The sequence below is a fragment of the Eschscholzia californica genome, unplaced genomic scaffold (assembly GCF_041429995.1).
Source record: "Eschscholzia californica isolate CP2 unplaced genomic scaffold, dmEscCali1.0.p SCAF_2, whole genome shotgun sequence".
NCBI lineage: Eukaryota > Viridiplantae > Streptophyta > Magnoliopsida > Ranunculales > Papaveraceae > Eschscholzia > Eschscholzia californica.
The window spans coordinates 6,734,839-6,795,786 of record NW_028238309.1 but is presented as its reverse complement, the minus strand read 5'-3'; the positions used below and the strand labels follow the sequence as shown (position 1 = coordinate 6,795,786).

The 60,948-nt window shown below is 38.1% G+C and overlaps 3 protein-coding genes across 3 annotated transcripts; 1 reads left to right on the top strand and 2 right to left on the bottom strand.

Annotated features, from left to right (window-relative positions):
- The first annotated feature begins 7,194 nt into the window (after positions 1-7,194).
- On the top strand, positions 7,195-9,732 carry LOC147555738 (uncharacterized). Its single transcript, XM_086658522.1, has one exon. It carries the CDS (start codon positions 7,195-7,197, stop codon positions 9,730-9,732), a length of 2,538 nt encoding a protein of 845 aa, XP_086514648.1.
- Positions 9,733-13,777: 4,045 nt separating this feature from the next.
- Positions 13,778-15,281, bottom strand: LOC147555737 (putative F-box protein At1g49610). Its single transcript, XM_086663405.1, has one exon. It carries the CDS (start codon positions 15,261-15,263, stop codon positions 13,881-13,883), a length of 1,383 nt encoding a protein of 460 aa, XP_086519531.1. The 5' UTR covers positions 15,264-15,281; the 3' UTR covers positions 13,778-13,880.
- Positions 15,282-27,953: 12,672 nt separating this feature from the next.
- LOC147555736 (uncharacterized) lies at positions 27,954-28,978 on the bottom strand. The gene has a single exon (XM_086658521.1). The coding sequence runs from the start codon at positions 28,881-28,883 to the stop codon at positions 27,954-27,956; it is 930 nt and encodes a 309-aa protein (XP_086514647.1). The 5' UTR covers positions 28,884-28,978.
- Positions 28,979-60,948: the final 31,970 nt, after the last annotated feature.

Genomic DNA, 60,948 nt, shown 5'->3' with positions numbered 1-60,948 from the left:
ATGTTTATGACGTGGATGATGCCTATTTCAGTAGTTGTTTTACGATGAAGTTTGTATTGTTTATTGTGATTATCGACGAGTTGTTTTGATGATTTTTACTCACAAATCAGGCTTACAATCCAACCCCTGAGCCCCGAGGGTAAAAACAAACAGGCTTACAGTCCAATCGAGCAGTCAAGGGTAGCAAATCCCTGATCCCCGAGAGTCCAACCTAAACGAGAATCCTGGCCAGAGAGTGGAGCACTACAACTGCCAAGACCCTCATGACTTGTCTCAGTCCACTTCACCAATCACATACAGCATACGAAATCTTTATGTTTTCGAAACAACGATTATCACTAACCATTTCATACTATCAGAATGGAAGTCATTTGTGAGTAAAAATCATCAAAACAACTCGTCGATAATCACAATAAACAATACAAACTTCATCGTAAAACAATTACTGAAATAGGCATCATCCACGTCATAAACATATGACTCTTGGTTGTGCCACTTCTGTGTGTGATAAGATATATAATGTTTTAAAAAGCCTATCTCAGTCGAGGGTGTAACGGGCGAGTTCCGAATCTGCTGAGATTGTGGGTGAAGGATATTTTCACAAGAAAATAGTATTATTTTGGTTGTTGACACAATAACTGCTTTTTCAAAACCAGACGGAATAGTTGCATGCTAGGGTACCGATGAGAATATGTTTTTCGTCCCAACACGAATACTGGAGGGACGACCTGACTATTCGACTTCGGTGAAGCTAAAACGTACCTAGTTAAGCTAGGTGTATATATTTATCACAAGGTTAGCTTTTCAATGACTGTGGAGTCGCCTAGCGGGAGAAGGGCTTACCTACCTGGGGGTAAGCCACTTTCTCGAGAGAACTTGAGTACCTTGGTTAGTGCCAGTATGGAAAGAGTTCTCTGGGTAACTCTCTGTTGATTGAGGAGCATACCATGGGTGTTGTTGTATAGAGTAGGATTGATATATATATATATATATATATATATATATATATATATATTTATACGTGTGCATGTTTTCCTTGCAAAAAAGGTTATATCGTAGTTTTGTTTTGGGACTCCTCTACCAGTTTAACTCGTGTCGGTGAGTTACTTACCCCCTACCAGTTCTTAGTGTGGAGGTACTTCTTTAGTAGTCTGGTTAGAATCATCTACAGTGACAGGGTTAGCAGATGGATTGCAAAGGTTGTGGCGGGTTGCCACTTTGGTGTTATTTTCTTTTCTCGTTTGTTTCGATTTCGATTCAAAGTTATACTTTTATACACTAAACACCATATAATGTAATATATGTATCAAATAGGTTGTACAAGGATGTAAGATTGTGTGCGGGTTGAGTTAACCTAGTTTTCGTGGTGCAGCTTGGAACCAGAGTTGTTAGTTGAGTTATGTTTCATTTTAGCTTCCGTTGTGTTTGTGTATGCGAATGTACGGTTTGCATGACAGGTTTTGCAGGTGCGACTGGTTCGATTTACAGAAGAGATGCTGCAGAATTTTCGGCTCGTCTGTGAATTGTCGGGGCGTGCTCGTGCCTATTTATGGGGTACGGGGCGTCACACAAATAAGGAATCCTAAAAGTTCCTTCAGAAAAGATAAGCACAAAAGGAGTTTATTTCTCATTAAACTCTTTAATTAGGGAAAACCCTAATTAGGGCTTCCCTTAAGCTATAGTCGGCCATAACAACCCCTAATGGGCTTGTTTTGGCCGGCCCACTTAGCTCCCTTGGCCGGCTAGGGGAATCCCTTAAAGGGATTCCCTTCCCGGCCCAAAAAGTGTGATTTTAGCATTTTTTCGGACTTCTCTTTTCGAGCCCGATTCTTTTCTATCCTTTTGAGCATTATTAGACTGGATCATATCCATCTATAACTCAACTCCCACTAGTCAAATATCACTGATCAAGTTACCTCTCTAATGTGTAACCCGTTGTAGGATCCGGTCTATTTTAGCTGCGAATTACCGAAGTAATTCGACGATCGTAAGTGCCTTCTAATAAAGCATTACGACCCCAAATTGGATCGGACTGGATGATCTTCATGATTAGTTCATCGTTATCCTAGCTGACAAATTGATCGCATTGTTACCTTGGTCGAACGACACTCCTTCAGAAGGATATCTCCTTCAGACCGAACGGATATATCTTTCATGGATTTCTTATGTGCTCAACGAATTAGGGATTTCTCTATATGGTTCATTTGAGTTATTTTGTGATAATATGAGTGCTAAACATCTTGTCATGAATCCTGTTTTCCATGCTCGAGCTAAGCATGTTGAAATAGATTATCACTGTGTAAGAGAGTTGGTTGCTTCAGGTGCTCTCAAGTTGGAGTTTGTTTCTTCTTCAGCACAGCTTGCAGATGTGTTTACCAAGGGTCTTTCTAATCCCCTGTTTACCTCTTTTCTTAGCTTCTTAATGGTCTTTGCTTCTGTTCTAATCTGATTTCTTATTGGTCATCCACTTGAAGGGGAGTGTAAGGAGTAATGTTGAAATAAGAGAAGATGGAGAATGGAGGGTTCCTTTAGAATATTTTGGGTCTTAGTTTGTTAATTAGTTACAACTAACTTTCCCTCTCTTCTTAACAAACTCTATGTATAAATATGAGTCCAAATTATTTTTCTTTCATCTTTTCTCTCCCTGAAAAAATATGGTAGGAAGAAATTGCCCGTCTTATATCTTAAAACAAATACCAAATAAATAAAACAAACAAATGTTCATCTTCTAACTTAACACAAACACAGTATACACAAATGTAGAAAAAAAATATTACCCTAACAAATGGAAGCAAGAAATAGTGAAAGTGAAGTGTTTAATCTTCTAACTTATTCCATCGAGATTGTAATGCCTGTAAAAACAAAACAAAAAAAATTAATTAGGATAAATCTTGATAGTGGTTGGAGAAAAATAAGAAATGTCATTAGAAAAGTCTAAGAATGGATCTGAAAAAAAAATTAATTAGCAAAAATAAAAGTATTAGTTCTAACTTCCAAACGAATTTTTTCTTATGCGCAATGAGGGATTTCATTTATGGTTTTTGAGACAAATGTGGAGGGAGATGGAGAATTGTAAGAAACTACGGTTTCCGTCGCGTCCTACGGACAGATCCCTCTTGGCTAACGTCGTAGTATCTTAAATTCTTTCTGTACATTTTAGAGAAGAGAAAATTGCAAAGAAGAAAAAGATACACAATCCTATGTTTGTGGTTGAGGGCAAGTGATTTATGTAGTTTAGGAATATTGTAACTGATCTAGTGGAGAGATAGTAACGGACTAATTTCGAGGGAAGATTTGTTGGAGAAACCGTAAGGGAGAAAAGTAGAATGAGAAGAAAGTGAGGGCAGTAGTTATTTTAGGGATATCCTAACGGTATTTAGAAAATTTAATTAATGACACTACCGCCCTTCCCTTTTAAGTCTAGTTACATAAAGAGATATTTATATTAACCATCAGATATGGTCTCTATCAAACTCCTAACAAAAATAGGCGGTCAGACTTATCACCTAGATAACCGGCTAACCTGTTTTATTATAACAATTCTCCTTCCCACTATTAGGTCATATCTCTCTTTCCCACGATTCTCTCCTTCTCACGTTTCTCTCCTTCCCATGACTCAAAAAAGTATCAAAATATAGTTTTGATAAGTTATGGAACTCAAAAACTGTTTAAGTAAAGCTCGTAAAGGGGAGGTAGTTGGTATCTTTTTTGTATCCTATTGCTAATTTATAACCGTGAGATGGGTTGATGCTTGTATGACGACTAAGATTAGCAAACAAAACTTCAATGTTCGAAATTTTTAGAGCCAAGTTATGACATGACACCAAAAACCTAGCTAATTTGTTATATAGATAGACTAGGTATAACCGTGCAGTTTCAATATCTCTTGAATATCAAAATGTAGATGAATTCTTGAACGACCTTCACAAATATATAGTTCTTGAATATCTCTTGTAATTGCAGTTTCAATCCATTTAACAAAACTCTTTCTTTTAGCATCGGAACAATATGGAAGTGTGAAATGAAAAGTCTGAATATCAGAAGAGTGAAACAAAATACCTTACTCACAAAACCTTCACATCTCTTTTTGTTGTCGTCAAAATGATAGGTAAGGTCGATTTTTATAAAAGGGTAAGATTTGCTAAAGCACTTGTTTGGATTGTTTAAGGTCGATATTTAAAGGATATAGAGTTAACCGACATGCTCCTTATGTCTCTCATCTACTCTTTGCGGATGATCTAATTATAATGGGGGAGGCCTCTTTAAAAAACCTCCAGGCCATACAACTGTTGGTGGACTGTTATACTAACTTCTCAGGTCAAGCAGTTAATTTCTCAAAATCTGCACTGTTTTTCAGTACTGGAGTGCCTTTAGAACTCAGGGAGTTATTTGTTAATCAACTCCAAGCTCCCCTCATGGATGACACGGAAAAGTATTTGGGCACCCTCATACTAAAGCCTAACTATCGTATTCAGTCTCATGACTTTTTGGTGCAGAAGTTTAACAAGCGACTTGCAGGTTGGAAACGAAAGTTTATCTCTCAGGCAGGGCGTACCACTCTCATAAAAGGGGCGTTAAGCCCAATATGTACGTATTTCCTGGGGCTCTCTCTTCTTCCTCAAGGCACTCTGAACCAACTTGAGAGGTTGGAGAGGAATTTTTGGTGGGATCACAAGGAAAATGCAAGTAAGATGCACTTCATCCCTTGGGAAATACTCCAAAAACCTAAGGAACTAGGTGGTTTAGGCATTAGGCAATTGTCTAAAGTCAACCAGTCTTTGGTGGCTAAGTTAGCCTGGAGACTGCTGGTCCAACCTAATGCTACATGGGCTCAAATCATTCATGCTAAGTATTACAATACAAATACTTTTTGGGAAGCAGAAAAGAAACCTAATGCTACTCCACTATGGAATGCACTCATGAAGGTGAAGGACACACTTAAAAGAAACTGCTGCTGGCAAGTGGGCGACGGATCATCGTTGATAATCTCCAAGGACCCATGGATTCTGAATGTCCCTAACTTCAAAGCTCAACTGGTAGAACAACTCCCTGAAAATATATATTGGGTGAAAGATTTAATAGATCAATCTTCATATACTTGGAAAATGGATATAGTAAACAGATATTTTTCAGAGGCAACTGCTAAAGCTATCTCAGATATTCATCTCTCTAGATCTATGATTCTAGATAGATTATTATGGATTCCTACTGAACACGGTACTTTTACCTCGAAATCATTTTTCAAAGAGATTTCCTCTTATATGCCTAACCCTAGGGCTAGGTCGGACTTCCCATGGTCGGCTCTCTGGAAAATTAAACAGTTGGAACCAAAAGTACTACTGTTTATATGGAAGTTAGTTAATGGAGGTTTACCAGTGTTGAACAATATTGGGAAGGGTAACATGCAGATCGACACCACTTGCCGTTTGTGCAACCAGGAACCAGAGACGACCACCCATCTTTTCAACAAATGCCCCAGATTTGCAGAGATGTGGACCCTTGCTCAACAATACATCATATGTACAATGGAAGAAGAACCAGAATCACTCATCAGAAAACTTATATCAGATAACAAGGTAAACCCAAAAAGAACTAAGTTTTACTTTTACCTGATTTGGTTATTCTGGAAGGCTAGAAACGACTTAATCTTCAACAACAATCGACCACATCTTCAAACCCTTATCATCAGAGCAGCAAAAGTCATCGACGAAGATTCAGCCACATACCCAAATGGTTTAGATCCACCACATAATCCTTCACTGTCTATTCCTTCTGACGCAGTGGTTGTGCACTTTGATGGCTCATTTAGATCACAAGGAGCCTCAGTTGGAGTGGTGATCCAAAATTCTAGTGGGATTTTTCTGGTTAGAGAAAGGAAGATGATTCAATCGAGCTCGGCTTTAGAAAGTGAAGGAAGAGCTCTACTGGAGGCAGCTAAGAGGGTTAATGATTTAGGGTTTCATAAAGCCCTATTTATTGGGGATTCTTTCACGGTGATAGACGCGGCTTTGAACGGTGGGGATCACACCCCGTGGAGAATAAGCACGATCCTTTTGGAGATTAAAGAGCAGGTGGCATCCCTTGAGTGGAAACATTTCATCCAAGTCCCGCGTGCTGAAAACGGGTTAGCCCATAATGAAGCCACATCAGCATTTAATTGTCCCTCCATGTAACTAGGTCATGTGTTTTTCGGACTAGCTGTTTTGGTCCTTGTCTTAACTTCATTTGTAATTGACATTTTTATCATCAATGGAGTTTTGTTTCCAAAAAAAAAAAAAAAAAAGGTCGATGATGGTAAGGTCGATGTGGGACAACCTACATCCGCACCTCCGGAGACGAGCCATCTTAAGCTTTGTTACTATCTGTGACGCACCTCACTATTGTTCCGCTCTTGACAGGTAGACCCAAGTTCTAACAGTAGCGTGTGGTGGGGGGTGCAGGGTGTGCCTCTGCACAGGGCCCCCCACCACATGGGGCCCCCAAGCAAAACTTCTTTGATAGGTATATAATTAAGTTTATAGGTTGATGGCCCACTGTTACCCTACTTCCTTAATAGTTTTTTTCATTTTTCTTGGACAGAAAAATGCCAACAAATAACGGCAATTACAATTCCTACTTCCTTCACTCATTTAGCTATAGCCTTATAGGCTAGGGGCCCACTTTTACCCTTTCTCAATAGTTTGACCGACTCATTACTTCCAATATAATTAGGGTACTATTGACCGACTAATTACTTCCAATATAATTAGGGTTAAAGGTTAGAGAATTCGGAAATTGCATTACCCTACTTTCAGAAATCTCCCCTCTCTCTTTTTAGGTTATTTTCTCCCTTATTTAATTAGTTTTTCCCTGACTTTTCTCTAGCCAATAATCAGGAAGGAATTCCACTTATCTTGTTCTAGGAAGGAATCTCACTTACCGTGGTGGAGCTAATGTAAGTATTATTTAACTACAACTTGTTAGTTTTTGTTTTTTGTTAAAATTGGTCAATTTCTAAATTTATTATTAGGTCTTGACTGTTTATTGTTCATCAATTTTTTAATATGGAAATAACGCATTGTTCTTTGTTTCAATTTATTGTATTTAGAATTTAATCTTCATGGTCTAATTTTTCTTTTGATATTATATTTTTATTAAGTGTAATTAGATTCAGCAATTATTTTTGCTCTTGTAAATTTTTCGTCGTTACAGTCTATGGCACCAAGAAAATATAAATCTGGAAATTTCAAGAGACAGAAGAAAAGAACAGAAGAACAATTTATTGAATCGCAAAGAGGAGCTCTTGATAGATTCATCACTAGAGAGCAACCAACATCGACTGAAAATTTGGTACATGAACAAGTGAATGCAGAATCACTCGAACTTCATACACAAGCTGATAACAATGATCATCATCGTGACGTAGACAATGGTGGGAATTCTGAAAACGCTTCTATTGACAAAGAGTTGGATGAAGATAATCCTAATGATGATCTTCGTGTCTGTATTGAAAAATCGAGTGATCCAATTCCTGATAATATCTACGATCCCAGTACTTGGGATAGTTTAGATGGAAAATGGAAAGATCTACTAGCTGAAAAAGGTCCCGTTAGAGATCTATCTATAAAGAAGGGTCCGAAAGATCGAAACAATAGGCGTTTTTCTTCAGAATTTTACGCAAGATACTTATCGAATGGTGAGAAACATGATAGGGTTTGGCTTGTGTACTCTAAAAATGCTGACAAAGTGTTCTGCTTTTGTTGTAAATTGTTCAAGAAAGGGCCGTCAAAAAATCAACTAGTAAATGATGGTTATGGAGATTGGAGACATCTTAGTGCGAGGCTTAAAGAGCATGAACTTAGCAGTGACCACATAGCTAGCATGGCCAACTGGATGGACTTACAACGTAGATTACAAAAAAGTCAAACAATTGATCAAGCTGTGCAAGATAGTATTCAAAAAGAGAAAGAACACTGGAGATTGTTGCTAAGAAGGTTGATTTCAATTGTAAAATATCTTGCCAAGTATACTCTTGCATTTCGTGGAAGAAACCATATGATTGGTCAAGAAGGAAACGGTAATTTTGTTGGTCTGGTTGAGATGTTAGCAGAACATGACCCTTTGATGAAAGAACATTTACGTCGGATCCAAAACAATGAAATCCGACATCATTATCTTAGTAATATCATTCAAAATGAATTGATACAAATGTTATCTTCTGAAGTTAAAGGTGCAATCATTAAAAAAGTGAAAGAAACTAAGTATTTTTCTGTTATACTTGATTGTACTCCTGATATCAGTCACCAAGAACAAATGACGTTGATTTTGAGATGTGTTGATATGGCAGCTAGTCCGGTAAAAGTGGAAGAATATTTTGTAGAATTTTTGGTTGTGAATGACACGTCTGCACTTGGACTCTTAGATGAGTTACTGTCAGCCTTGAAGAGGTTTGGTCTTGAGGTTGATGATGTGAGAGGTCAAGGATATGATAACGGATCGAATATGAAAGGGTGCAAGCAAGGTGTACAAAAAAGACTTTTAAATATAAATCCTCGAGCTTTCTATACAGCATGTGGTTGTCATAGCTTGAACCTAACTCTTTGTGATATAGCAAATTGTTATGGTAAAGCTAAGGATTTATTTGGAGTAGTACAACGCATTTATTCTTTATTTGCAAATTCTACAAAACGTTGGCAAATTTTAAAGGATAATTTGAAAGGGATTACTTTAAAATCATTGTCGACCACGCGTTGGGAAAGCCGTGTTGAAAGTGTTAAGGCAATCATATCGCAACCTCTAGAAATCAGAGAAGCTCTACTCCAATTAGCAGAAAGTGATAATGACACAAAAATAAGAAGTGAAGCACAATCAATAGCGAGGCATGAGCTTGGAAATTTTGAATTTTTATTGGGAATCACTATTTGGTACAAGCTACTAGTATCTGTTAACCGAGTTAGCAAACGTTTGCAATCAAACGATATTCATATCGATGTTGCGATTGAACTAGTTAAAGGGTTGATACATTTTTTAAGAACATATAGAGAAAATGGGTTTGAAGAAGCTTTGATAGGTGCTAAGAGAATGGCGAATGAAATGCAAGTTGATCCAGTTTTTCCAGAGAAACGTGAAATTCGTCGAAAGAGACGCTTTGATGAAATTGGCGACACGTCATCACAATTAACTACTCAATCAGGTGAGGAACATTTTAGAGTTCACTATTTTATTTTATTAGTTGACCAAGCTATTGGTTCATTGGAAAGAAGATTTGAACAATATGTGAAATATGAGAAAAATTTTGGATTTTTGCTGAGTCCGAAAAAGTTAAGCAAGTACAAGGACGATGAGTTAAAAGCATGTTGTGACAATCTTTCGAATAGTTTGAGAAAAGACGAAAAATCTGATGTTGAAGGAGAAGAGTTATTTGCAGAGTTGAAACTCTTACAAAATATTTTGCCAGATGAGATCGGGGATGCCATTGATGTATTGAATTTCTTGAAGATGATGAATTGTTTTCCAGCTACTAGCATTGCTTATAGAGTTCTATTGACTATACCCGTCACAGTTGCATCGGCAGAAAGAAGTTTTTCAAAATTAAAGATTTTAAAATCGTACTTGAGATCGACTATGTTGCAGGACCGGCTAAATGGATTAGCTTTGCTTACTATTGAAAGTGGATTCTTAGACAAGATTGACTATGAAGGTTTAATTGACGATTTTGCTTCAAAAAATGCGAGAAGAAATATTTTCAAATAAAGATATTAATTGTAATCATTTAGTTCAGAACACAATATTCGGATTCAACTCTCCGATGAAATATTATTTTTATGAATAGATCATTTACATTTTACGTTTATTATTTTTGTGTAAAAAAAAATATTTAACATGTAAAAGGCCCCGTTAATATTTTGGCACCGGACCCCCAATTACCTAGCCACGCCACTGAGTTCTAAGGTCAGAGGTTTTGTTCATTGCAAATGTAGAGTAAGAAATAACTTACCTCTAACACTCAAGGATGAGTTGTTTAGCTCTTGAATTCTCTCAAGTTTCTCCATTTCACTTCTAAAATCACCCCTAAACACAAAGATGAAATATCATGCCAAGAGACTAAAAACTCTTAGCAACCCATGATAGAGAAAAACAAAATTGTTGGATTTTCATATAAACATTGATAAAGGAATTACCTTTCTGATAATAAAGTAGACATAGCGAGAAGGGTGTTGGAATTTTAAGAAAAAATAACAACTATAACATAAAGGATCCGACACCATATACTCAAACCAACTATCCTTCAATCACAAATCTTGATTCGACATAAACATTAACATTGTTATTGTTCCTTTCATTAACAAAGAAAAAGACATTATATAATAGTCATAGATATATACCAATTGATTACTTCATATTTCTTAACAAATGATTTTTTCCAAAGAAAACCCTAGTTCTTTCTCTCTCCAAGTTTTATCAAGTAATAGACATGAGGAACTCTACTACCTCTCTTTTAATTAATTTAAGGAGTCATTTTCCTTCTTTACCCCTTCTAGTTTGATAGAACTTATACTCAAGTCCACATTTCATATCAGGCTCAAACTCAAATTTGGTTTAAAAGCACATTTTCAACAAAGGGTTGTTCCTCTTGTGTTCTCTATTGATTCATTATTTGTTGCAGAAAGACACTACTCCATGACCAAAAGACCTTGGGCGTATGACTCATCTGATTTTTGTGATCTAGCATGACTAAGACTAGGGGCGGATCCATAGGGGTGCGAGGGGGAGTGGCCGCACCCAATGGAACTTCCCGGTAAAAAAAGTAAATTCTTTTTATAGATATAGGTGTATATAATATTTATATGTTGTGGTGTAGTAGTTTGATTCAAGAAAGTCCCTAGTTTAGTGGTTAAAGCATAGGTTGGAGCACGATTGTGACCGTTAAGACATGAGTTCGAGTCCCTCTACAAGCATTTTAAGTTTTTTTTTTTTAATCTACATGTGTGCGCTTATACCTATATATATTGAATCGTGTCTAAAGATGACATTAATTAGAATTCGGCTAAATGGTGAAGGCATTGCGTTGTGGGTGAGTGGTAGCTATAGGTTTTAGCTCATAACCGGCATTCGGTAAACATTTCGAGCAAATTCAAATATCGTACGGCACCCTATAAAATTCAATTTATCTACCTTAAACCCTATAAACTTCAATCATCTTCCATAATCGGTATGCGGTAGACATCTGAGCAAACTCGAATATCATACCGCACCCATTAAAATGCTACCATAGAGGTTGCTCAGTATCTATTGGAACAAGGATTGGCGTTTCGGGGAAATGATGAATTCGAAACTTCACAAAATATAGGTAATTTCATTATACTACGAAAACTTCTTACTCGAAATTGTCCAGAAATTGATGCAGTTACATTTGATAATGCTGCTTACTCGTGTGCATGTGAAACTATTAGGTAGATTATTAGTGATCTTGGTGATGCTCCATTTGTTATTTTCATTTAGTTTATTTGCTTATCACTTTAACACTAATTTTGTCGGTTGCAACTGCTTCCGTAGAAAGAGTTTTTTCAGCTATGAAGCTAGTTAAAACACGCTTAAGAAATAAGATGAGTGATACATGGTTGAATGATAATTTAGTAGTCTTTATTGAAAAAGAAATTTTTTGTGAAATTTTATAATGAGTCGAGTACGTGCATTTCAAAATATGAACTCTCATAAATGTCAATTGTGTTTGTAATCGTTGCAAAAGAAACATTTACTTAAGTACAGGGCCGTGCTTGAGAATCAGGGGGCCCTGTGCGAAATTTGAATACAGGCACTTCGTGCAATAAAAAATTATAAAAAATAAACAAATACAAGATAATTCGTCAATCGATAGATGAAACCATAAATGAATACAATAGTATTTTGAAGAAAGTAGTCGTAAGAAAAAAATTATTTTAAAATTTCATTTTTCATTGAAAATCTAGTCTAAGAACTCACAATCACCGGTCATCCAAACGATTTATTTATTATATCTTGACTATGTATCAATGCGTGTAGTGACTAACATAGATCATAATCGGTTTCTCAAAAAGAAAATTATATAATTTTCGTTATAGTTGTTTAAGTCGCCCAATTACAGAGAATTTTGTACCCGAAGTGGTGCCAAACACAATAACTAGAGGCGTCCATAGATCTCAACCAAAAAAGTCAGCAGCATGAAATGCACCTCCAATTACCATCTGAGCTAGTTGTTTGCTTCGTTTGGTATGGATACCAGTAAATTTTATAACTATATACTTCTATAAGGAATAAGGTGTATGCCCCGTGGGTTTGGGGGGTCCAGTGCGGGAGCCCTGCCCGCACAGCCCCAAACACGGCCCTGCTTAAGTATATTAATCCGCACCCCCTACGTGAAAATCCTGGATCCGTCCCTGACTAAGACCGTAGTTTATCATTTGAAGGGATACTGGATCAACATCTGAACTGTCCGAACTGTAAAATCGAAAGAGTAATGGAGAATTAAGTAAGGGTTTTCGAGAAACTAGACTAACTCCGGTGCATCGGACGGCTGAAATTGTCGGATTTATAAATTTTTCGGCTAATCGGAGCATTTCGGCAGCTTGCACAGTTCCCCTCTCTCTCTGGAACTGTAGAGGTTTTTAGCTAGTGCAGGAGTTCATAGTTTACACGTTTTAGGGCTTTAAACCTATGCCAGCCAAGTGTTTGAATGACTATGCACCTTCATAATCCCCGGTCTATGTTTTTCTATCTGAATTTTGGGTCTACGTTTTTCTATCTTTTTAGAGTTGATTAGTTAGTCAGCTAGAAGAGTTCCTAAGTAATTTTCTAGTTTGTTTTAAGATGGATCTTCAGATTAGCACGCCGAAGATTTTTCATGTATTTTATATAAGTAAAAGGCCATAGGCCCGTAGCACAATTCAACGAAACGATAGTGGTATGACTGTAACGAAAAACAGAAGCAGGACAACCATCAGCACTTCGGCAGGCCTTAAGCAGTTAGAGCAACTACTTTGCGGTGATCACTCCTAAAACAGATTGTGGTATGAACGACTTTTTTGTACACTCCAGCAGGACTGCTTAAAGGTTTTTTCAACAGTGCTCGAGTGAGGACATCTAAAGAGATTTGCGGTGTTCGAAGAGGATAACAACAACACACACTTAGAAAATCATAACTGTGTTTGCGTTTTAAACAGAAGTATGCAAGGTGTCTGATTTTGTAAAACTTGAGTTAGAACGATTTATCAGAAAGAGGGATGGCAAATGCTTCGGAGCAAAATTGGTTAACGTAAATGACTTTGATGGACCAAAGCAAGGCCAGTTTCAACATGTCTAATTTTTTGTTCAGCACCCTTTTTTGTTGTGAAGTATGTGGAAACAATAGTTGATGAGAGGTCCCACTTTGAGTAAGAAATTTGAATTGGCTTGAAGTAAATTTATAACCTCTTGTCACTTTGAAGAATTTTTAATTTTCGTAGAGAAGCCATATTAGAAGCTATGAAAAGAATCCCTAAAACCAGTTCCAAAGTTATGGATTCCTAATACTATAAAAGTTGAGGTTTTGATTTTCGCTGGTTGTATGTGCGATTTTCAAATCTATTTTGGTCTAGCTTTTTTTCGTGGTTTCAATGATATAATGATGATGAAATCGATGAAGAGTACTTCGACGGAAAATAAAGAAGATCGGTTTTGCAAACTGAGTTTGGTTGGTTTTGCAAACTAAAACCGTTCATATGGTAGAGGCTGCTGAATTTGAGCTTCCTTAACCTATAAGCGTCAATATCTTCAATAATAATTCCCGAAAGAAAATATTAGATGCCTTTTCTTATTGAACTTAATTAATCTATTTGAGAAAATATACACCCGAGAATTACAAGTTCTGAATAGAGAAAAAACAATCAAACCGACTCATCAGAACTTGGATAGTAGGAACCAGTGTGTCTGTAGTTATGAAGAAGAAACGTCATGGTAGAAGCTGCATATTGCAAAGCTTGTACCCGTTTAGAAACTTCCTTCATTTTGTCATAAGAGTGAATTTCAACCATCTTTAAGACTATTGCCTTCTTCAGTACAATCTCAAGAATGGAGAACAAATCGCAATCTTCCGGACTCGTAGATTGCCAAGAAAAAATCTCAACTTTCTTTAGGTGATATAACATGCGTTTTAACGACAAAGCTTCTGGGTTACTAGAGTCGTTCTCTACTGGCTCCAAATATCCATTTGGTTCTATATTCAGTACAAGTTCCTCTATATTAGGAGAACTCTCAAGTAAGTATACTATGGCATTGACACAATCTCTTCTATAAGATGCTGTCACCTTCAAAGATTTCAAGTTGGGGAACTCCAATCCAGTTCCTTGTACTAATAAATTAGGAGCTTCTAATAAAAGCAAGCGAGTGAACCAAGCTGATAATTTTAAAGTTCCCACGTTATGAAACGCTCTAAGTAGTTTCATCATCTCTTTTGAATACAAGTTTTTCGTCACTTCATCAAACTCAGTATATTCCTCACGGAGATCAATTCTAGCTTTAACTAAACAAGGAAAGCTACCTAAATCAAAGCCTTTCCATACAAAGCCTTTACAACTGAATGATATTAGTTTTGGAGCGTATAACTCGATCATATATTTGTACTCATCGTTCATAGAATGTAACTTCAAGTGCTTAAGTTTAAGAGAAGAAATGCCAATGGTGGTGTTATTAGGTTTGCAGTAGAATAAAGACAATGACTCCAGAAGCGGACAACGGGATACCAATTTCTGAAGAACGTCACCAACACCACATAGTTTAACTCCACGAAGACTTAGTTTTTCAAGTCTAGGTAAACTCATTGAATCAGGTATATGAAGCTTACGATGATAATACGACTGATTGTCGAAGTCAAATTTCAATATTCTCAATGATTTAAAGTCCAAAGGTAAATGAATTCTTGAGCAACCTCCACTAATATATAGTTCTTGAATATTTCTTGTAATTGCAGTTTCAATCCATTTAACAAAACTCTTTCTTTTAACATCGTAATAATGTGGAAGTGTGAGATGAAAAGTCTGAATATCAGAAGAGTGAAACAAAAATACCTTACTCACAAAACCTTCACATCTCTTATTGTTGTCGTCGAGACGATTGGTAAGGTTGATTTTTATAAAAGGTTGAGATTTCCAGACCTCTTTCCATCTTCTTGATAAAACGCTTGTTTGGATTGTTTCTTTTATGTCAAGGAAAGATAGAACTTGATGAAGAACATTATCTGGTAACTTGCTTATTCTATCTTTTTTTTTCATCCTCTCTGTTTTTCTTTGGGTTGCATTCTAGGGTTTCCAATAATATGCTTAAATAGACAAGTAGAGTCCCTAAAGCCCTAGTTTTTTTTTATGAAGAAAGCTTGCGAAAAAAACCCTAGTTACTTGCAATAACATGTCGGTCTAAACAATGGCTTTCCAAACAAGTAAGACTCGTGACAGACAAACATACCCCTTTCAATGTTTCAACTTGCCGTGATTTATTTCTTCTTAAAGCCCAACTCGGAATGGATCTTAGAAACTAGAAAGACCCATTTGGTTCTCCTTAAAATAAGTTAAGAGTCAGTTTTTTTTGTTTGTATGGTTTATTGAAAATTTGATGTTCTTTTTGCTTGTTTTAAGAGTTTATTAAAAATTTGACACATTTGATTCGAAAAACTTGCAAATTATTATTGTTACGACGAAAACCTATTTCTTTCCAAAACGCCTGAGATACATTTTCGAGGCTTTTGTGTGATCACTCCTAAAAATGCTAAGTTATAAATAATAAAAAAAATAAAAAATATTGACCCTCCTTCCGTCACCATCAAATAAGTACTCACAACCACTTCACAACCTCCACCACTACTTCTCTACCACCTCCGCTACCACAACTACTCCACGGGAACCCCACCACCTCCGACACAACTCCACCAATTCCGTGACAACTCCACCACCACCACACCCATTCCACAACCACTTCACCACCAAATCCAATCAACCACCACAGGATATCACCTCCACCGACAACATTCCACCTCCATCGTCGCAACTTTACCAACAACACCATCAACACCCCCTCAATTCACCACCACAACTCCACCACCATTAATCACTAATACAACCGCTACAACTCTATTACCACCAAACATGTCCACCACTCATCCATTACCGCCACCTCAATTCCAACATCTATTATATAAAACAGAAGAGAAAAACGATGACTGGGACAAACATCCTTTTTTAATAAAGGATATTGTCTAGAAGTCCTTCCCAAAATTTAAAATATAGTCCTTCTTAGAAATAAAATAATCTATTTAAAGAAAAAAAGATGGCAAAATTTCTTAACGACTTTATGATAAACTTTCTACTATATGAATATTTGTGAGTGAATTTTTGAGATAAAACAATATAAGTATCGGCATAATCTATATAATAAAACAGAAGGGAAAACGATGACTGGGACAAACATCTTTTTTTAATATAAGATCGATATTGTCTAGAGGCCCTTCTCAAAATTTAAAATATAGTCCTTCGTAAAAACAAAGTTACCTATTTAAAAAACAATAACCGTTTCCTTCTTAAAATAAAATAACTAATTTAAGAAAAAAAACAAAATAAACTTGAAGGATTAAAAAAAGAAATTAAAATCTCTCTCTTTCAATAAAATAATAACTAATTTAAGAGAAAAGAAACAAAAAAAATAATACAAAAAATATAACTAATAGAAATCTCTGTCTCTCAATAAAATATAACAATAAATGTCGTAACATTTGATTGATACAAGTGTTTGTGCGCTAGGGCACGGGATATACCCTAGTAATATAATAATTCTTAACATATTATTATTACCACAACCAGTATTAAAACCAGCATCACCACTTCCGATTTTTCAAGTATATCATTTCAGTAACATAATATAAAAATTACAATTTTTTTTAATAAAGCGCCGTTTCCTAGTTTTTTTATATATAAAAATACTTTTCGTATAGCATACCAAGTGAATCAAATGGATTTTCAAAAAGCTCTTTCATTTAAGGGCTAACAAAAATCTCTTAAAATAAGACAAACGAGATCTTATGGCTCAAGACTTTTCAAATCTTCTTCTTGTTCAAATATTCATCTTCACCTTACCAAGGTGCACATCCATACGTTTCTCTAGTTTTCCTCAGATTTTACCACTTTCACTCTCTTTTGAATTGTGAAGAGGTAAAATCCTCTGAATAATCAACTCGAATGAAGTCGAGGAAGATGAAGGGAGATCGGTCTCAGTGATGCCGAGAGGAAGAGTAGAAGCTCTCGGGTGAAACCGAGAGCAGTGATGGAGCTTCTCGGGTGAAATCGAGAGGAACAGTTAAGGGTCTCGGGTATAACCGAGAGTTGATCGTGAGAGCTTCTCAGGTGAAAACCGAGAGATGATGGTGATGAGATGTTGATCGTGTGTGGGAGAGAGATAGGTAAACACCTTTGTTTATTAACACTACAACTTGATTTGTACATTATGTGTTGGTTCCTTTATATAGGTTTACAATGGAGGAGCTTAAGGAGTATAAAACTCTATGATGTTTATCTAAATACATGTTTATCTAAGATACAATAATCTTGATTGTACTAGGAATCCTAATCGTACTAGGTTTCCCTATATACTAAGTTGGACCTAATCCACTCGGTTTAGCCGAGTGGAGTGGACCTTCCAACACTCCCCTCAAGTTAGAGCGGGATTGGAAGTAACGCCTAACTTGCGAATGATGTTCTTGAACGTTTCTGCTCCAAGTGGCTTGGTGAAGATATCCGCTAACTGGTTGTCTGAAGTGGTGAAGCGCGTGGCAAAAGATAGCCAAGTAAAGAAGACGTAAACCTCGTCTCGGAGAAAATAAATACCTCTTGAAATTAGCTCTAGCCAAAGATAGCCAAGTAAAGAAGACCTTATCAGTACTGATCAGAAAGAAGATTTCACAAAGCACCTCAATCAGCTCGGTACAAAGCAGCTCGGGAATGTGCAGTTCTGGAAAAATCAAAAGGAAAGACCAAGCTTCTCAAAACAACTCTGGTCCAGGTAAACCCGTTGTCTTCAAGGTCTTCTATGTTTGAGAAACACGAGTTACTTCTACTCCTCAATCTCATTACTTTCGACTAAGGAGTGGCTGGACTCATGATGATGCACAAAATGTCCAGACATTGACTACCAACAGAAGAGTCAAGATCAAATCTGAAGTCCATCGGGTCAACACGGCTTAAGGTAGCAGGTCAGCTGAACGCTTGACGGTTTGTCACGTACTCCCCTAACTGGGAAGTCAGCTAAAGGAAACCAGCCCTCTAACGCCCTTGGCATGAACAGATCTGCCCTGGGGTTTTTAAAGGAATGAGGAGGGTCCACGTAGGTTCGGTCGATGCCTTACGCCCAGCACTAGGAAGGCAAAGCGCACCAACAATCTACCGACTTAATCCCAGAATCTCCACAGAGATCCCAGTCGGCTACAGATCTCGAAGTGTTTAACCAAGTGTGGACTTCACGCGTCCAAGGGAGGAAACTTCTCCCCAAAGATCTATCACATCGGCAGGATATCTACGAAAGATCCTTGAACTTAGAAACTTTCATCTATCCTGGATGCGAGATAAACACGAAGGGAAGACTTCCTGATGAGACATGGAAATGTCCCATTTGGATCTCTTAACTTGGCATAGTTAGTCCATTTCGAGCAGTTACTCGGATGAATTATTTGTTTCCCTTACTCAGGTGTCGTCTAAGGAATTGAGCGCGAAAGCAGATAAAAACAAGAGATATACGCACAAAAGGGGTATCTTCTCATTAGGGAAAGGAAGTTCTTTGAGGTTTCATATCTGCTCTGTTTTCCTTCTTCTTCTTGGGGGATTAACGCAAGATTAGAGAGAAAAGAGAAAAAAAAAAACAGGGTAGAGAGAGAAAAATTTATAGTTCCACATCATCAATTTAATTATCATCTGGTACAGTTCCTAATTTTGTGAGAGAAAGGAAAACCAAAGAAGAAATATTAGAAAAAGGGAATCGAAGGAGTAGAGAGATAAAGAGCTAGAACAGAGCTTTTCTTTTCTTCTTCTTTGTTGAGTGTTAATATTTTAGTGAGAGGGAGTTGCAGAGAGAAGGTAGAAGGAAGATTGAGTTCTATCTTGTTTTTGAATCTATACCATTTTAGAGAAAGAGAAATTCTCCTTCACCGATTCGGCATATTCATCGTATTACTATCATTATCAAAAGGCTTCTCATTCGGTGATTTCCTTTACTTTATCTTTGATTTAACAATGAGAACGTCTCTTATGATTATGCTTATGTGTATGCGAAGTATGAGTAGCTAAATCTTTCACTTAGAGTGAAGATGAAGCTTCGAGCATGAATACCTAGTTTACTCTTTTTCTTTTCATGTTTCTCATTAAGTGCGCGTTATTGTTAAACAATACCTATTTGATTCCATATGATAATGATATAAGTTAAAGAATCATGTTAGGAAAGGGCTAAAACCATTTTGGGAGTTTGAGGTGGAATCAGAACTCTAGAATTTTCTCTCATTTTGATATCTTCGAGAACAAGTCCTCAGTCTCATTTGTTCAAGTATTTTATTATTATCATTGTTATATCACCAAACCCAAATCACATCTAAAAAATCGTGTTCTTTTGAGATTAATAACGAGTTTGACTAGTCCCTGCGGATCGACCCTGGTCTTACCGAGATTTTACTACTTGAAGCCAGTGTACTTGCGGGTATAGACCTTTTAGGGAAACTTTTAAGGCCCATCACTTCCCTCCACGGTAATCACCGCCGCCTCTTAAGCATATAAAAGGCCCTCAAATCGTCCTTCAAAGGACACGATCTCTAAACCCTAAAAGATCACAGTTAACTCTGAGTTCTCATAACTCGCCCCCAAAAGGATCAATCAATATTCATTCTTTTATTGCAAAGAGCACCCTGACTGGCTTGAGCGTCGGAGCGGTTTTTGAACCCTTTGCAGGTTTTCCCCCTTGGGGAACGGACGAACAGGAGCTCGAACATGAGCAAGGAGCGAGGAGCAGGAGTAAAGAAGTAGAGAAACAAAGCTGGAAGCAGGAACACTCTGCGGGATCTAACTTAACATAACAGAACATTCAACATAACGGAGGTTGTCATGCATCAACTCCACTTTTCATGCTAATATAACGGAAAGCTATTTTTTGACATCAGCAGGTCTCACCAACCGAACCACGTAAATCTCTGTGTTCTGTTCTTTATTATCTGTTGCTACTATTGGATTGCTTGTATTGATCACATTAAACCCTAATTGGCATAACACTTCCTACCATCGATGAACGTGTGTGTCTGCTTCCGATCGTCGCATTGGTGTTTATGAAAATTTCTTCAAGTTGGGTTTATTTCTTCCTTTTCCTTCCTTCTTGGTGGAACTACTGAGCCACTATGGTCTTCATCTTTTTCAGATGAACCCTAATGATGTGATGACAATCATGGTGTTCTATCTGCTCTCCAATCATCTGGGCGAAAAGGTTCGCCTCTATGCTTTTGATAAAATCTTTTCCATCAAGTCTGGTGACCACTTCTGGTACTACTTTTCTTCTTGTCTGGGAATTTTCTTTTCGGCACCGTCTACGCCAAATGATTATAAAGAAAGATTTTTCTTTGTCTGTGCTTCTCTATCCGTCGAAAGATTTGGTTTTGTCCTCGCACTTCTGATTTCCCGTCGGAACTTTCGAAGATCAATCCTGATCCTCAAGACATCAAATGTTTTGAGGTCTTGTCAGCCCTAGACAAGGGAAAAGATAAGCTGGTTCTTGATTGTCTCTGCAGGGGTGATTTCTTCTTATCATGGTATGTTTCTGGTTTCTCCTTTCTTTCTTTGTCTTTTTGACCCTTACTTTTGCTTATCGCTTCTCTTTTCCTTTGATTGTTTAGTTTTCTTGAAGAAGCGCGTCAGGGCTAGTGACCAGCCATCCGCTTCTGCTGCCAAGAGGCCTCGTACAAAAACGTCAGTTGGTCGGAGCTCTACTGGTATCATTATTCGTGAACCTGGTAGTCCTGTTACTCCCACGAATCCTTCGAGTCCTGCTTCCAGAGTGACTTCAGTAGTCAAGGGTAGATTCGTCGCTTCCCGAACCAGAACTAGCAGCCTTCCCAAGGCTGACAAAGGAAAAGACCATGTTGTACCAGAGCTGTCTTTTAGGCTGAGCCGCTGACCCAAATACCTTAGACGTCTAATGACCTCGTTTGTTTTTGGCTTTGACCAACACCTTCAGGGAGAGGTACTTGTATTCTTTACAACTAATTTATTGTGTTGTGCCCAATCGGGGTTAATATAAGCAATACGAGTAATCCAAGACAAGCAATAGGAATAGTAAAGAACAATCAAGAACAAAACACAGAGATTTACGTGGTTTGGTTGGTGAGACCTACTTCACGGCGACAACGGCACGGTGATTTCCACTATGATAAGCAAACAAGTTTACACAAGAGATTCGTGAGATTGTGTCTTCTGATATCTCCTTAGGGTTTAGTTTATATAGCCACTAAACCCTAATCCCACCGCCTCACCGAGTCTCTACAACCGACTCTCTCTACAACTGCCATTATACACAGATAACACTAATCACCAGCATAAGCCTAGCTTCCGCATTCCAGCTCTGTCTCGGAGTCCAGCTCTGCCTCACAGCCCTGCTTCGCATACCAGCTCTGTCTCAGTAATCAGCTCCTTGTAAACGGGTTGGCGGGTCGTAAACCAGGTTCGATACCAATCCATATTCGAGTCACTTCTAACATATTGTTTGTGTTGTTTCTTCTTCTTTTCCTGATGACCTTCTTTTATTGCAGGGTTCTCGGGTTAGTCAATATGTTGCTTCTTATCTGAGTCAGATCGAACGTTTGGAAACTCTGCTAGCGAAATTCGAGGAGAAAGCTCGGTCCTTCAAGACCGAAGCTGAGCTCTTGACTACTGATTTGAAGGTTATCACCGCTGATCGAGATTCCTGGAAGTTGGCAACTAAGTAATCCTGGGCTAGTTTTGAGCTCCAATCTTCCCAAGTGACCGCTCGTATCTTGGCTCTCAAGAAGCACCTTGAGGCTTACAAAGAGAGGGAAGCCGGTTTGGTTGCCCAAAGGGAAAAGATAGGCTTGCTCTTCACGACTCTCGTACCAATGTCCTTGCCTTGGCGGACCAAAACCGAGCCAAAATAATTGCCAGTTTTAAATGTGGAGATGAATTCTCGTAGATCCTTAGGAAACAACGTAAACTGGGCTTCAAAGCTGCCTGGGAATTTGTTCGTCGTTTCTATGCCCTGAATCGTATTCTCTGTTACGTCGTCTCAATCAAGACAAAGTGGTCGAGATCGTTGCGTCTCTTGCTGTTGATCAAGGCGTAGGGGAGGATCTCCCATTTAGTGAAGATGAATGAGGAATCTAAGTTGTTGAGTCTGCGATTCCAGCGGATGATGATTCTGACGAAGGCTCTATTTTTTCGGTTCCTCAGCCTGGTTCTGACAGTAGTCCTAGCCCTTCTCCCCCTGCTGAGTGACTTTGATTTCTGATGTGCGATGTTTATTATTTTCTTGTTTTTTGCTTTCAGTTGTTTTGTTTGACGAATCCTCGTTTCTGAATGGATGTTTTCTTGTTCTTTCATTATTCCTCTTTTATTCCTACAAAGTGACTAAGAATTTTTCGTCCTTGGCCTTCAAACATCAAAATTATCCTAACTTACTAATGCAATTTTCCTAACTTACTACGCATGCTCCGAATGAATTCTTCTGCAAAAAATAGAGTTAAACTTATTCTAGCATGACCTTACTTATTATTTCCCTCTGCAAAATAGAAACCAAGTTAGCCCTGTATCGTAATTTCTTAGCGACTTCGAAGTTAGTTCTGGAACTTTCTTCTTGAGCCCCTGAGCGTAGCCTTAGCTACCAGGGTTGGTGCGTCGGCTTGAGCATGACTAGTTTCATTAGGACTTCTCTTTGGCGCCTTGGTCGTGGCCTTAGCTACCAGGGTTGTTTCGTCGCCTTGAGCACGACTAGTTTAACTAGGACTTCTCCTTGGGCCCCTGGTCGTGGCCTTAGCTACCACGGTTGTTTTGTCGGCTTGAGCACGACTAGTTTAACTGAGATTTCTCCTTGGGCCCCTAGTCGTGGCCTTAGCTACCAGGTTTGTTCCGTTGGCTTGAGCACAACTAGTTTAACTAGGACTTCTCCTTGGGGCCCTGGTCATGGCCATATCTACCAGGGATGTTTCGTTGCCTTGAGCACGACTAGTTTAACTAGGACTTCTCCTTCGGCCCCTGGTCATTGCTCTAACTATCAGGGTTGTAGGTTAACTAGGACTTCTCCTTCAGGATCCTTGGTGAAGGACCACGTTTTACTTGAGCAAAGTGAGGTTAACTAGGACTCTTCCTTGGAGCCCCTGGTCGTGGCCTTAGCTACCAGGGGTGTCTATTTTGCCGAAGCAAAGTGAGTTTAACTAGGACTCCTCCTTAGGTCCTCTGGTCGTTGCTTCCGGTAGTAGGGCTATCCGTTTTGCTCGCATGAAGGTGAGTTTAACTAAGAGTCCTCCTTAAGGCCCCTGGTCGTTGCTTTCGCTAGCAGGGATATCCGTTTTGCCGAAGCAAAGTAAGTTTAACTAGGACTCCTCCTTAAGGCCCCTGGTCGTTGCTTTCGCTAGCAAGGCTATCCGTTTTGCTGAAGCAAAGTAAGTTTAACTACGACTCCTCCTTGAATATTACTCGTTTTCAAAAAGTATTGTTTATTAATAAATATTGCAGCTATTGCCACATCCCGGCCTATCGGCCTTATTGTAGTATAAACTGAAAAATGGAATGGCTCATTGTACCTGAAGTGTTTATGCTTTACTCCTACATGCCTGCAGTGAGTTCGTCGCGAAGCACTCCTTTGTTTCCCGGGCTGACCTGAGTTATTTCGTTCTTTCCACCGCTTTGTATTGAGGCCAGGTAGCATTCCCCAGCTATCTCCTGATTTCTACAGACTATTCCCACGAGACTGTCAAAGACACAGTCCTGTCGATTCTGACCCGAGAGCCGTCAAAACCTGTGAAGCAAGATCCGTTAAGTTTTAAGTGCTCGACACTTACCCCGAGTTGCCGGAAGCATGCTTTGCTCATGATCTCTAGCGAACTGCCAGAGTCGATTAAGATTTGCGCGCCCAACGTTCTTTCTAGCTATGATCGTCGTGATCACCATAGGATCCGCGTGAGGGACTATTATTCCTGTCAATTCGCTGCCCGCAAATGTGATTGACGGTGTCGCTAGCCTGGGTTGAACTGTCAGTTCTTTCTTATTAACAATGTCCCTTTTCTGCTTGTTCTCGATGTTTTCATCGGGGATCAAGCTCCCAACGATGGTGTTGACGTTACCCATCACCTCCGGATGTTTCCTAGTTCCTTTAGCTGCTTTCTTGGAGGGAACAAAGGGGGTATCTTCGTGAGGCATCTCTCTTCATGAAGCTCTTTTTTCCCTATGATGAGGTCGTCGATCCTTATCATCCTGACGTTCCGGGACTTCCTCAGGCGAGACTTCTGATTTCCAATCGAGCTTCAGGGTTAATTCCAATGAGTTTCGCACTAATATTTCATCGAACGATGGTTCATCTGTTTGATCTCTATTCATCCCTTCGTGCCTTGGCCTCAGATCGGTCGTCGGTTGTTCGCCGGCGCGTGACGTGGGATGCATGCCCGTGGGTGTCGAAAAGAAACTTCGAGACCGACATTCAGTCACCTCCCATTGCTCCTTTTAGAGCCCCAGGGCTGATTTGTTTGTGCCAAGGATGAAACAGGGATGTTACCTCAGACTGACCTCCCCGTTAGGGGCGTAGCTAACTGTTCTGTTTATCTTAAGCCGGGGTGACCCATTGGTCTTCAGGTCCGATCTTGACTTCTTGACGTCAGTCAACGTCTGGACAATTTATGCATCATCACGAGTCCCACCACTTCTTAGTTGAAAGTAGTGAGATTGAAGACAGTTTATGCAATAGGGACGAACACCCTTGGAACACGGTTTATCGGATCGGTCCGAAGAAGTAGACCGAGAAGAGTCGAAACGTTGAACGGCCAAGGCAGCAACCTCGGTTCCATGACTAGTGTCATACATAATGGTTTGTTGTGTTTCTTCTTGTTTAACCGAACTATTATCTTCAAGAGACATGGAAAGGGATCCATTAAGAGTATTTGACTTCGAATAGCCGAAAAACGGTCATGGAGTCCTTCAAGAAACTCCATTGCTCGATCTTGTTTAACCACAAAGACAAGGTTCAAGCACCATAAGTGATTGAAGATCACCTTGAAGTGTTTTGAGCTTGATGAAATAGGTGGAGACATCCATCCCATCTTGCTTAAGACAGGAGATAGCACGCTTAAGTTAAAACACCTTAGGTGCATTAGTTTGATGAAATCGCTCATATAAGTTTTGCCAAATAGCAGCAGTTGATTCATCGTAGAGAATTGATTGTCGAATATCAGAAGTAACGGAATTAACCAACCAACTTGCTACTAAAGCATTGCAACGTTCCCATGCATGCAAGTCAGTGGGGGAAGAAGGTTTTGGAATCGTACCATTGACAAAACCAAATTTTTCTTTAGCCCTTAAGGCCATCTTCATCCCACGAGACCAGGAGGCACAGTTATCTCCGCTTAAAAGTGGGGTTATGAGAATTGAAGTCGGAAAATCCGAATGATGAACATCAAAAATAGGAGTTGTAGAAGTTGAAAAAAATATCAAGAAGCGATTGAATAATAACCTAGCTCTTATACCATGTGAAATATCAACCTCGATAGAGATTGATTAATTGAGAGAGAGAGAGAGAGAGAGAGAGAGAGAGATAGAAAGAAAGAAAGAGAAACCGAGTGGTATAGAGAAGGAGAAGAGAGAAAGAAAGATAAAATATTTGTTATGTATTATAACAATGAGTATACAACCTTATTTATAGAAGTAAAATACTAATTCTAGTACAAGTATAATTCCTATTTGATATGTACAAAACACTCTTGATGGTTATCTTAATAATGATAACCATTAAAACCCTAATGCTAACCGATCGGGTCGGTGGACCCAGTTGGATCGGATAGGCGGGTCGCCTATGCTAATAGGATGGATTGAAACGGTGGCAGGTTAGGTAGTTCAAGAGAGCCTGAAAGCGTCAACAGTTGGTAGCCCAAGTGGTTCCAAGGTGTTGACATAAACTCCAGAAATCCCTGGAGGTCTCAGGTTCGAATCACCAGAGAAGGTGAAATCTTTGGTTATTTGATTTGGGATTATTAGGGTGTAAATAATGTAGTTGGGCTTTAGGCTATTGTCATGTTGGGCTATAGGCCAGGTCTTGTTTCAGTTTGAGTGGGCAGTTATTGAGCGTATCACATAACGACATACGTAGATCGTGGTCGACTTCCAAAAAAAAAGAGAGCCTGAAAGCCAGTGCTCTTCATAGGGAGTGGTGGATGCTCGTGCATTGGCGACGGTGGAGTAGTAGAAGAGGCCGGTCATAATGGTGTTAAGGAGTTTAAAGGGTACAACGAGGCAGTGATTGAATATGGATGTCCGAGAGGAGACGTCTGGTTGCAGGAGATAGAGATGGACTATGATGTGGTGGTAGAGGGAACAATAAGTGATGGTGGATTTGTCTCAAGAAATACTCATAGGGGCATCACATATTTTGATTTCTTTAGCAATGCGGGCTAGCATATGGAAATAGATGTTCATCAAATAGAATTTTTCTTTTTTTGTTGACAGATCAAATAAATTTCTTGGGATAAAAAACATTTATATCCCTTGTGAGACTCATTGTACCCAATGAAGACAAAAGAGACTTTTCAAGTCGGAGTTTGTGTTTTGCCGTATAGTGTTAGAAGAGGGCAACGACGACACACACTTAGAAAAATCATAATTGGGGTTTGCATTTTATGATTTTAAACCGAAGTGTCTAAGGTGTCTGATTTTGTAAAACTTGAGATAAAACGATTTATGAGAAAGATGGATGGCAAATGCTTCAGTACAAAATTGGTAAGGTAAATGACTTTGATGGACCGGCGCAAGGCCGGTTTCAACATGTCTATTTTTTTACTCTGCACCCCATTTTATTGTGAATTATGTGGATAAAATAATTGCTGAGAGATCCTATTTTGTGCAAGAAATTATTTGAATTGGCTTTAAGTAAATTCACAACCTCCTGACACTTCGAAGATTTTTCTTTGTTGAGAAACCAGTTCTAAAGCTATGAAAAGAATTCCTAAAACTAAATACAAAGTTATGGATTCCTAATACTATGGAAGATGAAGTAGAGGTTTTGATTTTCGCTTGTTGTATGTGCAATTTTTAAATCTATTTTGGTCCCAAAAATTTTTCGGGTTCCAATGATATACGTTGAAAAAACCAATGAAGACTAATTGGCGGAATAGAAAGAAGTTTGGTTTTGAAAACTTAGTTTGCATTATGCAAATCGAGTTTGCAATTTACATTCTACAATTCGAGTTTGTAATTTACATTTTGCAATCCGAGTTGGCAAGATTCACAAATCCAGTTTGCAGAAAATTGAAAAAACAAAACACCATATTACTGAGGTTTTATTATGAAAGAAAATAAATTGAGAAAGGTTATTGTTAGAAAGATAATAAAATTCTTTTCTAGATACTATATAAGTTTTACCAAAATCTGACATCTAATGAGAAAGTCACATGTATTAAAGTTTTAAGAGAAAAAAAGTAAATAATTGTTTTTTGTTTTCTTTTACCCAGCTATTTTGAAAATTATTTTGGCTCCAGTAGATAAAACCCATCTATATTCTTTGACATGGTAGAGGGTGCTGAGTTTGAGCTTCCTTAACCTATAAGTGTCAATATCTTCAATAATAAGTCTCCAAAAGAAAATATAAGATGCCCTTTCTTATGGAATTTGATCAATAGTTCTATTTGAGATGATATACCCCCGACATTGCACAATTACAAGTTTTGAATAGAGAAAAAGCAATCAAAACCATTTATCGGAACTTGAATTATAGTAACTAGTGTATTGGCTGTCAAATAAAAGAAATATCGTGGTAGAAGCTGCACGTTGCAAAGCTTGTACTTCTTTAGAAACTTCCCTCGTGTTGTGAGAACAATGAATTTCAAGCGTCTCTAGGACTATTGCCTTCTTGAGTACAATCTCCAGAATAGAGACAACATTGCAATCTCCCGAACTCATAGGCGACGAAAAAAAAATCTGAACTTTCTTTAGGTGATATAACATGTGCTGTAACGACAAAGCTTCTAGGCTGCTTGAGTCGTCCATTAATGGCACCATATATTTCGTTGATTCTGTATCCAGTACAAATTCCTCTATAATAGGAGAACTCTCAAGTAAGTATACTATGGCATTGACACAATTTCTTCTAAACCATGTTGTCACCTTCAAAGATTTCAAGTTAGGAAACTCCAATCTATTTTGTAATAAGTTAGGAGCTTCTAATAAGAGTAACTGAGTGACCCAACCTGATAATTTTAGAGTTCCCACATTACGAAACGCTCTAAGTAGTTTAATAATCTCTTTTGCATACGATATTTCCATCACTTCATTAAAGGCATTAGGATATGACTCATATAGCTCAAGTTCAGCTTTAACTAAACAAGGAAAACTACCTATATCAAAGCCTTTCCACAAAAAGCGTTCACAAGTGAATGATATGAGATTTGGAGCGTATAACTCGATCATATATTTGTATTTGTTGCCCATAAAATGCAATTTCAAGTACTTAAGTCGAAGAGAAGAAATGCCAATGGTGGTGCAGTTAGGTTTGCAGTAAGATATAGACAAGGACTCAAGAAGAGGACAACGGGATAACAATTTCTTAAGAACATCACCAACACCACATAGTTTAACTCCACAAAGACTTAGTTTTTCAAGTCTAGGTAAACTCATTGAATCAGGTATATGAAGCTTACGATGATAAAACGTATCAGTCCCGAAGTCAAATATTAATATTCTCAATAATTTAAAATCAAAAGGTAAATGAATTCTTGAACGACCTCCACTAATATATAGTTCTTGAATATTTCTTGTAATAGCAGTTTCAATCCATTTAACAAGACTCTTTCTTTTAACATCCCAAGGAGAATGAAGTTGGCGACCAAAAGTATGAGTATTGGAAGGAAGTTTGAGATGAAAAGTATGAATATCAGAAGAGTGAGACAAATATACCTTACTCACAAAATCTTCAAATCTCTTTTTCTTGACAAGACCGGTATGGTCGAATTTTAGAAAAGGGTGAGATTTCCAGACCTCTTTCCATCTTCTTGATAAAACGCTGGTTTGGATTACTTCTTTCATGTCAAGAAAAGAGAGAACTTGATGAAGAACATAATCTGGTAAGTTACTTATTCTATCTTTTTTCTTCATCTTCTATTCTTTTTTATTGCACTAGGGTTTGCATCAATGTGCTTAAATAGACAAGTAGAGTCCCTAAAACCCTAGTTACTTGCAATAATAGGTCGGTCTAAATAATGCCTTTTCAATCAAATAAGACTCACGACCAATATACCCCTTCTACGTACAAAAGCCCATTTGGCCACTTAAAATAAGTTAAAAGTCAATTTTTAATTTGTTTTAAGTGTATTGAAAGTTCTATGGGTTCGATTAGAAAAACCTGGAGAATACTATTTTTTTTAATATGGAAAACGTATTTTTGTTCAAAAAGCAGAAGTTACATTTTCGTGGCTTTCGTATAATGGCTTTTAAAAAGCTAGTTAGGATAAAAAGAACAAAATATTTGTCTTTTTTGTGACCATCAAATAAATATTTACAACCATCACAACCACTTCACGACCTCCATAACAACCACTCTACCACGTTCGTTACCACAACCACTCCGCCACCTCTGCCACTTCTCCACCACCTTCGCTACCACAACCACTCCACCGGAACTCCACCACCTTTGACGCTACTCTACCACTCCACGTCTCCACTGATGATGCATAAATGTCCAGACCTTGACTAACGTCTGAAAAGTCAAGATCAGACCTGAAGTCCAACGGGTCAACCCGGATTAAGGCAGCAGGACAGCTAAATACTTGACGATCTGATACACTCCCCTAACTGGGAAGTCGGCTAGAGGAAACCAGTCCTGTTACGCCCTCGGCATGAACGGGTCAACCCTATGGTCTCCGAAGGAATGAGGGGGGTCCACATAGGTTTGGTCGATGATTTACGCCCAGAACCAGGAAGGCGGAAGCGTACTAGCAACCTACCGACTTAATCTCGAAATATCTTTAGAGATCTCAGTCGGTTAAGGTTCTCGAAGTGTTTAAGCAAGTTTGGCCTCACGCTTCTACGGGAGGAAACTTCTCCCAGAAGATCTATCAGACCGGCAAGATATCGACAGGAAGATCCTTAAACTTAGAAACTTTCCCCTATCTCAGACTCAAGATAAACACAAAGGGAAAACTTCCCTCAACGGCCAATGTAGCCGCCTCAAAGGCTATCGCAGCCGCCTCAAAGGCTATCGCAGTCGCCTCTTAAGCCTATAAAAGGCCCCCACATCGTCTTCCAAAAAGAGGATAGAACATCTCAAAACTCAGACAGAAAACCTAACCATCTACTTCTAAACCCTAGAAGTATAAACCAAAGTTCTCATAACTCGCTCCCAAAAAGGTTCAATCGCTATTAATCTTTTACTTCAAAGAACACCCTGACTGTCTTGAGCGTCGGAGCAATTTTCGAACCCTTTGCAGGTTTTCCCCCCTTTGGGAATCTACGAACAGGAGCTTGGATCAAGGAGCCAGAAGCAAGGAGCGAGGAGCTGAGAACCAGAGCAGGGCGAAAGAATAATCACTCACCTAACAGAATATACCATCATAACGGAGGTTGTCACGCATCAACTCCCTTTTTCATGTTAATATAACGGAAAGCCATTTTTTGACATCAGCATTCGGCGCTAGAAGGAGGGCGTCTCTAACAAAAATCATCAATTCGGTAAACCTGAATCCACTTTTTTCACTTGCAAAACTAATTGTTTTCCTCAGCTCCTCAAGCAATCATGTCGTCCGACGAGCACACCCCTTGCGGATCCCAGAACAGACTTCCCAACGTGGTCGAGCTCATGGCTGAAATCAAGCAGCTCAAGGCTGACCATTCTCGGAAAGAGGAAGAGATGAGACAGTTACGGGAAAGCCTCCGTAAGGCCGAGAGAGCCCGGAAAGGGACAGCACTGGAGGAAAGGAAGGAAGCACTCAGGATGCTTGCCCGATGGCTTTTCTCATTAGTTGAAGTGTTTTCATCCGGAGTCGTGGAGCTACAGCCAAGCGACCAGATCCACTTTGAGAGTATCCTGGACGAGGCGGGACAGTTGGACCCAACTCGACCGTACATCCCCAGACCCGGAGGAGTCCACGAAGGACGCACAGATGATCCTACCATATGCAAAGTGTTGATACACCAAGTGGCGGAGTTGACCCGAGCAAGGGAGAAGGAAAAACTGTCGTCGAGGGCCATCATCCACCAGCCCCCTCTCAGTCGAGAGATACTCGAGTCGGATAAGCCAAAAAACTTGAAGTGCCCCGCGCTCGAGCATTACCATGGCTTGAAGGATCCATAGGTGTTCATTAACAACTATGCATCGGTACTGAATCTCTAAACGACCAACAAGAACGTATGGTGTGTGGTCTTCGCCACTATCTTGAAGGGACCGGCAGGCGTGGTACCAGGCATTAGCACCAGGATCCATAAATTCTTTCGAAGAATTCGCCCAAGCCTTCTGCGACGCCTTCAGTGGCAGCACCACAATCAAGAGGAAAACCGACGAGTTATTCAACGTTGTTCAGAGAAAGAACGAATCTCTCGCAATCTACTAGCAGAGTTTCTGGAACCTCATGGTACAGATCCCTGACCTGGAGCCAAAGGTCGCGTTTGCCGCCTTAAAAAGATGTCTCAGACAGGATGACATCATACGGGGCATCTCGAGTAAAGAGCCAGACACGTTGGCGGGGTTAATAGAAAGAGTTCAACAATTCATCATGAAAGAATAGAACTATAAGAGGGTGAAAGAGGTGGCTAACATCCCATACGAAGGAGAGCCACCCAGAAGAAAATAACGAGAGGAGGCACGACCCTCCAAGGAGCGAGACAGAGACCGAAGGACGAGGCCTGATTTCACCGCTTATACTCCTCTAACAAAAGGCAGAGAGGAGATCCTCGTCTCGAAGGAAAAAGTACAGCTGCCCAAGCCCAACGACGACAGGGAAGAATTTGGTCCAAGAGACATGACTGCATGGTGCGCCTTCCACCGGGGGTACGGCCATAGAACCGACAGTTGTCGACATCTCAAAAATCTGATAGAGGAGATGGTAAGAAAAGGCGAACTGGACAAATACATCCAGAAGGAGCAACAACCCCCGAGTATAAGAATAAGAGGTCAGCGAGCAGGGTTAGGAATCGGGTCAGGCCTGGACACCAACGTGGACTCCACGACCGCCAGGAAAATGGCCAAGTGACTAGAAGAACCCACTGGAATAATAGGCAGCATTAATACCATCACCGGGGGACCGACCCTCAGCGGGAGCACCAAAGGCGAGCAGCGCATGCAGATACATGAACGAAGCGAAAAATCCACCAGCTATGTTCATCAAGCCCAGTGTGGAAACACCGTCGATCGCCTTCACTGACGACGATTTGATAGGAGTGATCTCCCCGCATACTGACCCTTGGTCATAACGACAGTAGTGGCTGTTGATCTCAAAAAATGGCTTTCCGTTATATCAGCATGAAAAAGGGAGTTGATGCATGACAGCCTCCGTTATGATGGTATATTCTGTCAGGTGAGTGATTATTCCTTCGCCCAGCTCCGGTTCTCAGCTCTAGTTCTCAGCTCCTCGCTCCTTGCTCCTGGCTCCTGGCTCCTTACTCCCGGTTCCTTGATCCTTGCTCCTGGATCATGTTCGTCGATTGCCAAAGGGGGGAAAACCTGCAAAGGGTTCGAAAACCGCTCCGACGCTCAAGACAGTCAAGGTGTTCTTTGCAGTAAAAAGATTAATGGCGATTGAACCTTTTTGGGGGCGAGTTATGGGAACTCTGGTTTCTATTTCTAGGGTTTAGAAGTAGATGGTTAGGGTTTTCTCTCTGAGTTTCGAGATATTTTGTCCTCCTCTTGAAAGATGATGTGAGGGGCCTTTTATAGGCTTAAGTGGCAGTTGTGATAGCCTTAGAGGTGGCTACGTTGGTCGTTGAGGGAAGTTTTCCTTTTGTGTTTATCTTGAGTCTGAGATAGAGAAAAGTTCCTAAGTTTAAGGATCTTCCTGTCGATATCTTGCCAGTCTGATAGATCTTCTGGGAAAAGTTTCCTCCCGTAGACGCGTGAGTCCCAAACTTGCTTAAACACTTCGAGACTCTTAGCCGACTGAGATCCCTAAAGATATTTTGGGATTAAGTCGGTAGGTTGCTAGTACGCTTCTGCCTTCCCAGTTCTGGGTGTAAAGCATCGACCGAACCTACGTGGACCCCCCTCATTCCTTCAGAGACCCCATAACTGATCCGTTCATGCTGAGGGCGTAACAGGGCTGGTTTCCTCTACTCGACTTCCCAGTTAGGGGAGCGTATCAGATCGTCAAGGATTCAGCTGTCCTGCTGCCTTGAGCCCGGTTGACCCGTTGGACTTCAGGTCTGATCTTGACTCTTCAGACGTTAGTCAACATCTTGACATTTTATGCATCATTAGTGGCCAATTGGAACGTCGGGCGCATCTTAGTCGACACAGGAAGCTCGACGACAATCATTAGTCGCGCGTGTTTCGCAAAAATTGGGGTAAGTCTTAAGTATCTTAAAACTTACAAATCTTGTTTGACAGGGTTTGGTGACAATCAGGCAGAAACAGACGGAATTGCATCACTACCCATACTGATTTGGGACGGAGAGGCAAAAAAGGCGATGATGCTGAACTTCGCCATAGTCAATAAGATGCACGCTTACAATATTATCCTGGGAGGAAACTTTTTGAGGGAATCAGGGGCTGTCATCTCCATGAACCACCTGATGATGAAATTTCCAGTCCCAGGAACGAGCCTCGTAGGAATAGTTTGGAGAAACCAGGAGGTAGCTCGGGAGTGCTATCTAATCTCTGTCCAGAATTGCGGAGAAGAGACAACCAACCCGGCCACAGTCGGAGGTGACAAAGTCTTTTACGGAGACCTTGTAGCAGAAACGCAGGAATAAGGAAGAGGTCGTCAAGGTACGACTTAAGATATTCTTCAATTTCATTTACAATAAAGTCGTTAGACAGAAGAGTAGCGGTACAATCTACAGTTTTATGAATAAAAGATATTTTTCCAAAATTAACGTGGTAAAATGAGGAGTCCTGGGAAAACTCATTTGCCTTCGGTGAAAGGATAGACCTAGTAGCAAAAGCAACAACCGGGGGCCCTAAAAGGATAGCCCCGGTAGCGAAAACAACGAGCGGGGCCCCTGATAACTGCCTTGGTAGCGATAGCAGCGACTAGGGGTACAGACAACCCCGGTAGTCCAAGCTACGACCAGAGGTCCTGCAAGAATTAACCCTGGTAGCGAAAGCAACGACCAGGGGTACATATAGCCCTCATAACCCAAATTACGACCAGGGGCCTCAAGGAGGAGTCCTAGTTAACCTCACTTTGCTCGAGTAAAACGCGACCCCCGCCATGGGTCCTGAGGAGAAGTCCTAGTTAAACTTACTTTGCTTCGGCAAAACAGGGAGCCCTGGTAGCTAAGGCGACGACTAGGGGCCTCAAGGAGGAGACCTAATTAACCTGACTTTACTCGAGTAAAATGCGGTCCCCCACCAGGGATCCTAAGGAGAAGTCCTAGTTAACCTTTAGCCCTGGTAGCGAGAGCGACGACCAGGGGCCCAAGGAGAAGTCCTAGTTTAACTAGTCGTGCTCAAGACGACTAAGCAGCCCTGGTAGCATAGGCGACGACCAGGGGCGCAAGGAGAAGTCCTAGTTAAACTAGTCGTGCTTAAGCCGACGAAACAACGTCCCTGGTAGCTAAGGCAACGACCAGGGGTCCAAGGAGATGCCCTAGCTAAACTAATCGCGCCCAAGCCGACGAAGCAACCCTGGTAGCGAGAGTAACGACCGGGGGACAGAGTCCAAATCACACAACAGGTCAGAAAAATTTTATACAGGGCTAACTCGGGTTCTATCTTACAAGGAGAGTTAGTCAGTTAGGTCATGCTAGAATAGGTCTAACTTCTTTGTATTGTGCATGGGCGATCATTCGGAGCATGCGTAGTAAGTGAGGGAACCGCATTAGTAAGCCTAGGGTTATGTTAACAATATTTTGTGCAGATGCAGGAAAGAGACAGCAGCGAGCCACGAAACACAGAAGAAAAGAAAAACAACCACTAACGAAGAAATAAAGTTCACTAAAACATTCGAACTATAGTAATTACACGATAAAAGAAGAAGAGGAAGCGGAGGGAGGAGCAGAAGGGGGACCAGTCACATCCATCGATGCTTCGAGAAGCACGATCAGAAGTCGACCACCCCAAGGGCGACGAACCAAGAAACCAACTGCTGAGAAAAGTGTCGGTTCAGTGGTACTTAGGGTACCGGTCAACGAATAAACTAGAGGGTAGAGAGGATCAGCAGTGAGCAGAATCGAAAGGTTGTCTTCATCCAACAAGTCTCGAGGACGAGAGATGTCGACGAAGCCCTCACCAACAACCACCATGCGTAGATGTTCGATGGACACATCATCGTTGTTGAGAGACATGTAAAAAACCTACACCCACATCACCTCCAACAAGAGTCTCATGAACTGCCAGAAGAACCATGATGAAAGGTAAAGACTCCTCGTTCCATTAAGGGGAATTTATAGGGTGCACCGGCCAGCAATTAATGAATGGTCACCACTACCAAGGGGTCACGACAAATAGAAATAAACAAAAAAAGAAGATCAACAGATTTGCATGCGGACAAATAAAGAAACAACACGAACATTGATAACAGCAAAAAAGGTAACCTTTCATTAATCCTCTTAAAGGAATCTATTACAGAAGAAATTACAGTTAAGGACACCAAGACAAATATGGACGATCGGATCTACTACAGCAGAAATTGCAAAAGAAGAAGGGAAAAACAGAGCTCCAAAAAGCCTGAACTGGAGAAAAAGAGAGAGGAAGGATATAAAACCAACAAAAAGAAAACGAGGTACAAAAGTTCAAGCTATGGGAATGGACCAGAGGGGCCGCGAAGGCCACCAAACCCCACGAAGCATCTTCCAAAGAGTTTCCCAGTAAGGGGACAACCTTGGAAGAAAAATCCCCTTCACCTGCATCATCGTCTTTCTAACGTAAGAAGCAAAAGGGAGCGCTGGACTCGGCACCTCTATGGTGGCACGTACCAAAATGGCCGACGAGGTTACCACGGCCATTATGAAAAAGTCCACCTTTTACCACTGTCACTATGGAGAAACATTCACCAAGACAGGTACCAAGCATAGACTCGAACAGGGGTCTCATCTCAAAAACCCCTAAGGAAAACAAGAGTTATGGATGAATATTGAAAAAATCAGCGAAGAAAAGGTATAAGCGTTGATGGAAAATCAGATGTCAAAGGAGGCTATTTATAGTGGGAAAAGGAGATCAAGAGCCATTCTCAACTGACGAGAATAGTAAAGGTAAAACACCTCGGTAATATGCTAAGCAATAATGACTCACCGGATATCAGCAGCTCGAGACTGACCAGGTCAAAAGAGACATTAATGAGACTCGAGAAAACACGGTTGCCCCTTCAATCGCGTAACACCACGCTTCTACGCATGGCAACAAAGTTACCATAAGCAGTCACCCAAAGGATTAACGCTGAAAACGCATGATTACAGAATCAGATTTGTGACGTCACAGAATCGCGCATGTGATGAGACATGAAAATGCCCCATCTGAATCTCTTAACTCGGGCTAGTTATTCCAGTTCGAGCAGTTACTCTGATAAGTTACTTGTTTCTTTTGTCCAGGTTTCTTCTACGGAATCGAGCTCGAAAAATAGATAAAAACAAGAGAGAGACGGATGAGGGGCATTTTGGTCATACAAGTACTTGGATAGTTTTGACCAATGTGATGCCCCGATGAAATGTAGAGTTCGAGGGGAACCCAACGGCAAAAACGGAAGTCAAATCGGAGTCCGGATGAGCACAATAGAGGGGGTCAAAGTTTGGGTCAACATCGGATCTTTCTGTAACACGTGGCGCAAATCCAGAATGCCAATTCGAATATTTCGGTACACTTTTGGGCTAAGCAAGACGGCACTATAGATTTGTTTTGGTCATGATCCAGTATATCGTACATCAGTTTTTCAATACACCCCGCGATGATCCAACAGCCAATATGGTAGACACTTCACCTGGTTTCATCCCAACTTAATTCGCCTACACCGCAAAGCACTGAATCATTTTCTTCTCTCTTCAACAGTACGTGAATTTCGAACTAGAAAATGAATGGGGGACTCCCTCAAACATACTCCCAAGTGTACTCCCTTCACGAGACAAGGCCATTTTGGTCTTTTCAATCTGACAAAACTATGAAAAGACCAAAATGGCCTTGTCATTGTGAGGGGGAGTATGCCCAGGGAGTCCCCCTATCACCCTTGTTTCAATCTTCTCTCATCTTCTACAGTTTCCATTCCAAAAATAACGGAAATTAGAGAGAAAAAAAGAGTTAGATATAGTTAGAGAGATAAAGAGATTTTCTCTCTGATTAAGGAAAGAATTGAGAGATATTCTTCTTCTCTCTACTAATTCAAAACAGTTTGAGAGAAGGAATTCGAGAGGAAGAAATAAATCAGGGGAGGATATATATTTTTGAAATGGAAAGAAGATGATCCTGAGATCACTGAAGATAGAAAGAAATATTTTTCAAAGATTGGAGGATGATATTTTTACTGAGTTGAAGATGGGATTTGAAATCAACAGCATGGAGAGAGAGAGAATAGTTGCATATTTTGGGAGATTTCTTGCTTCTACAGTAGAGAGAGAGAGAGAGAGATTTTATCTCTATCTTTCCAATTAGAGAAGAGGAAGAGGGGTTCGAATCTTTTGCTTATCTCTTTGTAAAAATAGAGTGGGGGAAGAGGAAGATATCTTATCTTTGGAGAGGAAGATATCTCTTTGTAAAAATAGAGTGGGGGGAAGAGGAAGATATCTTAACACAGCTAAGAACAGAGGGATATAATCATCATCGTCTACCAATTTTCAGTGGCATCTCTTTCTGTAAACCCTTTCTTTTTGTGAGAGAAATAGAGATTAATAGAGAGAGAAAGAGTGATTGTCGTGAGGAAGAGAGAAATCAAATAAACTCAGTAATGATTATTCATCGCCATTCTGTTTTCTGAGTTGATTCTTTTATAGTATATCTCTTTTAGTGAGAAAGAGAGGGAAAAACATAGAGAGTGGGAGTGATTTTTAGTAGTGAAAGAGAGAGAAACAAACAGTAGAGAGAGAAAAATCAAGTGAGGAAGACGAGAAAAATGCTTGGAAAATAATTTTCCCTCAGAGAAAATACTTCCGGGAAGACGAGAAAACTGCTCCCTTAGGGTGTGTTTTGTTGCCAGAGGGGAAAATCAACAAGAAATTCAATTCTCTTCCCATTTTACTCTCATACTTTAAATTGTTTAAATATTTATCTCTCTCACCATGAGTAGCTAATTTTCTAGTTTAGGATTTTGATGACGTTTTAGTTATGCATGATTTTTAGATATTTATTTCAATAACTCAAGTGCTTAGACATATGCTGACTGTTTTTAAGTCTTTCATTATTTATACTTCGATAATCTTGATCCATTATATTTATATACGTTCTTTAATATTGGATGCTTGATAATTGATAGATAATAGTTAGAGTTTTTAAGAGTTAATTATTTGTTTAGTTACGAAAGATTTTAGATTTACATCGACATTTATGTATGATTATAATAGATTCAAAACCCTAGGCTTCTCCCCCATTAATATGTTCACCGTCATTACTTGTCTTCGGTATTTTAGTATTTTATTATTTAATCATCAAAATCGAGATAAAAAAACAAGTTAGTTGTAGGTTTAAGAGTGAGTTTGACTTGGTCTTCGCGGATCGACTCCGGTCTTACCGGGTTTACTACTTGACACCCGTATACTTGCGGCTGGAGACCTATTTAGGAAACTTTCTAGGCCCATCAGAATGGAAAGGAAAACAACCACTCGGGCAGAGTCCGAAACGTGTCAAGGAAGAAACGTGTGCCTCAAGGAAACATCATCGAAGGTAGCTATGGCGAAAATAGTCTGATAGAAGGCAACTCAACCAGCACCGGCGGAAAGGAGACTTCCGAAAACTCCTCAAGCGGCTCGGCTCAGGACAGCACCAGAACGCGGAGCTCTGGAAAAACAAGAAGAACGACATAGCTTCACGGAACAGGTCCAGGTAAAACCCCTTGTCTTTAGGGTCTTCGTTGTTTGAAAAACACGAGAGTTACTTCTACTCCTCTGTCTCATTACTTTCGACTAAAGAGTGGCGGGACTCATGATGATTCTTAAAATGTCCAGACGTTGACTAACGTCTGAAGAGTCAAGATCAGACCTGAAGTGCAACGGGTCAACCGGGCTTAAGGTAATAGGATAGCTGAATCTTTGACGATCTGATACACTCCCGTAACTGGGAGGTCGGTTAGAGGAAACCAGCCCTGTAACGCCCTCGGCATGAACGAATCATCTATGGGGTCTCCGAAGGAATGAGGGGGGGTCCACGTAGGTTCGGTCGATACTTTACACCCAAAACTGAGAAGGCAGAAGCGTACTAGAAACCTACCGACTTAATCCCGAAATATCTTTAGAGATCTATGTCGGTTAAGGGTCTCGAAATGTCGTTTGAACACAACTCATAATTAGCAAGTGAGTATTGCCAATAATACCATGCCGTTTAAGAACCTAACTCAAGAATTTTCTTTCCACCCTATCTGGTGCAGGCGCATAGGCGTGTGGGCCCACGTCCACGCGTGCTCACACCCTATTAAGTCATAATAGTAGTTTATTTAGTAGAAAAGAAGTTACTTTAATTTGATATTTCTTTATTTTAAAGTTTCTATGTTTGAGTAGTTTATTATTTTAGGAATCCTAGTTTGAGTCTATCTAGGAAGGTTTATTATCTTATAAAAGGGGATCTAGTCTATGTTATTATTCACCTTGAAAAGAAAAACAATTGAGTTATTAAGAATTTAAGTTTAGTTTATCCTTTCTTACAGTTTTCTTTAATTGTTCCTAGTTTATTTTATTGTTCTTTAATTATTCCGCTGCGTCTACATCACTATCATAGGCTTTAGCCATGTCAACTTTCAATGCAAATGCTCCATCCTTTGCCCCTGTCTAGCCAATTGAATGAAAAATCTCTTGGACCACTATAATATTGTCAACAATCTGACGTCCGAGAACAAAGGCATTTTAGACTGGAGAGATTAACCTTTCAAGAATCGGTCTGAATCTGTTGATTAGAATCTTTGTAACAACATAATAGAGTACGTTGCAAATGGATATTGGTTAGAAGTCAACTGGGCTTTCAGGAGCCTGCACCTTAGAAATCAATGCAAGGAAGGTGTGATTTACATTACCTAGTAATCGACTTGTTGAGAAGATTTTTTGGACTAGTCTCGTTACCTCATCTCTGATAACTGACCAACATTTCTTATAGAATACCGTAAAACCCCATCTGGCCCGGGCGATTTAGACGAATTCATCTTCTTTATTATGAGCCAAATTTTCTCCTTGGACAGTGTCTAGCTAAGCATCATATTCTCGGTATTCAAGAGGGGACAGTTAGATAGCTCCATCGCCTCTAGAAATTCCCCCACTCGATCCGATCTAGAAGCCCTGTAAAAATGGTCAATAAACACGTTAGTAATTTTTTTCGGTTCTGTAGTCCAACTCTGATCGGGAAGTTTGATCACATGAATGTTATTTTTTCCTTCTTCGATTGAGTACAGAGAGATGAAAAATTTTGTATTTCTGTCGTGATCTTGTGCCCAATATTTTTTTGCCCGTTGTTTCCAGAAGTCTTCCTCCATTCTTTCTAAGTTCTCTAATTTTAATTTTGCTCGGTATTCATCTTCCAACGATGGGAAACAGTTGTGGATATCCAAAAGTTCATGTTTGGCCTCTTTAATCTGTGAGAAAATTTTTCCTACTCTAACCTTACTCCATCCTTTTAACTTTTTGCCAATTGTGAGAGTTTTTTAATAAAACCACCACTCAACTGATCCCAACTTTCCTTCATAATACTATTAAATTCCTCATGGAGAGTCCAGTGAGATTCAAACCTGAATGGAATTGCTCCCTGCATTCTTGTTTTCGACAGATTCATGATAATTGGCGCATGATCACTATTAAATCTAGGTAGGTGTTTAACTGATGCATCTGGATATCGGACTCTCCATTCTGAATTAACAAATACTTTGTCTAATCTCTCTCTTATATGATGTTGGATCCCTCTGTCGTTTACCTAAGTATAAGCAGGTCCGGAGTACCCTATATTATAAGATTACAATCTGTAATCATGTTTCTGAAGTTATCTGCCGCTTTATTATTAATTCTCGACCTCCCCATTTCTCTGAATCGGAAATGATAGCATTGAAGTCCCTCATAACACACCATAGTTCCTGAGTTTGGGCACTAAAATTTCTTATGAATGCCCAAAACACTTCTCTTTCATTCATAGATGGTGCCCCATACACCGAGAGAAGACTCCACTTATGTAGTTTTCCTACTTCTGGATAACTCTTTCTTAGAAATATTCTCTATTTCTCCATTGTGTGCTTCAGTGGGAACAGTCGCTTCATTCAAAGTTTCACCTGGTCGGTACTTTATTTTGGCCCATTTCCTCATCCATAGGAGATGGTGCCCTCAAACTTCTTGACTCGTGGTCATTGCTTTCCCCTTGTACCAAATTGCCTTGGAGTTTGGTAAACTTTTGTGTAACTTTATATCTTTGTCCACAATTGTATGGTAGGTAGTAATATTTTTACTTCGTAGATTTTCCCTAATCCAATCAACCACATCTTGATTATGGGAAATATCTTGACTGAGAACTGGTAAGTGGCTCGACTTGTCCGATTTACTAAGATCTGAACCACAATTCTCGAAGATTTACCTTGTGGATCCCGGCTGAAGACTCCTTCTCTGGTGGTTTTTTTTTATTTCACTTTTAAAGTTTCTCTTAAAATCTACTTTCACCTCATCACTGAAACGTGGAAGTCAAATTTTTTGCTTTTTCTTGAGTTTCTACTGACCACTTCTCAGAGATGGCTTCTTTAATTTCAACCCTAATAGCACAATCGGGGCCATTAGATGACCTAGCTTTCCACAGAAATAACAACATTTAATCAACTTCTCATATTTAATTTTTAATGAGCTTTGTCATTTATTGGGTAATTCGATCATGATCTCAGTTGTCAATGCTTTCTTAGTCTTAAAACCAACCCTAATCCGTGCATACGCGCCCCATTTACTAGCTTCGTCTTCTGGAATACCTTTAATTTCACCGATCATGTTACCTATTTCTTTTGCTATATATTCAATGGGTAGTCCATGTATTTGAACATTGAATTCAATTCTATTGAACAAGTAATCCATTGGTAATTTATTTTTCTCACACCTCTCCAATACTAGCAGATCATCTTGGATGTACCATGGTGATCCCTCTTCAACTTTTTCTCTATCAGTTGTTAGGTCAAAGCTAACAATGTATGACTAGGGCCGGCTTTGGGGCCAAAGCGAGCAAAGCCTCGCTTCGGGCCCCAGGGTCAAAGGGCCTCTGGGAAGACCAAAATAGAAGTAAAGGGGGCCTCCGGCTTTGTTTATATAAAATAAAAATTCTATAAGTAACAAATAGTTCACTTTAGCATTGTTTGTTAATGATTTCGTAAGGACGTCAAACAACCCAGGTTCAATCCTCACCGGATGCATCTTTTTATTTACATTATGTTTTTTGTATCTCACTTTGGTTGGTAGAACTTAGGCTTGGTAAGTCTTTTACCTATTTAGTAACGCAAATGCTATCGACTTAATTTTTTTTTTTTGAGAAATTGACTGCGATCTACGTTGGTCTTTACAAGGCATTGATACATATGAAGATGTGATAATCACGATAGCCGCCTAAGTTAAACCATTAATGAAAGAGGCCTAAAGCCCAACAACATGAAAGAAGCTTAAACCCCGACAAAGTTATTACACTATCGACTTCATTTAAACCAAAAATATTAACTTTCTTTTTAAGTTTTAATTTTTCCTAACGTAAAGTTGTGTTATTTACTTGACCATTATCCAACCTCTCTTACCACCATCACCCACCCCACTCCCCCTCACTATAAGTAAACAACCACCACTACCCCCAACCGTCATGATCACTAAACATACACCACTGCTACCACCACACCTTCACTACCACAATCATAAACATTATCATTACACATCTAATTCCAACATTATCATTACACATCTACTTCGAGAACCACCACCACAATCGTCATACCACAATCAACATTATCACCATCAGACTACTACCCCACCAAATTGAAAGAAAGAAAGAAAGAAGAAGGCACATATTTTACATAGATACCCTTCTTTTTTTAGTGTATTTACATAAAAAAAAATATATTATCCGTCGGATGTGTTCCCAACTAAATCTCTAAAATAAAATTGACGGCCAGACTTATCCCCTGGAGTAACCGACCGAGCTGTTTTAATATAATAGGATAGATTACTAAATGAAGATGTATTTTTCCCAAATTATTCTTTTTTAACTTGTTATACATTCATCTTTTCCACAAGGTGATGCAACTGTTTTTTGTCTTCTTTGGCTTTCTTTTCTTTTTTTGTTTTAGAAGGGGAATCAAATATGCTCTCAACAAAAAAAAAAAAAAAAAAAATGGGGGAATCAAATATGAGGTGGAAACAGAGACATCACATTCCACAACCATGGGTACATTGGGTGGTGGGTGTGTGGTCCTACTAAATTTCATCCATTTTTATAAACAAGGTTCATCTAGTACTATATTTGAGCAATAGAATCTATATACCAATTCATTTGTTATTGTTCAACAAAAAAAAATTCATTTGTTATTGTGAGAGACACTATATAAGTTTGTGTCTGCAATTGCAGTACCATCACTAAAATAAAGAAACTTTACTAAATTCCAGGAGAACTTTTTTCTTTGATTTCGAACCGTGTGGATCAAGCCACCGACATAATTGTATCATTTGTATGCACCAACAAAGTGATTCTTCTAGTGATGTTCTATGAATCTCTCTTAGACAATATATTTACCTCAATAATCTTGTTTTCAATGTGATGGGTCATGAAAATGTCCCATCAGAGTCGTTTAAATTAGCCGAGTTAGTCTGTTTCGAGTCTTTATTGTAATAAAATGGTTGGTTTTCTTGATTAGGTGTCTTTTGCAGAGTTAGGTGTGAAAAACGGTTAAAAATGAGAAAAAGATGCATAAAGGGTATTTTGGTCATTTGGAGTCAAGGACATTCTGGAAATTTGGCCAAGGTCAGTGCATGGTTGGAAAGTAGAGGTCGAGACGAGTCCGTAGGAGAAAACGGAAGTCAAATCGGAGTCCGGACGAAGGAATAAACCAAGGTCAAAGTCAGGTCAACATTTGGTCAGCATTCGGTACAAGTTCGGGCAAGTTTCTGGCCCGCGGTATGCTTAGGGACACGTGTCGATGTATGGAGGTTGGTATACGCGGTTCCCGTGTTAGCGCTCAGCAGCGAAGTGGCCCTTATAAGCTTGATCCAGTGAAGCGCGTCGCAACTTAACCCGGTAGCCCCACTTCAACGTTTTAATCTTGACCGTTCTTCTCCGCGTGTCCCAGATCGACGGTTGATGCTTCTGTGTAGCCCGTTGCAACTTAACTCCGTGAGCCCCGATCTCACGTTTTAATCTCAGCCGCTCCCTTTCGCGTTTTTGAGATCTAACGGCTGCTGAGCGACTGACCCACTTTCTTATATTTCCTTGTTACCCGAGACATCCTATTAAGGTACAGCCGGACACGTGGCTCAATGCAGACCACCCTCTTCCGAGTTTCCTTCATCTAACGGTCCAAGCTCGCTGCCGCACTTGTTTTCATTAGCCGCGGAGCGTGGTATCATCCGGATTTCAACAAACTAACCCTAGCCGCCAGACATTTTAGGGTTTACACTTTTAAACCCTATAATTTCCAAATTTGCCCCTCCATTCCTTCACTTATAACCGTCCAGACCCTAGTTGTTTGATCTAAGGGCCAAAATACCTCTCATTTATACATTTGCCCTTGATTTGGGAAACCCTAGCCATATAAATAACTCTCTAGCTCTCTCATTTTTCTCTATACTTCAACAACCCTCTCAAATGGCTTCCTTATCTAGTTTCTAAGCCACTTCTCTTTCTATCTTCTAACCCTAATCCACCATTCTTTTCTTCTACTTTCTCTACCACCTTCATCTTTTCTCTACATTTTCTTTCTAATTTCTTTCTCCTTCTAATTTCTTCTTCTAACCTTCTAATTTCTTCATACCTTCTTCTCTAAAATCTCTTCTTCTTCTATCTCTCTTCTAAATTTCTCTTCTTTTATCCTCTAATAAGCTATTATTTGGAGTTTTGAGCAATATTCTTGAGATACTTGGAGCTTAAATTGGACATCAAAATGGAGATACATGGGAATATGGATTGGGAACATTCTTGGTGATTTCTTTCCATTAATCTTTTGTAATTCCATTTATTTTATGAATTCAATGAATATTATTTTAGATTCCATGAGTAGCTAAATTTTGTATCTAGGGTGTAGAGGAAACCCATATTTGGGCTTATTTTGAGATATGTTATAAATCAATGAATCCTTATTTTGAGTTTCAATGCCTATTGATTGTCATTCCATGTTGATTCTATAACCTTATTATCATTCATGTATTATAATTAGATATTTCATGCTTTTATGGATTTATTAGATGAGATATGCCTTTTAGATCTTGAATGATAGTGTAGGAAATTAGTTTTATATGATAGTCAATTATACATTCTTGATTTTGAATTGTGTTATTAAAGAATATATTCCGAAATCTAAATAGTTTATTATGTTAGATTTTGAGTTATACATTAGAAAAGGGATTTGTTAATTAATGCATGTTTTAAGTAGTCCATTTATGTGGTGAAATCGAAAACCCTAGATTCTTCTTCTCATCTTGATTTCATTCTCATTAGTCTATTAGTATTGCTTTCTTTTTTTCATAGTAGTTTCCAAATCAAATCAAAAGTTTGAAAGGGGGTGTAATTCGAGATTTAGATAAAATAGCTTGTCCTTTGGAACGAAACTCGACTTATTAGAAATACTATAACTTGACCCCGTATACTTGCGGGAATAGACCTAATTTTAGGCCTATCACAATGCATACATGTATATATACCTTGATAACCAAATTCACGAAGCCATAGAATCCAGAATCGAACTTGAGAACTCAATTTTTTTTATAATTTATGTCAGCTGACCAACCACAACATTTGCAGGACATGACATAATATTTACTATACTAGGTTTCCTCCCCGTCCTACGGACGGGGAAGATCCCTCTTGGCTAACGCCTTTGAGGAAGAGAAAAATAAATTTAAATTACAACATAAATTACATTAACTTCTCTTAATTTGTAGATCATATTCCAAAATCAATAGAGGAGAGATAACCGTGTGTTTAAAGAGGAGAGAGGGAAACTGTATTTATGGAAGAAATATCACTAACATAAAAAAATTGATAAAAAAAAAATTGGGAGATTTAATTTCAATTTTAAGGTTGTGTTTGATATCAGGGAAATAATTCCACGGAAATAAAAGAGTTCCACGGAAAGTCTTACACGGAATTTATCCCGTGGAAATAAGACTTCTTTCGTTTGGTAGTCATCTATTATTCCGTGGAATTACGAACTCTATTATTTGGTTGACAACTAACATCTACGAATATAATATTCAATGAAGAGTTTTTATTTATTCTTTATGTAGTCAAAATAACATTTTTACCGTTATGTTGCCAAAATTACATTTTCATCCTTATGTTGTCAAAATTACGTTTTTACCCTTATGTTGTCCAAATTGTACTTTTACCCTTATGTTACAAAATTATTTAACCTTGTGTCACTTTGCTAACGTAAGAGTAAGAATGTCAAGTTGTCGATAAAACAAGACAAAAATGTAAATATGACAACGTATGGATAAAAAAGAAATTTTACTAATGTAAAAGGGTAAAATTGTCATTTTAATATAAAAGTGTGGATACCATTAGTAAGAATGTCATTCAGATAACATAAGGATAAAATGCCATTTGATATTATATGAGGGTAAAAATGTCATTTTGACACAAAAAGGTAAAAATGTCATTTTGACAACATAAGGGTAAAATGTCAATTTGATATTATAAAAGGGTAAAAATGCAATTTTGACTATATAAAGACAAAATGTCATTTTGACAACTTGTAAACATGTCATTGGTAAGAAAAGGACAAAAATGTAATTTGTCTAATGTATAAGTAAAAATTTATTTTGCTACATTTTATGGGCAAAAATGTCATTTTGAATATATATGGAGATAAATATTAGGTTTCATGTAAATAAATATATTAAAATATTTTTGTTTTGATTTTTGACTTTCTACGGAAACAAATTCCTAGGGGGGAGCAAGGAATTAAAAATGAACTATTTCATGGAAATAGATTCTCTAGGGAATTAAAGCCGTGGAATTACACTTCGTATCAAACGCTGGAAATACCTATCATGGAAATTCTTCTATTTCCATGGAAATAGGAGATATCAAACACACCCTAAGTGAAATAGTTAGGAGAGAAAAATTAGGAAGATATGGGAGAGTGGGTTAGTTATTTAGATCTCTCCCACGATTTTCTACTGTCAAGTTGGTAGTTTCTAAGATGTAATCCGTGAAGAAAAAAATAGGGAGAGAAATATGTGGGTAGTTATTCTAACCAATTTTGACTGATTTACATAGATACCGTTCTTTTTTTTGTATTTACATAAAAAGATTTTATATTATCTGTAATTGGATGTGTTCCCAAACTAAATTTCTAAAATAAAATGGACGGTCAAACTTATCCCCTGGATAACCGACTGATCTGTTTTAATATAATAGATTATAAGTAGTTACAAAAAAAAAGTAGTTACAAATTTTCTCTCCCTCTATTCTCTCCCACATTTTTAGTAACTTATAAATTCAGCCTTAAACTCCCCCATCCCACGTAATTTTGTTTCTTTTCTCCCACTAAGATGGTTCAGATTTATCTTGCTATAACTATTTTATGTAAATAACTACTACTCTCTCACTATATAACTATTAAATACCCATTATGAGTATGTTTCTACATGGTTATCATTCATTTCATATTTTTTTCTTAGTTGTTTGAGTTTTTCCAGGCTCTCATATTTTTTTCTTCACAAGTGGTTACTATTTCATTTTTTAAGTTTAAGCTAATCTCCGTTTAAATCATTTCTAGGAGAATAAAGTGGTGGCTCACAATTCCAAAACATATCAAGAGTGGATGATTCTTATTTGAATGTTAAGTGTGGATTCCTATTCGAATTTGTTAATGTGATTCGATTTGGGTTGTGTTCTTTCCTCTTTATTTCTTTCTATATGTGTACTTTAGCCTTCAAGATTTATATATCGTTTTGGTTTGGATTTGTAATTAATGTTTATTTATTTCTGCTTTCACAGGAGAATAACAATCAATTGACAACCTGATGTAGAAACGCAGCGGAATTAAAAGATATTAATAACTAAATAAGAACAATGAAAATAAAGATCAAATAACTCTAAATACTCAACTTTATTAAAACTTCAATGGGGTTTTTCTCTCAATCTGAGAATAATAGACAAACTAGATATCCTTTTATAGGATTCTAGACTTTCCTAGATAGACTTGAATTAGACTTCCTAAATAATTAAAATACTGCAACTGCCTAAATAACTAGACTCAAATCTAGATCTTTCCAATTATTGGAAATATTAAATTAGCATAATTTCCTAAACCTATATTATCTAATAATCATACTAAAATAAGGACTTCCTAAATCTACTCTCTCTGGCCGGTTGGTCCATGACCGGGTTCGGTCATGGAAATAGTCTCCACGCCGGGTGCCCCTGCATCAGCATCCCCTTCCCTCAAGAGGTTCGTCCCGAACCGTTTGTGAAGAGAATGTAGTTCCTCCGATCCATCTTCAATTGGCAATAACGTCACGATCTTCTTCTTCCATGGAAATTCATAAACATTCAAACGACCACGGTAAGTGGCATCAACATCAGATTGCCATGGTCGTCCTAATATGATGTGGCATAAATCCATATCGGTGACATCACAATTAACTGTAGACAAATAAGAAGAACCAATAGAAAGATTAATAGTACACATGTGATCAACCCGTGTAGTAGTACCCGACTGAATCCGAGCGGTTTTATACGGGTTTGATTTAATCATTGTAGGAATACCCAAGAAATTGACCAGCTTTGTAGAAATTAAATTCTCTACACAACCATTGTCAATCACAATAGTACACACTTTATTCAGTACTGTTCCCCGTGTAACGAACAAATTCTTTCATTGAGATAAATTCCTCTTGACAGGTGTGAAAAGAACTCTCCGAGTGAGTAACATAACCCGATCACCGTTGTCTGGAATAGTGTTAATTCGTTCCAATTGATCTTCATCTGAATCTGAATCTGATTTCTTTTCTACAATATTTGCTTTACCGCGAGAGGGGCAAGCATTAGAATAGTGGCCTGTTTCAAAACAACGATAACACTTAACTGGTGGAGGTTTTCTATAAGGATTATCTGCTAGTGATTTAGTATCGTCCTCCGCCTATTTGGATTGATCTAATTCATCCGGTATAGTTCGAACTGCTTGACTTCTCGTACTGTGTCCTCGGAAAATGGAACGTGAATCTGATGCAAAAGACCGAGCTACACTAATACATTCAGAAACCGAATTAAAAGCTCTTAAATTAACCAAATCTTTAATATCATTCCGAAGTCCGTCCTTGAATTTTTCTACTTTCATTGACTCTGAATCTGGGAGATTAAGTCTTGTAATTAGTCTTTGGAATTCCGAAGCATATTCCTCAACGGAACGTCTTCCTTGGCGGCAACGTAAATAATCAACACATAATTGGTTCTCATAATCCGGAGGGAGGAAACGGGAGAACATTAATGGTTTCAATTCTAACCAAGAAGAAATAGGAGGTAGGTGTAATAAACGACGATTTTCAGATTCCTGTTTCCACCAAGTAAGAGCAGTTTTAGATAAATAACCAGTTACACAACGTACCTGTTCAGGACCTTCAACTTGCATAACATCAAAAAAATCTCGAGTCTAGAGACGTAATCCAAGAAATCTTCAATATTTATCGAACTATCATATGATGGTACTTCCATTCGAATACGGTACGATGAACTAGGGTTTGGACATTCGGTGTCGGTTGGTGGAGTGTGGTGTTCACGTTCGGTTTGAGTGGTTTGGACAACCAAGGGGGGTCGTTGTGGTAGGTTGATTGGACGGTTGATAGGAGTGGTAGGGTCTCGGGTTTGGGAATGGGTGAAGTTGTGTTCTCGGTTTCGGTTTAATGGGTGGAGTTGGTCTCGGTGACGTGGGTGTGTGGTGTTGTCGGGTTTTAGAGGGAGGGTGATGGTCGTCTCGGTTTCATGTGGACGGCGGTGTTGTAGAGGTGGTGTAACTGGATCATGAACCGTGGGGGTGTATTGTGTTTCGGTTTGGAGGTTGTGGTGGGTGTGATGGTGTTGGTATGGTGAGTGGGTTTCGATTTGGTTGGTAGGGATTGAAGGATATCGGGTATACGGGTAAAGAAGACGGGGGTCTTGGTAGGTTGTAATGGTTCCTAAAGGGGCGATTGGTTGGGCTTGGTTGGTGATGTTTCGGTTGTTGGTTTGGTGGTTGGTGAGGAGGTGGTGGTCGGCCGAGAAGTGGCTTTCGTGTGGTGGTCGATGTGGTGTTGTAGTTGGCTCGGGGAAGGAGAACGATGGTGGTGTTGACGTGTGGGTATAGGAGGGGTACGTAGGTGTTTGAAAAGGTGTGTTTTGTGGATAGGAGGTGATGAAGGGTGGTGTGATAACCGGAGGGGGGTCGCTAATGGTGTGACCGAATAGTGGTGTCGTGGGCTCGGGAGGAAAACCGAGAGGTGGAACTCGGGTGGTGTTGGTGGTAGTCGGTAGTTGTGAGGGTTGTTGAGGTGTGATAGTGGTGGGAGGTGGAGTTTGGTTTTTACACATACCTTCGAGTTGTTTGGAGATGATGTTGATGGAGTCGTTGAGTTGATCGAATCGTTGATCGGTTTTATCGAATTTTGCTGTTGTTTCCTTCTTGTACTCATTGAAACCTTCTTCCAACTTTTTACCTGCAGATAGCCCTTCTTTAATGTTGTCCCATTCAGAGGAAAAGGTTGGTGTTTTCTCCTTAGTTGGTGTAGTAGAGATAGTAGTATTAACCATGATGATAAAAGTGAGATACCACTTGATGTAGAAACGCAGCGGAATTAAAAGATATGAATAACTAAATAAGAACAATGAAAATAAAGATCAAATAACTCTAAATACTCAACTTTATTAAAACTTCAATGGGGTTTTTCTCTCAATCTGAGAATAATAGACAAACTAGATATCATTTTATAGGATTCTGGACTTTCCTAGATGGACTTGAATTAGACTTCCTAAATAATTAAAATACTGCAACTGCCTAAATAACTAGACTCAAATCTGGACCTTTCCAATTATTGGAAATATTAAAATAGCATAATTTCCTAAACCTAAATTATCTAATAATCATACTAAAATAAGGACTTCCTAAATCTACTCTCTCTGGTCGGTTGGTCCATGACCGGGTTCGGTCATGGAAATAGTCTCCACGCCGGGTGCCCCTGCATCACAACCAATATAGAAAAGAAAACGAAGAAAAAGAAACTCGAAAATCAGTTGTTTTTTATTTTATTTTATTTTTTTGCTTTCTTTTTTCATTTAGACAGTGAAGTGCAATTTTTTGTTCTATTACATTTACCATTCTTCTTTACTTTCTTAGTTTACAATTCATATTATTTTCTCTTTTACTTTCTCTTTGTTGTAATATTCATGAAGTTTGAAAGAGTCTCCCAAACTTCTGTTTCACATCAAAGTTAATAGTGCATTTAATACAAAAAAAAAATTATATTAACATTCGTACTATTTTTGTCATAACCCCTTTTGGCTAACGCCTTCATGTATATGTCAACTTAAAATATGTCGCTTTACTACTCATCGATTGGTTTGAGTATCTCTTAGTGGTGCGTGTATATTGGGCTCATGCATAACTTAGACATCTATTATATTAAAACAGCTCAGTCGGTTATCCAGGAGATAAGTCTGGCCGTTCATTTTCTTTGGGAGATTTACTTTTGATTAGATCCAATGGACGATAAAAAGTATACTTATGTAAATAGAATAAAAAGAAAAGGATATTTTTGTCAATAAATAAATAAAAGTTTTGAATATAACTGCTTCCTTTATTTTCTCACGGTTAGGTTTTCTTTTATCCAATAACTCTCTCTCACTATTATGTTATCCTCTCACGGTTATTTCACTAAATCACAACTTCCTTTGATATTCTCCCATGTTTTATAAAGACGGTTATCCTCTCACGGTTATTTCACCAATTATATATACCTCAACTATTTTCTTCTGCCAACTCATTCATTTGTTTTCCATTTCTCTTTCTTTCTTCTTCTAAACAGTGAGAAAAGCTTTTCTATTAGTAAGTTAATTTGATTCGTAAAATTTTAATTTATCTGTTTATTATATAACTCATTTCTTTCGTTTTTCTTTTTCATCAACAAACTACCGCCATCCTTAATTTGTATTCCACCTTTTGTTTTAAGTATTCAAATAAATATGGATGTTGCTATGACTCTTTAGATTATTGTATTACAGATGGAGATGGAATACGCATTCTCTTCCACATTCTCCATCTCCAAGTACTCCTAATTTTGTTAATCAAAAGAAATCCATCTGTGATTATTGAAAATCCATTTTCAAAACGTGGTAGAAAAATTGGGTTGTTGTCAAGTGCCACAAAGAATGTGGATTTTTCGGGAATGCAAAGAAGATGGATTAATTTTTAAGATCCAATCGTAGATGTGGATTTTCCAGGAATTCAAAGAAGATGGATTTTCCAACTGTAGATGTTAATTGAAGAGGAAATTGAAAATAAAGAAGTAGATGTTTAGTTTAGTAATTTTGAATTTTTTGGAATTTACTTTAGATTGCAAATGAGAATTTGTTATTATTTTCTATTTGGTAATTTAATCGATTATGTAAATTTTATAAGAACTACATTCTTTTTCTTTTGTAATTTCATACGTTTTTATTTCATATGTATGTATGTATGTATGTAAATTTCATAAGAATGAATGTTGGGGTGTACCTAAACTTTACTTAGCATTTTAATTGAAGAGAAAAATGAATTGATTATGCAAATTTTTGCTAGATTCTTTAGCAAATGAATTTCTTTTCTATTTGGTAATTTAATTGATTATGTAAATTTTATAAGAATCATTTTCTTTTGTAATTTCATACATTTTTATTTCATCTTTTTGTATGTTCATTGAATTAAAAAAACTAATTATTGTAAGGGGTTTGAGAGAGTAAACATCAAGACAAGATTATCAAATTATTTTCTTTTGTAATTTCATACATTTTTATCTCATCTTTTTGTATGTTCATTGAATAAAAATATTGATTGTTTTAAGGGGTTTGAGAGGGTAAACATCAAGACAAGATTATCTTATTTCTTTGTGTTGTTTTCTTCCCTCTCTTAAATGTAAATGTGTAAATATTACTCTTATTTTGTCAAGTCTTACGGGTGAGTCATTCTCTTTCATACAGTTGAGTCTATTTTTTTTATATAGTTTTTCTGTAACAAAATTATTGCCAAACTAGGTGTCCACCGCGTCCTACGGACGCGGTAGATCCCTTTTGGCTAACGCCGTCGTGTCTAGAATATAAGGCATGAGAACGTACCTCATGATCAGCTGCATCTCATTAATGTGTGTACATCGGGATTGCGTGTATACGTGCATTATAATTAGATATTTCATACATTTTTATTTCATCTTTTTGTATGTTCATTGAATTAAAAAAACTAATTATTGTAAGAATTTTTTGATGAAAGGCCCAAATTTTGGGCTCAAATACAAAAAAAAACCCAATAGGGATTATTAACCCACCCAAAACCCAAAAATCAACTAATATCTCAAATCAAACCCAAATACACATCCCTATGCTCAATCCGGACCCAACTCGTATCTCTAAGACCTAATATTTTCGTCTAATCCCTCTTTTGCCCTCCTATATATATCCAACAACTCTCCCCCTTTATAAGAAATCATATCTTTCTCTCTCCAAAATATCTCTCTTCCAGAAATCAAATATATTTCTCTCTCCATAATCTGTTTTCACTTTCTCTCTCTACCATATTAAAACCGAACCTCACCGACCATCATCTTCTTCAATCATCATCTTCATCTTTCTATAGTCATCATCTTCTTCAATCATCATCTTCATCTCTCTACAGTTATCATTCTTCAACCCTCTTCATTACCTCTTTCTCTCTCTAAATTTTTTTTCCAGATTTCTCTCTCTACAATAACCTAAACCCTCTTCAAGAACATTCATTATCTTCCTTTATTTTCAATCATCTTCAATCATCATCTTTTTCGTTTGAGCGACCTTCATCATCTTCTTCGTTTGAGCAACCTTCATCATCTTTTATCTTCAATCATCATCTTCTTTAATGGAGGTTAAAAAAAACTTCAAATCTGGTTTTAGAGAGATGTTTTCATGGTGTTTTCATAGTTTTGTAGAGAGTTAAATATATAGATTTGTAGATCTACTTATTTGAAGCTCCATTGGTGAGGTTGTTCTTGGTTTTAGGGTATTTTCATGGTGTTTTCATTGTTGTTCCGTACAGATTTGTTAATATTAGCAACCACTTCTCGTTTTGTAAGCAACACTTTACAGTTTGTCTAAACATTTTACGGGATGTGTTAACACTATTCCGTACAGTTATGTTAACAGTAGCAACTGGTTCTCGTTTTATTAAAAACACTTTACAATTTGTATTAACATTTTAAAAGATGTGTGAACATTTTGAAAAATGTTCACCACAATTTTGTATTAAAGATGTTCAGATCAGTCTAACGTTTTCTAAGCATTTTAAGCAGTGTCCAAACATTTGTTAAATTGCAAAGCAGAATTCAATTTAAAATACCTACACTTCTTCGCTGATAAGAGAACTTTTGATTTTGAAACGGACATACTCCGTCGTTGTGTAACATTTCCGAATATATTCTGAAATGGATGAAGATTAGGTAACTTGCATGCTACATTATACATAATGCTCGAGGAACAATTTCTGCAATTATCGAGATCATTGTTTTCACATTATTTACAATGCTAGAACACTGTCAACAATGCGAGATCATTTTACAAATTGTCGGGACACTACCAATAATGCGAAAACATTATACTTAATGCTAGACCACAATCAATAATGAGAGTACATTTCAAAAATCTGATGCCACTGTTTTCCCCAAATTTTATCTTTTTTCACAGAACCTTATGTCATTTCGTATGCATTCTTAAACATTATGCAAAATGTTTAGGAATGCATCTTGCCTTGGTCTGTGATTCAATCACCTTTAATATTTTTTTTCCTTTTTTTACTAGGCCCTGCAGTTGTTGTCTCTTCACTAGCCCTCTTTCTAGAGCTAGCTCTTTGTACAGCCTATTGTCTTGCTGCCGCTGCTTCTCTTTTTTAAATGTTTTGCACAAAATGTTACTACACAACCCAAAATGTCAAAAACATATCAACTTTTACTCATTAATAACCACAAAATCCATCAACACCCCACCAAATGTTAAAACATAAACCAAATTGTCTGCCACATTGACCAATAACATCACTGTAATAATCAAGTAAAATTCTCAAAAATCATAAACAAAGTACTAAATGTCTCAATATAACCCCAATTTCTTGAACACAACCCAAATTGTTAAAACAACCCATTCATTTCATCAACATTCTAGAGAACAAAAACTGGACTACAAATGCTTCCAAATTGTCCCTTGCTACCTTGTGAACTGCAATTTTTCTTCTTTTGCTCCCTTGACTCTATACGTTGAGCCTCCACCATCTGCTCTTTCGATTTGGATGTCGCAGATCGATGCTTCAAACACACAGTAATAGATATGTTAGATCATTCAGCAAAATGTTCCAACACGACTATAAATGCTACAACACTGTAAGCTGATGCCAATGGTTTTCAGAACTTTTCACAAAACCCTAGGAATAAGAGTAGGAATAAGTGAAGCAACATTTTACAGAATGACAACACACAAGCAATTATGCCAAAACAGTATACGAAATGCGAGACCACAAACAATACTGAGCGGACAAACTCCAAAATGTCTCAAAATTATGTAAAATGCTTAAAAATGGTTTGAAATATTTATAGAATATTTAAAGTAGTTTTCTTCTTAAAACAAAGAAGAAATTGAAAAGAATTTGGGGCAAAAATAGTTTTCTTCTTCTGCTCCCTAGCCTCTGTTGGTTGAGCCTCCACCATTGGCTCTCTCGTTTTCGATGTATACGATCGATGCTTCACACAAACAGTAACAGATATGTCAGGGCATTCAACAAAATGTTCAACACTACACTGAATACTACATCACTATAAGTAATGGCAAATCATTTTGGAATGTGTCTACACAATAAGCCTAGGCCAATGGTCTACACAATAATGACAGTTCACTAATTGAAGCAACATTTTACAGAATGACAACACACGAACAAATATGCCAAACCATTCTACGAAATGTGAGAGCACAAACATTAATTACAGGACATTGTCAAAGATGTGTATACAATAACATACCTTAGCCTGTTTAGGACTAGCAACTTTCTTGCCTTTTTTGCTAGGCCCAGCAGATGATGGCTCTTCGCTAGCCCTCTTTCTAGGGCTAGCCCTCACTGGAGTCTGTTGTCTTTTTTCAGGACCATCTCCTTTCTTTGTTGCAGCTTTAACCATCTTTGTAATTTGCAAAATTTGTTATGTTTTGTATTAGACACCCACATGTTTCAAACAAACACAAAATGTATGTACACAACCAAAATGTCTAAACATATACTAATTTCTTTTACACAACCTTGAATGTTAAAACAAACCATTCATTTCATCAACAAAGACGAACACCCATAAATCCAAAACAAATGACTAAATTCCTCCACAGAAACCTAACTTTCGTATCATACACAACCAAAATGTCTAAACATATACTAATTTCTTTTACACAACCATGAAAGTTAAAACAAACCATTCATTTCATCAACAAAGACAAACCCCCATAAATCCAAAACAAATGACTAAATTCCTCCACAGAAACCTAACTTTCGTATCACACCCCTAAATGTTAAAACAAACCTAACCTAGAAACTTGATGAAGATTTATAAACATCCAAATGACCTTTCTGTGAAGATGCATGCTTCCGAAATCACAAACAACTATCAAAATGTCTAAACATAATCCTACATTTCTTTAACACAACCCAGAATGATAAAACAAATCATTCACTTCATCAACAAAGACAGACCCCCAAAAATCGAAGACAAAGTACTAAATGTCTCCACAGAAACCTAACTTTCGGATCACAACCCTAAATGTTAAAACAAACCTAACCTAGAAGCTTGATGAAGAACCATAAACACCCAAATGCTTCCGAAATCACAAAACAACAACCAAAATGTTTTATCACAAACTCAAGATCAGAGTACTGAACTTGAAATAATAAACCCTAATTGTTTGAAAACACCCCCAAATTTTCGAACACCCCTAAAACTGTACCAACAACCCTAAAATATTACCAACAAACAAAGATCTGAAACAAGAAACCCCAAAAATGTTCTAACAATCCAAATAATTTACCAACAACAGAGAGAGGATCAAGAGTTAGAGGAAGAACAGAGACGTACCTGTGTTTGAAAGAGAGCGAAATAGAGAGAGAAGCACAAGATTCGTTGAAAGAGAGCGAAATAGAGAGAGAAATGAGTAGATCAAGTTGCTTAAATAGCTTTGATATAGAGAGAGAATCGCCGGTAACGTTTCGATTCTAGGGGTTAATGGCCGAAATCGTTTCGCTTGAAAAAGAGATAGAGAGAGAGACGGAGAGGCAGCGTTTGAATGAATGAAGAGAGATAGAGTTTGATCGAGATAGAGAGGAGAGATAGAGAGGAATCGTTTGAATGAAGAGAGAGAGATGGAGAGGGTTTGTGTCTAATCAAGAGAGGGTTTGAATGAGGAGAGAGAGCGCGGAGACCGAGAGAGAAAGAGAAAGGTTGGCATGGGTTATGTCTTATCAAGTCAGGGAGGGAAAGGAGAGAGGCTGATTGGCATTTTTTGGGCGGGAAATGAGTGAGGGACATGAGAGGGAACTATTTCTTTTGAGGGGATAGGAAGGTAATCTAACATTTTGGGTTTTTTTGAGATATAATTCCCTATTGGGTTGGATTTCCTATTTGGGCTCCTTTTTTGGGTCTTAGATTTATCCTCTCTACTCTTATTGTAAGGGGTTTGAGAGAGTAAACATCAAGACAAGATTATCAAATTATTTTCTTTTGTAATTTCATACATTTTTATCTCATCTATTTGTATGTTCATTGAATAAAAAAATTGATTATTTTAAGGGGTTTGAGAGAGTAAACATCAAGACAAGATTATCTTATTTCTTTGTGTTGTTTTCTTCCCTCTCTTAAATGTAAATGTGTAAATATTAATCTTATTTTGTCAAGTCTTACGGGTGAGTCATTCTCTTTCATACAGTTGAGTCTATTTTTTTTATACAGTTTTTCTGTAACAAAATTATTACCAAACTAGGTGTCCACCGCGTCCTACGGACGCGGTAGATTCCTTTTGGCTAACGCCGTCGTGTCTAGAATATAAGGCATGAGAGCGTACCTCATGATCAACTGCATCTCATTAGTGTGTGTCTAGAATATAAGGCATGAGAACGTACCTCATGATCAACTGCATCTCATTAGTGTGTGTACATCGGGATTGCGTGTATACATGCATTATAATTAGATATTTCATGCTTTTATTAAATTATTAGATGAGATATGTTTTTTAGATAATGAATGAGGGTTTAGGATTCTAGATTTATATGATAGTCAATCAAATATATTTGGTTTTGAATTGAGTTATTAAAGAATATATTCCGAAATCTAAATAGTTTATTATTTTAGATTTTGAGTTATACATGAGCAAAGGGATTTGTTGGTTATTGCATGTTTTAAGTAGTCCATTTATGTGGTGAAATCGAAAACCTTAGATTCTTCTTCTCACCTTGATTTCATTCTTATTAGTCTATTAGTATTGCTTTCTTTTTTTTTAAGTAGTTTCCAAATCAAATCAAAAATTTGAAAGGGGTTTTAATTCGAGATTTAGGTAAAATAGCTTGTCCTTTGGAACGATACTCGATCTTATTAGAAATACTATAACTTGACCCCTACACTTGGGGAATAGACCTATTTTTTGGCCTATCAAGTTTTTGGCGCAAAAACTTGATAGGCCTAAAATAGGTTTATTCCCCAAGTGTAGGGATCAAGTTATAGTAAAGTTTGTAAATCGGGAAATCGTTCCAAGGGACAAGTAATTTTATCTAAATCTTAAATGAAACCACCTTTAATAATTTTGATTTGTTTTAAAAAACTATTTTAAAAAGAAAACAATAAAAAGACTAAAGAAGAGTGAAATCAAGGTTGGAAAGAAATTTAGGATTCTTGATTCCACCACATAAATGGACTATCTAAAACATGCATTCAATCAATAAATTCCTTTTTTCATATATAACTCAAAATCTAACATAATAAACTATTTAGATTCCGGAAGATATTCTTTAATAACACAATTCAAAATCATTCATATTTTAATTGATTATCACATATAAGTTATATTCCTTAATAATCATTCATCATCTAATAAGCATATCCCATCTAATAACTTAACAAAAGCATGAAATATCTCACTGTGAAGCATGAACAAAGACAAGATTATAAAATTTATATGAAATAACAATTAATAGACATTGAAGCTCAATACAAGGATTCATTAATCAATAACATATTTCAAAATAAGCCCAATTATGGGTTTCCTCTAAAACTCTAGATACAAGATTAGCTACTCATGAAATCTAAAGTAATATTCATTTAAATTCTAAAGTAAATGGAATTACAAAAGATAATGAAAAGAAATCACCAAATGAGATTTAGATCCATAGCTCCTTGTCCCTCCATGTTGATGTCCAATATTAGCTCCAAATATTTCCAAGAATATGACCCAAAACTCCAAATAATAGCTTTTTAGAAGATGAAAGAAGAGAAATTTAGAAGAGAGATAGAAGAAGAAGAGATTTTAGAGAAGAAGTTATGGAGAAATTAGAAGTTTAGAAGAAGAAATTAGGAGTAGAAAGAAATTGTAGAGAATAGATGAAGGTGGCTAGAGAAAGTAGTAGAAGAAATGGATTTAGGGTTAGAAGATAGAAGGAGAATAGGCTTAGAAATTAGAGAAGGAAGCCTTTTGAGAGGGATTTTAAGTCTAGAGAGAAATGAAAGAGGTAGAGATTTATTTATAGATGGGTTGATGGCTAGGGTTTTAGGAGTTAATTGGAAGAAAATGGGAGAAAGAGGGTTAATATAGGAAGTTAGGGTAGCTTTCTACTCAAGAAATGATTTCTTATTGGTTGAACATAAAGTGAGATAAAAAGGAGGGGCATAAAAGTAATTTCCGTAGGGCTTAAAAGGAGAAAAGAGGGGACCAAGGTGCTGTCCGTTTTGTGCATTCAGGGCGTGCCACGTCACCTTGTTGTGTCCCACCAGCCAG

Bases quoted from the DNA above. Each gene is read 5' to 3' on its own strand.
- LOC147555738 (XM_086658522.1), top strand. From the start codon at position 7,195: ATGGCACCAAGAAAATATAAATCTGGAAATTTCAAGAGACAGAAGAAA.
- LOC147555737 (XM_086663405.1), bottom strand. From the start codon at position 15,263: ATGAAAAAAAAAGATAGAATAAGCAAGTTACCAGATAATGTTCTTCAT.
- LOC147555736 (XM_086658521.1), bottom strand. From the start codon at position 28,883: ATGAGTTTACCTAGACTTGAAAAACTAAGTCTTTGTGGAGTTAAACTA.